At 33.8% G+C, this 72,089-nt stretch overlaps 6 protein-coding genes and 1 non-coding gene across 9 annotated transcripts; 3 read left to right on the top strand and 4 right to left on the bottom strand.

Moving 5' to 3' along the window:
- Positions 1 to 3,905: 3,905 nt before the first annotated feature.
- LOC146943305 (small nucleolar RNA R71) lies at positions 3,906 to 4,012 on the top strand. The gene has a single exon (XR_015029475.1). It is a non-coding gene; the product is annotated as a small nucleolar RNA R71 (small nucleolar RNA).
- Positions 4,013 to 13,768: 9,756 nt separating this feature from the next.
- On the top strand, positions 13,769 to 16,003 carry LOC146943304 (Core-2/I-branching beta-1,6-N-acetylglucosaminyltransferase family protein). Its single transcript, XM_085741624.1, has 2 exons — positions 13,769 to 14,889; positions 15,108 to 16,003. The coding sequence occupies exons 1-2, from the start codon at positions 14,221 to 14,223 to the stop codon at positions 15,747 to 15,749; spliced, it is 1,311 nt and encodes a 436-aa protein (XP_085597750.1). The 5' UTR covers positions 13,769 to 14,220; the 3' UTR covers positions 15,750 to 16,003.
- A 1,802-nt stretch (positions 16,004 to 17,805) lies between these two features.
- LOC146943303 (lysine ketoglutarate reductase trans-splicing-like protein, putative (DUF707)) lies at positions 17,806 to 22,593 on the bottom strand. Its single transcript, XM_085741622.1, has 14 exons — positions 22,407 to 22,593; positions 22,050 to 22,169; positions 21,901 to 21,969; positions 21,702 to 21,806; positions 21,353 to 21,436; positions 21,153 to 21,271; positions 20,953 to 21,054; positions 20,015 to 20,131; positions 19,490 to 19,555; positions 19,318 to 19,384; positions 18,844 to 18,897; positions 18,670 to 18,759; positions 18,388 to 18,429; positions 17,806 to 18,303 (listed from the first exon to the last, which is right to left on the bottom strand). The coding sequence occupies exons 1-14, from the start codon at positions 22,428 to 22,430 to the stop codon at positions 18,181 to 18,183; spliced, it is 1,182 nt and encodes a 393-aa protein (XP_085597748.1). The 5' UTR covers positions 22,431 to 22,593; the 3' UTR covers positions 17,806 to 18,180.
- A 2,304-nt stretch (positions 22,594 to 24,897) lies between these two features.
- On the top strand, positions 24,898 to 28,548 carry FRS11 (FAR1-related sequence 11). Of its 2 annotated transcripts, none has more exons than XM_085741620.1 (4): positions 24,898 to 25,067; positions 25,326 to 26,384; positions 26,936 to 27,379; positions 27,628 to 28,548. In XM_085741620.1, exons 1-4 carry the CDS (start codon positions 25,005 to 25,007, stop codon positions 28,240 to 28,242), a joined length of 2,181 nt encoding a protein of 726 aa, XP_085597746.1. In that variant the 5' UTR covers positions 24,898 to 25,004; the 3' UTR covers positions 28,243 to 28,548. The 2 variants fall into 2 exon arrangements, with proteins under 2 accessions (XP_085597746.1, XP_085597747.1); XM_085741621.1 differs by having other exon boundaries at positions 25,321 to 26,384.
- Positions 28,549 to 28,840: 292 nt separating this feature from the next.
- LOC146943301 (mitogen-activated protein kinase kinase kinase 20-like) lies at positions 28,841 to 30,644 on the bottom strand. Its single transcript, XM_085741623.1, has one exon. The coding sequence runs from the start codon at positions 30,112 to 30,114 to the stop codon at positions 28,987 to 28,989; it is 1,128 nt and encodes a 375-aa protein (XP_085597749.1). The 5' UTR covers positions 30,115 to 30,644; the 3' UTR covers positions 28,841 to 28,986.
- Positions 30,645 to 33,065: 2,421 nt separating this feature from the next.
- Positions 33,066 to 35,475, bottom strand: LOC146943300 (plasminogen activator inhibitor). The gene is made up of 2 exons (XM_085741628.1): positions 35,315 to 35,475; positions 33,066 to 34,769 (listed from the first exon to the last, which is right to left on the bottom strand). Exon 2 carries the CDS (start codon positions 34,521 to 34,523, stop codon positions 33,333 to 33,335), a length of 1,191 nt encoding a protein of 396 aa, XP_085597754.1. The 5' UTR covers positions 34,524 to 34,769; positions 35,315 to 35,475; the 3' UTR covers positions 33,066 to 33,332.
- Positions 35,476 to 46,574: 11,099 nt separating this feature from the next.
- On the bottom strand, positions 46,575 to 56,926 carry ARF1 (auxin response factor 1). 2 transcript variants are annotated; one of them, XM_085741619.1, is made up of 15 exons: positions 56,685 to 56,926; positions 56,475 to 56,548; positions 56,126 to 56,241; positions 55,759 to 55,854; positions 55,578 to 55,634; positions 55,255 to 55,407; positions 55,066 to 55,150; positions 50,869 to 50,959; positions 50,571 to 50,735; positions 50,185 to 50,304; positions 50,023 to 50,098; positions 49,462 to 49,627; positions 48,893 to 49,380; positions 47,336 to 47,526; positions 46,575 to 47,221 (listed from the first exon to the last, which is right to left on the bottom strand). In XM_085741619.1, the coding sequence occupies exons 2-15, from the start codon at positions 56,512 to 56,514 to the stop codon at positions 47,050 to 47,052; spliced, it is 2,016 nt and encodes a 671-aa protein (XP_085597745.1). In that variant the 5' UTR covers positions 56,515 to 56,548; positions 56,685 to 56,926; the 3' UTR covers positions 46,575 to 47,049. The 2 variants fall into 2 exon arrangements, with proteins under 2 accessions (XP_085597745.1, XP_085597743.1); XM_085741617.1 differs by having other exon boundaries at positions 56,475 to 56,545.
- Between the last annotated feature and the right edge of the window lie 15,163 nt (positions 56,927 to 72,089).

The following is a 72,089-nucleotide window of genomic DNA, read 5'->3' as shown; positions in this document are numbered from 1 at the left end:
CAATTTAAAGTAAAATATTCAAAAAGGAAATAAAATGCAATAAAATAAAATCAAATCTTAAATAAAACTAAACTAAATAATGCAATAAAATAGACTAATTAATGACTCATCAAACTCCCCCACACTTGAATCTTTGCTTGTCCTCAAGCAAAAGGCAACAGACATAGCAGCAACAAAAGATTATTCATGGAAATATTAAGAACACATGTCTCAAAAGAAAGGTTTTGCTTCAAGTACACTAATTACAATTTCAAATACTTCTCATGAACCTATTCTTCCCAACATCAAGTCTCAAGTGAGTGTGTGTGTGTGCAGTCCAACCCTTTTCTTGCTCCTGTATAAGACAGATTTTATGAGGAACAGGTTCTATCCTTAATGCTAAAGTAACCGAGAAAAATCCTTTCTTCATTTCATATAAGAGTGATGGGAATTTAAGTTAAAATTATATTAGATTAACAATTAAGCACAAGGGGCTGCAGATGCTTAGGGGCTATCTATCCTCGTAGGAAGTCTTCTCGGATGTAATTGTCCTTTCCCCCTAGATTCAAAATCACCCTAAGCAGTGCTGCAAAATTTTATTTATTTCATCTCCGCGTAGGAAGTCTTTTTGGATGTAATTGTCCTTTCCCCCTAGCATTGATGAATTTGTTTCACTTTAAGTTCAAATTAGGGAGTCACCACCACAATTAGGAAGTTAGGGATTGTCCTTTCCCCCACATGTTGGTGCCATTCTCCCGCCCCATTATAACTTTAACAATTAAGCATATAACAATTAAGAACATTAGTTATTTTCCCACACAAACTTATACTACTTTTACTCTGAGGACTTTAAAGGGTCTAAGTTAACACTAAAGATAGAACGTGCTCCTTAAAATACATATTCATACATTTACTCAGATTGCAACTGGGTGCTTTTCTCATTGGAGATTTTTCACAATAAAACAAGATGTGGGTATAGCAAGAACACAAGAAACACAAGAAACCACTTTCATGTACAAGAAACAACCTTTAAAGAAGAGACAAAACAAAAAATTTATGCCATATTTTACATTAAAAACAAGCTACTAGTCATGCCTTTCGCTATAAAAACAAAACAAAAGAATAAGGTTCAAGGGAGTTTGTTAACACTACGACTATAGACACTTTAGTAGGCCCACCCACACTTAGGTGAAGCATTGTCCTCAATGATTCAAAAGAAAAAGAAATTAAAAGAGAAGAAGAAGAAGAAGAAGAAGAAGAAGAAGAAGAAGAAGAAGAAGAAGAAGAAGAAGAAGAAGAAGAAGAAGAAGAAGAAGAAGAAGAAGAAGAAGAAGTAGAAGAAAGAAAAGTAGAGGAAGAGGAAAGCTCACAATTTTATTGAGGTCCATAATGGACTTTGGAGGTGAAGGTGTTGCATCATGTTTCAGAGCATTTGATTATTTTTTTCATTTATTCTATTGCTCTTTTGGACATTGTTCCTTTCAACACCTTATCTTTGATGCTCGGTGTTTTTTTTTTTTTGAACTTTGGTTTGCATCCATGCCCGCCGTTCATCATTATAGATTCCACCGGCTTCTTGTTCATGGTGCAAGTTTGCACCTACCTCCTCTTCATTACCATCATCATCACCATCATTATGTACCTGTGGGTTAGTACCAACATAAAACAAATTTTCCACCTCCTCCAGACTAGTTAAGGCCGTATTAGATAGAATAATCAAACAATAAGCTCTAATTTTTCATTCATATTGGTAATTGTGAGTAGGGTCATGGGTTCTAAGTAAGGACAAAGTAGTGAGAGTATATAAGTCTAGATAATAGTTCCCCTCTACCCTCTTGATCCCTTGATTCACACTCACCCCAAACTAGCAAGAAAAGTGATGATTCCACCTACCATTATATCACCCTTATCATCCGGTTTCTTTTTACCAATTGAAACAAGATAATCTAGCAAATAATAGCAAATTTTAATATGATGGTTATAAAGCATAGCCCACAACATAAACAGCACTCATCATTCCCTACCTCTTTCCTACTCTATACGGTGCAAGCCATAACCCTTTGAAGGTACCTAAGCACAGGGTTGTGTTATTCAACAGCCTAATCACATATTCATCTATTTCTAGACTATCCATAGCATTAACATCAAGGTACCTGTAAGGAGAGATAGTTCTAGAGATTAGAGATTTATACTTATTCCTTTGCTCGGGATCCTTGAATTTGATCCTATGATTGCGGGCTGTTGATTGCTTCTTGCACCACTTCCGGAGTCTTCAATCTCCTTACCTTTCCTCTTGGATGCCATTGACCTTAGTTTTGATTTTTGGTTGTTTTGGGTGAAAAGGGTTGGTTTAGTGATGATATTTGGGTTTAAGTGAGGTTTAGAGAGTTATGGAGAAAGGATGAAAGATGGTATTTTGAATAAGGGAAAAAAAAATAAAAAAAATATTTTTTTTTTCAAATATTTTTTTTTTTTTGCTGAAAGGTTGGCACGGCCGTGCCAACTTTGGCATGGGCCGTCCCAACTTTGGCACGGGCCGTGCCAAGCTTCTGGTAAGAAAACAATTTTTTTTTTTTTCAAAAAAATTTTTTTTTTGATTTTTTTTTTTTGGTTTCTGGTCAACGGCTTCAACTTTCTTTCACTTTTTTGCATCATATTTGGACAAATACCTACAAAACAATTTAAAATAACACAACAAAAATAAAAGCAATAAAATTCATGGGTTGCCTCCCACGAAGCGCTTGTTTAGAGTCACTAGCTTGACGGTTAGAAGGTGGTTTATCTATCCTATATCCAATCTCTCAGAAAGGGACAATGACATCAAACAAACATTCTCTCCCAAATCACACATGACTTTCTCAATGGTTTCAGATCCTATGACACAAGGTAGGGAAAAGCTTCCTAGATTCTTAAGTTTAGGTGGCAATTTGTTTGGAAGTATTTCAATAAAATTCATAAACTGCTCATCTAACTTGGACTCATCAAACCCTTGTGTTAATGGAATTTCTGGCTCTTGAGATGGTGAAACAAATGACTTATCATTCTCTCCCATGACTTTCCCACCTTGAGGCTCATCACTCCCTATTTCTCCTTCATTGTTCTTAACTTTCACAACTGGGTCCTCTAATTGTTTACCACCCCTAAGAATAACATCACTTATATGGTCTTTAGGTTTGGTTTCAATATGGCTTAGAAGGACTTTGGAGGTAGGAGAGGAAGAAGTCGCTTGTTGGGCTACTTGAGAGATTTGAGTCTCTAGCAATTTGTGGTGAGTAGAAATGGAGTCTTCTTTTGAAGTAAGTTTGGCAAGAGAGTCACTCAAAAATTCAGTTTGATTTTGAAGCTTTTGGAGCTGCTCAGATTGATTTATAATAAAATTTTCTAAAAAGATTTCCAAGCTAGATTTTTGAGGGACTCTTTGGTTATTTGCATAACTGGGTGGTGTTGTTTGTCGTCCAAAAAGATTTTGAGGGGTTTGAAAAAAAATTTGGTTGTTTCTAAACCCTTGATTATATTGAGCATAGTTTACTTGCTCAGGACTTCTAACAACACTACCTAGTTTGCAATCGATGCCAATATGGCCAAATACACCACAAATTTCAGAAGAAGGAGATGCAGAAGAAGAAGAAGAAGAGATGACACTAACATTTTTGTTTTCAAATTTTTGGGTTAATGCATCAATCTTAACGGCTAGGTGATCATAGTTAGAAACTTCATACATACCTGCCTCCTTTTTGGAGGGCGAAGAATTAGTGATGGCTCTCTCGTTGGTCCACTTGTAATGATTTTGAGCCATGTCTTCAATCAAGGCGTATGCTTCTGTGTAATTCTTGTTCATTAAAGCTCCACCTGCAGCTGCATCAACATAAATTTTTGTGGTATACAAAAGACCATTATAAAAAATATGAATAATAAGCCAATTCTTTAAACCATGATGGGGACAAAGTCTAAGCATTTCTTTGAAACGCTCCCACGCATCGTAAAGAGATTCTCCATCTTTTTGAGTGAATTGTGTGATTTGAATCCTTAATTGGACGGTTTTAGAATAGGGAAAGAATCGGGCAAGAAAAACTTGCTTCATTTGTTGCCATGAAAAGATAGAACCGATTTCCAATGAATGAAACCAAGCACTAGCTCTACCCCCTAAGGAGAAAGGAAAGAGGTGCAGCCTTACGGCCTCTTGGTTTGCATTCAAGGTTCCACTGAGTCTTAAAAAGGTTGAAATATGAAAATTCGGATCCTCAGTGGGTGATCCGAAAAATTGATTTTGCTGCACTAAGTGAACAAGTGCAGGTTCTATTTCAAAATTGTCCTCAACCGTTGGGTACACAATAGCATCGTATGACTCATTTGAAGATGGGATTGCATACTCTTTGAGAGAGTGTTCCTTAGCCATATCGTTATTATCTTCCCAAGAAGTTAAAGGCAAAAGAAGAAATAGAAAAAGAAATAAAATAAGATAAAATAAAGGAAAAGATTTTTTTTTTTTTGGAAAGAAATACAAATATAAAATAAAATAAAATAAAGCAAAAGATTTTTTTTTTAAAGAAATATAAAAAGAAATAAAATAAGGAAAAAGATTTTTTTTTTCTAATCACTATTAAAAAGTTAACCAAATTACAACAACTCCCCGACAACGGCGCCAAAAACTTGATAGGGCCAAACCGCAAGTGCACGACCTATCGAAGTAATAGTAGTAAGAAAGAGTATCGTTCCGCTAGGGAGTTATGAATTCAATCAACTTTTAGAGAATGATTAGAAGAGAAGAAAGCTTATAAAAAAGGGTTTAATTGCTGAAGGTAAATAACAATAATAATAAAAGAGCCTTGGGATTATTGGTTTGTCATAATAACAAATCTTTCACTAGACAAGACTTTAACTTCTAATTCCATGGTTTACACCGTAATTTCTTAAGACCGGTTTCCCTTTAGCCCCTCACCTTTCCGATGAAAGTCCGGTGAGAGTTTACTTCTAGTAACCAAGCCTATTTCGCTGACTTGATTACTAGAAGATGCTTATAAGGATTGAAACTACCTGTGTCTCAATAATTGCAAGGACTATTTCACTGTCTTGCAATTATTGTCTAGATTCACTTGTTCCAACATCAAAGCTCCGCTCTCGCTTTATGAATTGATGTTTGGGATAATGGATTAACAATTATCAAACCCTCCGCTTTCGCTTCCACAGTTTGATAATTGTTAATTCATGTTAAAACGGTGAATCTAAATTAGAAAGTACGACTACATAGAATTAGGGTTAAAGCTTGGTTTGTTAGGATTATGTCATTAGACTTTTCCAACAATCCCAAGACAAAGAAGTCTACTCACTAACGTTCATTGTAGACATGGGGGAAGAAGAGAGAAAACAGTAATATAAAAGAACAATAATATAAAAGTGAACTTTTATTCCAAGAACAAAAGATGAATGTTTATGATGGAGTGCTACTCTATTTATAGCTTTACAATTGACTTAAAATCTAAGCAACTACAAGGGCAAAGCAGTAAAACTACAAGAGAGTAACTTGGGCTCGAAGAAAAGCAGCAAAAGAGGCTTCTGGGAGGTGGCACGGCCGTGCCACATGTTGGCACGGGCCGTGCCAAGCTTCTGACTATGTGGGAATATATTTTTGTCCCGTATCTTCGTATTTTCGCACTGTATTTGCTCCAGTCCTCTTTCTTTTGCTCCAAGACACCTTCCACCATATATTCGTTCCTAAAATATAATAAAAAGCAATTTAAAGTAAAATATTCAAAAAGGAAATAAAATGCAATAAAATAAAATCAAATCTTAAATAAAACTAAACTAAATAATGCAATAAAATAGACTAATTAATGACTCATCAGGCAGTTGACAAGAAATGCTGGATGTGAGACGTTTACGATGTGATGTCTATTCAATTATGCTTTCCACGCGTCAACGTCATGGGGTGCACACGCATTGGGGGAAACGCTTCATGCAAGCGATACTTGAGTACATTGCGTCGCTCGAGACTATTTCCTATCCACGTGACCTTCTGATTCTTCTCGATATGGGTCGTTGATTTGAATTTCCAGAGCCTATAAAAGGAGGAAAACTCCTCATTTACACTCTTTACTTTCTTTTACACTTCCAAAATTTCTGCAATTCTCTGCATTTCCTCTTTATATGTATTGTCTCTTAAGATAATCTTCACACAAACACATTTTAAGTCCTTGATTTCCTCTGATCCTTTCAAGTGGAAATCTCCTTTTCTTAAAGCTTCGGGATTCTGCAGTTTTACTGGGTTTTCTAACGTTTTCTTCCGAAAATCATCTGATCCTTCATGTATTTTTCTTCTCATTTTTCCTTAGCATTTTGTTCATCTTTTTCTTTCTCTTTTTTCTTTATTCTTTTTTGGGTTGAGAGGAAAAGATGAGTGTTTGTTCTGTCAATTTTGGGAATCTGATGGATTCATCATCAAGTGGTCACTCCCCTTCTAGTGGTTATGAGTGAGAGTGTAGGGTGCGCCGCCGCCTTAGGGTGAGGACCGAATTTGAGTTTCCCCTAATAGCTTTGGAGAATCCAGTGGTGATCACTAACTTTGAAGGGGATGCATCGCACCAAGAGATGAGGAAATCTCTTAGCAAATATTTAGAGTGTGCTTTTTATCATAGAGTCATAGAGAGATTATTTGGTGGTTTGAGGAGTGTTCCAGATCTCGCACTCATGGTTTCCACTATCTTTTCAGGAACAACACCATGCGGATGGTGGAAAATCTGGAGCCTCCTTACCCTGAGGTTGATTATAGTTGGATCCATGACAATGTTTTAAGCGCCATAACTTACTACCAGACGGACGAAAAACTTGATGAAATTACGTGGTGGGAGCGGTTGCCTGACAAGTGGTAAATTGAAGGGACAAGACGATAGATGAGGGTGAGCAGCCAATACAAGGGGTATTGTTTCACCATGTATGACATTTTAACGAGGGAGCTTGATGTCTCTGTCCCCTTCAACGACTTCGAGCTTGGGGGTCTTGCATCACTTGAAGATGGCGTCCTTTCAGCTGGTGACGGTTGAAGTTCCGGTGAGGTGGCGACGAGGTTTTTACGGTGGAATGAAGGGTGCCTGTAGGCACGTTAGCACTCCAACGCTCAAGTCAGTATAAGAAATGAGGTTGAATGTGTAAATAGTATGGGAAAATGAATCGTACCTTGAGGGTGATGCGGAGTCACCCTTATATTGAGGAATGAGGTGCTAACCGCTTCCGTGAAATGCGGCGCCTCATCAGGAGGGCGTTGAAGGCCACATGTACGGCGTAAGAGGCACATGGTGTGCTTCGACAAAGTGGTGTGCATTGATACTAACGTGCTCCCTCATGTGATGCGCCCTGGTCTGATGGACTTTTGATCCACGTGTCATTCTAAGATCGGACTTCTGACCGGTCTAGAATAGTTTATACTACACGCGTCCACACAATTCACACACTCATCCTTTAGAATTATTCACCGCATCAAATTGTCCTTTATGGGTAGTTTATTCGTAAAATTCTCCATATATAAAGAGAGAATATAAGAGGAACTTTCTTGCTCCAAATGATGCTTTGAAGTATTAGATCATATTAAACTTATACCTGAGTCAAAAATTGATACATTACTTTTATAGAGTATTGATTGTTTTGTTCAAGACACCATAACTAATTATCATGAATCCCGACTTGCAAAAATAGTGTTATCCAACAAGAAAACTATTATCCAAGTAACTCCTCTTTTCATGCAAAAATGACTTCAACTATACCTCCAACCACGCCCATTAATGCCCCATTCCAACTTAGACATTCAACTAAAATAATATTTTGATTACTCCCTACGTCTCACAATATTGGTCGTTTAAGGTTTGTGCACGAGTATTAAGGAAATGATTAATTGTGTTGATTTCAATGGTAAAATTAGTGGCATTTACTAAAACACCCTTATTAATTGTAGTTAGTGGAGTAGTTATGTTTGATGAAATTCAATAAATGAGGGTATAATAGTGGAAAAAAATAATAAATGCTGCATTGGTATTGTAAAGTGACAATTATTTTGAGAAAAAGAAAAAATGCTAAAAAGACAATATTTGTGAGACGGAGGGAGTAGTCATTAACCCAAAAGGTCTACTAAACCTTTTAAAAAGAGGTTCTCCCTCCAACCAATGGTCAAACCAACACGAAGTATCAACTCCATTACCAATAAAATGAGACAAATGATCATTAAACCATCTCATTACCCGCTTGCACGTTCTTCTACCACGTCAATCACTTGCAAACACCCCTACCCACAACCACACCTTTACCCACCAACCATCTCCTCGCTCACTTGCACGTCCTTCCACCATGCCAACCACTTACGGACACCCTTACCCACAACCACACCTCTACCCTCCCCATGCTTAGAAGAAACAATTTTCAACCCGATAAAGAAAGTTTTTTTTTGAAGTGGCCATGGTCACTTGCGACCCAAAAGACATGGTAGTTGTTTGCATTCCTGTTATTTTGATATATCTTTCTTTGATTTTTTCTTTCTTTCTTTATGCTCTTTTTTGGGAGTACACTTTCAAGTTTGCCTATTGTTTTGATGTATCCCTGTTGTTTGTCTCTAAGGGGAACAAACAAGTTTGCTTATATGTTGTGATAAAATATTATAAAATTGTGATAAAATAGTTTAAATGAAGAGTACAAGCGAAAGAAAAGAAATGTAAGGCAAAAAGATATACTCTCTCTGTAACGCCCTATTTCCATTAAAGCGATAAAACACGCGAATATAACAAATATTCAAGAAATAGACGCTACGTCTCATCTAAACAACAACCAACATGCATATATAATAATATCTCAACAGTCACAGCGGAATATAATTCATACATCTCCAAAAATATATATGCCATGGTCAAATAACATCAACATAAAATTTTCCAAATTTCAACAATGAGTACATCTCAAAATAAAATAATCTAACAAGACTAGGACACCGACTCAACCTAATCAGAGCCCTAAACTACTACGCCAAAATGATAGCGGAGATAGCTCCCGCTATCCAAAAATCCACAAGCAACTCACCGAGCGACTACTCTTGCACAACGTCTACCCATCCATACAGACAGGTAGGCGATCGAAACCACTGGAGGTTAGCATTACATTAATCATAATCAACATAAACAACTAGGCATAATATATATCAATTCAATTTCCAATAATTAACATAAACAGTTAACCTCCACATATTCAATCACACCACAATCACAATTATCGTAAATATATGCATTCATCATACAATCATCACCAACATACTTCATACAACGACAATAAGCAAGACTCATGATAACATGTCATGCACCTAGACTCGACACATACATGCATGTGGTGCCAAACTCCTCCAAGGTCGTCACCTTATGATGCAACAAAAACATCTTTATCAACGGCTATAATCAACGACAATATGGATATAACATCCGACACGACATATGATGTATGAACATATGACTCAATCCACTATGCATATGTCCACCACAAATCAACGGCTATATTCAACGGCTATAAACAACAGCAATAATCAACGGCAATAATCAACGGCAATATCAACATTTAGCTTTATCATAAAGTTCAACAACTTCATTCAATACAACATATGATAACAACATCATATTCCTCACTTAGCAGTCATTCAAACATCTTCTTACAATCATATCAAACTATCCATAGAGGATTCATAAATCATCCGGCCCATAAAACCATTTTCATCAAAGTTCGTCTCTAATTTCACCATTTAAAAAAAATGAAGCTTTTGAATTAAAATCAAGTAAACAAGATTAAATGCCTCAACTAAGTATACCTCTAGGCTACATACAAGTGCAGTAGAGCATACAATTACGTTTCACCGGCTAAACACGACGAAATCATGAAAATCACCAAGTTCGTCTCTTGGTATCATTTTGCAAAACCAATTCTTTTACAAAACAAAACCAAGTTAGATTCATCACCTCATAGATTAAGTACCATTAAACACCTTAATTGAACTCATAAAACATAAGTTTGAAATTGGGAAACAATCCATAAGGTTTGGGTCGACTTAGATATAGTTATGCGAATTTTTCGTAAAATTTCTCTAAGACCTCCTTGGAGTATTTTCATCATAACTCAAAAACCAAAAATCATTTTCAAGTCAAACCAAAGCCTCTGGAAAGCTAACGAAATTATCTACAACTTTCATGTTTACACCGAAGGCCAATTTAAAACAGAAACGTGTGAAAAAGCTACAGGAACGCGAAACAGGGGATGCTGCCACTATGCAGCTCGCCACAACGAGTAAATCTACTCGCGAGGCGAGTAAGCTCACAGGGAGCACCTTCTGCTCGCCTCCAACTCTCCCCCAGCTCGCTGTGGCGAGTTGGGACAGTCCTGTTACGGGAAAAACTCATTTTTTCACCCCAAAACCCTAATTTTGACTTCCCAAAGCTCAAATTTGATCCCAAAGTTTGTTTAAACATTTCTAAACATGAAAATATACACAAAACCATATAAAATTTGCATCAAAACATTCTTCCAACAAAATTCACCATTTGACCCATTTTCATAAAACTTCAAAAATAACAACACAAATCATCACAAGCTCAAAGATTAAGATCACCCAAGGTTCAATTCATCAACAACAACACCTCACAACATCAACAACAACTAATCATGAATTCATCACAATTCATCAACAACAACATCTCATATCAACAATTTTTGGGTAAAACACAAAACATACATAGGTACTTTATTTAAGCTTGCAATTTCATCATCAACAACTCAATTAACATTCAATTTACATACCCAAACATTGCATCACAACATAAGCACGAATTTCACAATTAATTTCACAAATAATCAATTATTCAAATAAGCACTTATGTAAAGAATTAGGGTAGAAGCTACAACTAAGTGATTATGACCAAAGACTAACCCGCTTACCTTAATTCTTCACAACTCAAGCTAAGGCTTCAATTTAGCTCCCACAACTTGAATCTCTAGCTCTCCTTCTTCAACCCTTTCTCTTCTCTTGCTCTTTCTCTTTCTACCTCTTCTCCCAGATGACAAATGTTGGTAAAAACCCTATTTTCTCTACCAACTAGAGTTTATATAGGCTCTACATAATTGGGCTCAACTCACAATGCCTTAATGGGCCTAACCCATTTCTATTCTAACCCAAAATGTTACCACTCGCTTAACAGTAAAATGTAATACTAGCGGTCAACTACCGGTAATTAAAATAATTACTACACTCTCTCTAGTAACTTAGTAAAATAACAACTCTCACTAAGCATTAGAAATAATCCTCATCAAATTACAAAATTACCCTTACTCACGAAATGACCAAAATACCCTTCTAACACCGAATTCTACAATTCCCAACCAGAAATACACACAGAGGCAAATAATCACATATGAGCACATATAACGCACATAAAAACAATTAAATAAATAATAAAATAAATCTAGCGAAAAATCGGGTTGTTACACTCTCTATCCTTAATTTTAAGACCATTTAAAAAAAATAATTTGTTCGTACATATAAAACCTTTTACAAATTTTAGATACATTTATTAATTTTTTTTCAAATATCTCTCGTTAATACTACTAGTCTGTCTTTGTCAAAAAAACACTACTAATTTGTCTTAGAATATGAAAAATTAATACTCCATTTGATCATGTTTATAAAAAACATTTGAATCAACAAAAGTTGATGTATTAACGATATTAATTTTTTTTGTTGTTGAGGGATAGTATTAAATATTTCTACGAAAGTATTGATTGAATAGATTGATACACGAAAGATAATTAATTGTGATAAAATAGTTTAAATGAAGAGTACAAGCGAAAGAAAAGAAATGTAAGGCAAAAAGATATACTCTCTCTATCCTTAATTTTAAGACCATTTAAAAAAAAATTGTTCGTAGATATAAAACCTTTTACAAATTTTTAGATACATTTATTAATTTTTTTTCAAATATCTCTCGTTAATACTACTAGTTTGTCTTTGTCAAAAAAAAACACTACTAATTTGTCTTAGAAAATGAAAAATTAATACTCCCTTTGATCATTTTTATAAAAAACATCTGAATCAACAAAAGTTGATGTATTAACGGTATTAATTTTTTTTTGTCGAGGGATAGTATTAAATATTTCTACGAGAGTATTGATTGAATAGATTGATACACGAAAGATAATTAATTGTGATAAAATAGTTTAAATGAAGAGTACAAGCGAAAGAAAAGAAATGTAAGGCAAAAAGATATACTCTCTCTATCCTTAATTTTAAGACCATTTAAAAAAAAAAATTGTTCGTAGATATAAAACCTTTTTACAAATTTTTAGATACATTTATTAATTTTTTTTCAAATATCTCTCGTTAATACTACTAGTTTGTCTTTGTCAAAAAAACACTACTAATTTGTCTTAGAAAATGAAAAATTAACGCTCCCTTTGATCATTTTTATAAAAAACATCTGAATCAACAAAAGTTGATGTATTAACGGTATTAATTTTTTTTGTTGAGGGATAGTATTAAATATTTCTACGAGTATTGATTGAATAGATTGATACACGAAAGATAATTAATTGTGATAAAATAGTTTAAATGAAGAGTACAAGTGAAAGAAAAGAAATGTAAGGCAAAAAGATATACTCTCTCTATCCATAATTTTAAGACCATTTAAAAAAAAAATTGTTCGTACATATAAAACCTTTTACAAATTTTTAGATACATTTATTAATTTTTTTTTTCAAATATCTCTCGTTAATACTACTAGTTTGTCTTTGTCAAAAAAACACTACTAATTTGTCTTAGAATATGAAAAATTAATACTCCCTTTGATCATTTTTATAAAAAACATCTGAATCAACAAAAGTTGATGTATTAACGGTATTAATTTTTTTTGTTGAGGGATAGTATTAAATATTTCTACGAGAGTATTGATTGAATAGATTGATACACGAAAGATAATTAATTGTGATAAAATAGTTTAAATGAAGAGTACAAGTGAAAGAAAAGAAATGTAAGGCAAAAAGATATACTCTCTCTATCCATAATTTTAAGACCATTTAAAAAAAAAATTGTTCGTACATATACAACCTTTTAAAAATTTTTAGATACATTTATTAATTTTTTTTTCAAATATCTCTCGTTAATACTACTAGTTTGTCTTTGTCAAAAAAACACTACTAATTTGTCTTAGAATATGAAAAATTAATACTCTCTTTGATCATTTTTATAAAAAACATCTGAATCAACAAAAGTTGATGTATTAACGGTATTAATTTTTTTTGTTGAGGGATAGTATTAAATATTTCTACGAGAGTATTGATTGAATAGATTGATACACGAAAGATAATTAATTGTGATAAAATAGTTTAAATGAAGAGTACAAGTGAAAGAAAAGAAATGTAAGGCAAAAAGATATACTCTCTCTATCCATAATTTTAAGACCATTTAAAAAAAAAAATTGTTCGTACATATACAACCTTTTACAAATTTTTAGATACATTTATTAATTTTTTTTTCAAATATCTCTCGTTAATACTACTAGTTTGTCTTTGTCAAAAAAACACTACTAATTTGTCTTAGAATATGAAAAATTAATACTCTCTTTGATCATTTTTATAAAAAACATCTGAATCAACAAAAATTGATGTATTAACGGTATTAATTTTTTTTTTTGTTGTGGGATAGTATTAAATATTTCTACGAGAGTATTGATTGAATAGATTGATACACAAAGATAATTTAGTGAAAAATAAGTATTTACACTAAGCGAGCGTGGGAGTGGGATAAAGCAAGGCGTCTCTATTATTGTATTCCCTTTCCCTTTGGATTTGTCTTTGCCTGAACAGACCAGATAGAGAGACAAACATCCCAAAAACAGCAAAAAAACAAACAGAGAGAGAGAGAGAGAGAGAGAGAGAGAGAGAGAGAGAGAGAGAGAAGCGACAACAACAACATTCGTTCGCGTTTGTCTTGTTCTTGTTCTTGTTCTATTCCTTCCATTTTCAATATCTTCGATTCTTGGTAGTTATGGTAGGAGTACCGCACCGGATCTGTCTCTGTTAGTTAGTTAATAATCTCTACGTACATGCGTACGGTACCCTAATAATCATATCATAGTAATAATAATAATAATAATAAGAATTGGATCCTTGGATTCAATTGATTGATGATCGGTGATCGCGGCGGCATTGTGTTGTGGTGATTTGATTTGATTGGATTGGATGGCGAGGATGCGTGGAGGAGGAGAAGAAGGAGACAGAGATCCGACGAAGCAACAGCAACAGCACTCTGGTTTGGTTAGATTGGTACAACAACTTGTTACATTGTTGCTTGTTTTTGCTGCTGGTGTCGTCATTGGTTTAACCACAACTTCTCACATTCACTACTTCAATACAAGTCACAACAATAATAACTATCTTCATTTCATTTCCCAACAACCTTCTTCTTCTTCTGATGTCTTCAATCTCGATACTACTATTCACACCCTCCAACAACAACCCAACAACAACAACAACAACAACTGTAACTGTAATTGTACAATCATTGAACCTCCTTCTCCTCCTCCTCCTCCTCCTCCACCACCACCCTCCAAAGAGGAGGATATGTTGGAGTCCTTTCTTCATCCTTCCAACATCACCCACACCTTCTCTGACCACCAACTTTTCTGGAGGGCTTCCTTGGTTCCTAAGAAATACCACTATCCCTACGCTCGTGTACCTAAACTCGCTTTCATGTACCTCACCAGGGGACCTTTACCCTTGTTGCCACTCTGGGAGAGATTCTTTCAAGGCCACTCCCATCTCTTCAACATTTATATCCACGCTCCTCCTGGTTATATTCTCAACGTTTCTGATTCTTCTCCCTTTTATCGACGCAATATCCCAAGTCAGGTATGCATCCCCCTTAATTCTATCAAGGAAACTTCTTTGCTTTTATTTAAATGAATTGTTTGTACTTGTAGGGCTGTAGTATTCACCATGTATGAATGAATCATAAACCATCCATCTCTTTACTCATATTTTCACTCCCACTAAATCATAAACTATAATATTAATTTATGTTATTTGTAGAGAGTATTCTATTCTTATGAGTTTTGTCTTATTCACAGGCTGTTTCTTGGGGAACAGTTACTCTGGCCGATGCGGAGAGGCGGCTACTAGCCAATGCACTGCTCGACTTTTCAAATGAGCGCTTTGTTCTACTCTCAGAGAGTTGCATCCCAGTCTACAACTTCCCTACTGTTTACAGATATCTCATTGATTCTGCACACAGCTTTGTTGAGTCATATGATGATCCTTCCCGTTATGGCCGAGGCCGCTACAGCCGCAATATGCTTCCTGATATTCAGCTTAAGCACTGGCGCAAAGGCTCTCAATGGTTCGAACTCAACCGTGCACTTGCTGTTTATATAGTCTCTGACACCCAATACTTTTCCCTCTTCCGTAAATACTGTAAGCCTGCTTGCTACCCAGATGAACACTACCTTCCAACCTTCCTGAATATGTTCCATGGTTCCCTTAATTCAAACAGAACAGTCACATGGGTCGACTGGTCAATGCTCGGTCCTCATCCGGCAACCTACGGGAGGGACAATATAACTGTTGGTTTTATACAGGCTATAAGGAACAATGGATCCCTTTGTCCATATAATTCAGATATGACTTCCATTTGTTACCTCTTTGCTCGCAAGTTTGATCCCAGTGCATTGGAGCCCTTGCTTGACCTCTCTTCCGAAGTCATGAACTTTTAATTTTTTCTATTGATGTATGTACAAGAGGTCAGATGTTTAACTCATTCTTTTAGTCTTAGTCCCTAGATTTTGGTAGAGGATTTCACAACTTCAGTAAGTAAGAAATCATTTCGCATTGGTAGATCTGTCTGTACAGGTATTGTTAGAGAATTTGGGTTCTCTGCTACAGAATATCATATTGTTGCAGAAACTAACTGCATTTTGTTCCTTCCATTAAGGAATCTATCAATACAGAAATTTTATCTTTTCACCAAGTCTCAATTCCTTATTTCCTTGAGCTTTTTTTGGGGTTATATCTTCAGTTTCCGATACTGGCAGTACACAGTCACATGCCCTCTGATAAATTAACTTCAGCCTATAAGGCTAAACAACAGAAAGAGTGACATTTAGTTACCAAGCATTCATGATTTTGTTCATAAATTTGTTGAGTTTTGCAACTCTTTTATGTGTAATAAGCAAAATTTATATGTATCGTTGCTGAAAATTTGTCATTAATTAATGATGGTTATACTATTGTGAATCCTAAGCCATAGAATATAGCTAAATTAGTATTTTGGATGATCATGGGGACACTTTCTAGTACTTGTATATTGAAAGCATGAAACTTGAGCAGTATTAGTCTTAGCAAACCACTTCTTGCTTCTGTTTTAACATTTTTACCTATGGATTATTGAAGCACCAAAATTCATTGTGTAATTGAAAAAACATGTAAGAGAATTCCATTCATAACTATTGTTGGAAGACTAGCAAGACAATGTGTAACAGTTACCCACATTACACACCACCCCCAATAACCGAGATCAACATCAGTGGGACTAAGGATAAGGATAGCAAGATTGAAACCGGCAAACTTATTGACACCCTCCCTTTTTGTTAACTGTTCCATCACGACCCCTAAGACAAAACCTTCCCGTTTCTTGCAACTTGTCAAATATATAATTTGAACAGGACCGTGTTACAACCAAATAAGAATATGCTATTGTTATAGTTTTACTAACGTGCATATGAACACGTTTATGCAGGTCTTGGATGAGGTTCGAATCCAACTCGGTTCATATATAGCAGTCTCAATCTCCTCACCCCTCCCATTATTCTTAAAAATCTCAGTCACACATTCCCGCAAGGCAGTAGTGTCCCCAACACCATACATTATAACCTCGTACAGTACCTCTCGGCTTTTGTCCAACAAACCTTCAGCACACAGTCCCTTGATCACAATATCTTTAAAGCATCCTCGATCCTATCCATTTTCAAATATGCATTTATCTATTGAAATCCTGTGGGTGGGGACATCCGGGGACCAAAAACATGGAAAACAGCTTTTGAAATAGAGTCACAAATTGTAGATGATGTTAATGTAGTTCATAATATCCGCTAAAAAAGGCTTATAATTGGACCTCATTGGGTGAAAAGTCTTTCTGGGCACACTAATATTAGAGTTGTGTTATTTGAACATCCATTTATATGACAACTATTGAGACAACTAAAATTTTACAAAGAAAATGGAGTAAATAGGCAATTACCCCCGAAATTGTAAGTTTCGTCAATTACCTCGTGACATTAACAAAACTTCAATTACCCCCTAAAATTGTATAACGTTAATCAGTTTACCCCCTCTCCTCTGTTAGTCAACATGACATGACATTTAACTGCCAGCCAGTTGTCTGACGTGTCGTGCAATTTATCCATCAATAGTGTGCTCCTCTCAAAGTCGTAGTTTCGATTCTCTTTGGTGTCAGTTTAGGTATGCTAGTTTGACTTCTTCAAAATAAGATGTAATTTATCCTTATTATTTTTTTAAATATTTGCTGCACCGTATTTGAGTGTTAATTTGCCAAAAATATTATTAAATGATATATATACATGAGGAGGATGTGTACTTAATTTTGTTGAAAAAGAAAAAAGAAAAGGATGCCTGGTTTATGTAATTTAGCATTCTCTAATTTAGAAGACTACTACACGCTATATTTCACCGCCTCCTATGCCTATTTTAAAGGATACTGAATGGTTTCAACCGGAAGTAACAAGAAATAATACCAACAACAATTAACTAGAGTTTAGAGCTGTGAAAATATAAATCATCTGAATCCCAATAATAACATTTGATAATATTTCGGCCATGTGACCTATTTACACTGACCTTCAGAGGGGCGACAAAAACTATGATCAAACACTTTTTTGTCATTCCTCCTATTAACACATCTATACCACCTTTATGTACACCAATATTTAAGGGAATGAATGACTGAAATCACAAAAGGGAAGTATAATAGTTCCTGTAAAATCATTGAAACATCAAATCAAAAAAATCGACAATCATACATGCTTTCATTCATCAAAATATGATATGGTGTGTGCGACTTCGGTCAGTTAGAAATGTTGACCATGAAATGAACTTGGATTTTGATATGATAAAACCTCACAAAACAGACTAATGACTAGTCTGATTTGCCTGTTGTTGTTCATATGGATCAATCCAACATTGGTCCTTTTTTGCTGCATCTTTCCATCTTTTCCCAAAAACCTGCATTTCAATATACGACTGCATCCTCACCTGCAACCATGTAGTAGATTCTTTGTTTATTAAAGGGCTACGACAAGTGTTTAAATATACATCATACATCATAAGCATACTTACTTTAGGTCTATCACTATCATCTCTATGGGAATTTGACGACCCCTGCAAACCAATATACAAAAGCTTTGTTAATAGTTTCGACTGCCACTTAAAACACAAGTAAATTTATCTGCATAAGCACACAAATGATATGTTGCCAAATTTAACTAAAAAAGTGATTACTACCACTAGGATGATAAATCTTCAACATAATGTGTGTGAATTCAATATCTTCCATTTTATGTACCGCGTTTAGAGACAAGGTATATACTGTCGTTTGACATAAAAAATGAAATCACTTGCCTCATTTCCATTAGATCCCCCGAGAGTGGGCAGGCCAAGATGAACTATGTACTCAGAATCCACCACACCTACATTTTTCATTCGATCACCCTGAAATATTGCTGAGAGATGAACAACCATACTGGAAGGATTTAGATATGCCACGAACATGGTGTTATAACACAAGCAAGTTACCTGTGCACAATAACCAAGTTGTCTGTCCAGTCCCCAGGCATGGATTAAGTCATTCTGCAGATAAAAAGATGAGTAGACGAAGATGAGTAAAGATACCATGCAGAATCGAAATATTGGACAAGCCTTTTGTTTTAACTTGCAAGAAGAAAAAAAATATATGAATTAGTAAAATTTTGTAAAAAATATTTTTTTTGGATCTTTTTGTAATTTGAGATGGGACTATATGTAGGGACACATTTTTCCCCAAAATGAGCTTTATATTTAGTAACAGACAATGGTTTCTTCCAATGTACATAATGTTAATTGTTAACAACCTTACTTGAATAACCAAAAAATGTCAAAAAAATTCTATTATGAGAGACACACACATACAGAAACTGTCATTCCATGTCATATAACGTTCTCAAACAGAAATAATTTATCTTAATTTTCACTGGTTTAGTACTAAGTTGACTTTGCTTTTCTTATCCATACCTGGATCATATGCCATACACATTGCCAAGATTTTTTAGAAAACACTGGTGCCATCATTTCCACCCATCTGTAATACAAGTTACTTACATATTAAATTAACTATTCAATTTAACATCACAAATGATATAACGGAGTTAAAAAGAAAATCACACAGGATAGTGCAACTGTTTACCCTAAGCAAGGAGGAGCGGTGCTATTGTCATCACACCTTCCACTACCTTTAAACTTATAATACCTTCTGTACAGAGACAGCATAACACAAACAAGATATTTTAGCAATGTTTGCACAAAAAAAGTAACTACTCAAAAATTCAATGCAACATGAATGAATGAGTATACATTCCCAGGAGTCGAGAGATAAATTATTTAAGGGAGCTGTAAATTATTTGAATGAATGATAGAAAAGCTTGTTGCAGAAGTACACTTAAATAAACATGAAAAGTTTGACAAAATAAATAGTTTGAGTAAGATTTTGCGCAACATGTTCTTCAACACTTGCGCATTTTACAGAGATGCTTCTTATGTCCGTTAGACTGTGTACATATATTCTAAAATATAACTTGAAAACTGACAAGGAACAATCTAATAATCTAGTTCATTAATAGAGTACTGCATTGGTTGGGTCATAACAAGGATGTAGATCAACCGAATGAGTGTTGTTGCTAAACAGCTAGAGGTGGGAGGAAACAAGGTTAACCTGTGTACTTTTGATCCTGCTTTATGAACTGTCAGTGGATGATGTATTTCTGATTTACCAGGATCCAGTGCAGGCTGTGATATCTCTAGCCCTTCTTCTTTAACAATAGATAAATACCTAACCAGAAAATCAACAAATCAAAACATGGGGCATAAAATAATCATCATCTGTGTAGAAAAAAGGACCTAAAGGTGAAAATGGTGGAGAAGAAAGAAGAAAAACCAGAAAAATAGAAAAGACAATAAAATTTTCGAGAACAAAGTAAAAATACTAACATACTTTAATACATTAAACTGAAGCATACACTACAAATATATAGAGGCAAGCCATAAGTTTGCTTGTAAGACTGAAAATAAAATCTGCAATAAATCTACTCTAAACACTAGTCGTCATTACCTAGTGACTAATTTACTTAATAAATAAGCAGCGCTATCTAATTATGACACTTACTTAAACAAGCAACAATCTAATTTTTACAGAAATAAGCAGCAAAAAATAATTAATACAACAGAAAAATCTCAATCTCCATTCCAACAATCTGAAACAAAGAATTAGTAACAACATATCAAATATATTCAACTAAAAACTTTAATTTAGTATTATGATCCGACTCTCCTTGCCACACCTGGTTTTGCAAGTGAAAATTACAATGTCGGCCAAAATGTTACCAACTCGAAAAAGACATCCCATAGGGTTTATAGTTATGTTATGTGCAAGGTCTGCAACCAACTGTAAGCCCGCGAGCTTAACAAAGAAATTCAATTTATCCATCAATGGTGTTGGTGAAGAAACATGGAATTCTTTAACCAAAAAGATCCGCATTAGTTCATGTTATATGTACACAATTCACATAAAAAAAAGTAACAATTGAGTGTTGCAAAGGTATATCTACAAAAATGAAAATTCTAAATTTAACAAGACATGCACAAGTGCCTTACCTTTTCGGGTCAAAATTATCGACAAGAAGGTCCTCATCCCAGAGAAATATATAATTGTAGTCAGCAACTATGTCTGGATGCAAAAATCGTTTTGCAAACCACCTATGTCATGATAGAGAGAATTTATTTGTTTAATATTTACAGATATAGGAGTAGATGACCACAGAGGGAAAACAAATTAACATATGAGCTTATTATACCATTTCGTTTGATTTATAGCAGACACATGTATGGCACGATTACTCCAAGCTAAATTCTTCCATCCATCCACAAAGCCATCATAATGAAAAAGCATCACAACAAAATCACCTGACGGGAACTGCCACCGGCGGTATGAGTCAGCAGATATGAGTTTAGACTTTAGATCAAAGTCAAATTATATAAGTGAAGCAACAGTCACCTTTTTGACGATTTTATCAACAACTTCTTTTTGCTTAACTCCTACTGAAATAGCCAACAAATTCAATGGGTGGTTCGAAATTCTCTGAACCAGGTAGATGTCATCAATTGAAAAAAGAGGAAATTAATGAACATTGCACAAATATAGTCCCTAATTTATAGACAAAAAGCTGTTGAAAGTAACATATTATGTAAGATATAGAGTTGAAATTTGAATCTGCATATCAGATTACTGGTTCAAGATTAAACTCCAAGGAGAAACAAATACTTGATTGATAACAGTTTATAAATTTGAGCTTAACATTAACGGTATTAGAGCATGAAGTGAAGTTGGTTAGAATTTAGCATACATTATTTACACCAGAGTAGTCCCATAAGGGCCGTGTTTCCAAGTTAGAGGTCCTAGCAACAATTCCTTGAGGCAATGCCTGAGTTCCAGAAGGGCGGCATTGTTTCTAGGGAAATAAAAAGAGGAAGAGAATTAGCTAGAGGTAATGGGAAGTAATTAGAAATAAAATGGATATCCTCCTACCCCCAAATATAACAAACCTTGCATGCATTATAATTGGATGTTGTTGTATCCGGCATTGAATAAATTAGTCCCCATCGTGCCAGTCTCTGCAAAAAAGAAAACTAGTGAATGAATGAATGAATTTGAGAAAGTGTGTTAGTACATACATACATACATACATACATACTTGTTTGTACTCCTTTGCAGAGAATGCATTGCCAAGAAAATAAGCGCCGCAAATCAAGGAAAGAAGAATGAGGAGTGTCCAAAGGAACAACCTATTTTTTGGATCCGGAAAGACAACACCCTGACATGACATTACATGACATGACATGACATGACAGCAGATGAATTAGTTGATAAATGAAATGAAATTGCCCCAAAATAAAATTAATTAATTGAAAAGGCAGCAAGCAAAAATAATATTGTGATTCATTCATAGTAGAACTAGAATATAATTAAGGAGCAAGACAAGACATGCAATAGAATGGTCTGGTCTAGTCTAGTCAACCAAATAATGATGATCTGAGGAGAACGAACTTACGGTTACAGAATTAAAAAGCTTCATTTGTATTGTAACTCTCTCCTGAACTGAGTGAAGAAGACAAGACAAGGTTGATAGAAGAAGAAGAAGAAGAATGATTGGAAAGGGAAAAGAATAAGAATAAGGAAGAGAAAGTTGATTGAAGAAAGTTACAGACCGACCGAGCGAAGAAAGGTAGGAGTATATTGGAGAAAGAATAACAATCATTCTTATTTATTTTTTATTTATTTTAAATTATTAACACTTTATTAAACAAACAAAGATCGTGATACTGATAGTCAACGCTCCAGAGGAACATCATCGTACTCGCGTAACCGCAACATGCCAAAAACATAACACAAATGGTTTAACTTGTAAAAAAACTCAATACTTCTCCACTATTTTTTTATGTTAATTTTAATTTTAAATCAATTTTATATTTATATTTCGTTTGATAATTTTAAATAAAATCTAATTAATCATTCATAACGAACCTCTCAAAAAATAATAATCAACCCTTACCGAAACAAATCTAATTAATTCTTTTGTCAAAAAATAAATTTTAAATAAATTTGATTAATATTTTGTCAAAAAAAAATTGATTAATATCTATACTGTATATAAAGAAAACAGGAGAATATTGAGTTTATTTTTTTGTTACTTCAATTATAACCTTAAATAATTTTTTTTATAATAACTAGCGAAAATACGGGTACTCACGTGCCCGTCTTTCCACTCTTTTTATTACACTACGTTTGAAAATTATGAACAATGCTTTATGTTTTTTTTATGAAATTTTGATTTTGAATAAAACTAAAAATATAAATGTTGGTTTTTTTTAATGACACCAACAACAATCTTTTTTATAGATCTCTAAAAAAAAATCTTTATTATAGAGAAAGGTGTTTAAAGGTACAATTGGATAATGAAAAAGTAAGTATAATATGGGTCTTGTCCACTATAATAGAGATACAATATTACGATCAAATTTGTCTTACTATTTCCTTCAATGACACTTGAATCTTATCAAATTTTACATTTTAGTTTTGAAAAACTAATCAATTAAAGAATGTTATTTTATTTTATCACAATATATTATTGGGGCATTATCTTCTCATTTTTTTAAAAAATTATAAAGAAAAAGATAAAAAGAATACAATATTATATTATTGCACGGGTCAATTTTATTTATTACTTTTATAGTTGAACATCAAAAATTGACTTGTAATAATTGTTTTAAATTTCTACTAACATGAAAAACAAAGTCACTTCAATTAATAGAATTTCTAAATCACACGTACAACTCTAAAAAGAATAATTACACTTTGATATTTACTAAAAGTAATAATATATTTTTCCAACCAAATACATATCATATCCAACCAAATAGAAGAGATCTTATACAATGGATTAATTATTTTGAAGATGTGTGCTTGGTTGAAGAGCTATGTATTTTCCAAGGGGTATAGCAATAGATGTAATTTAATGCAATTCATGGTTCCTGACAAAATTTTTTGAAATTCAAATTGAAGAAGTGTTGGAAGGAAATAGTACATAATTAGGGTTAGCACTTAGCAATTAATGTGAATCATTTGGAGGGAATTTTCTAGGTTTAGTTGCTGCAAAAATTAGGGTAGCCGAGTTTGCATGGAAATTAGGGTATTCTGTTTGTAAATGTATTAAATAAGTGTACAACAACTTGTCAAAAAAAAAGTCTACAGAAACAATAAATATATACAAACGATGACACAACATGATAGAATGAAAAGCTCATCAACGAGGAGAAATATTAGGGATTGCTGCATTTTGGAGGGAATTTGTTAGGTTAAATTGGTGCGCTGCATTTTAGATGGAATTTGTTAGGTTAAATTGATGCTAACCTAATGCATCATTTTAGAGGGAAATTATTAGGTTAAGTTGGTGCAGACCTAATAAAATTAATAAATAAGGATCAGGGTAGCCGAGTTTTTTTTTTTTGGTGGTGGTCAGGAATCGAACCCCAGACCTTGCATATTTTATGCATTGTCCATACCAACTGAGCTAAGCTCACGAGGACAGGGTAGCCGAGTTTGCATGGAAATTAAGGTATTCTGTTTGTAAACGTATTAAATAAGTGTTAAAAATATTGTAAAAAAAAAAAAGGCAATAGGATATGAATGAAATTGGTGCGATGCATTTTTTTAGTATTAAATAAGTGTACAAAATATTTCCTTAAAAAAAAAGTGTACAAAATATTGTAAAAAAAAAGACATGAAATTGGTGCGATGCATTTTTTTAGTATTATATTGTAAAAAAAAAAAAAGACATGAAATTGGTGCGATGCATTTTTTTAGTATTAAATAAGTGTACAAAATATTGTCAAAAAAAAGGCAAGAGGATAGGAAGGAAATCGTATCCATTAAAAAAAATTGGGATTATTTAATTAAATAAAGTATTAATCATAAGAAAAGATAGATAAACGTAAACTAATCTAATCTAATAAATCAAAATGCCCTTCCAAAACGTTTTTGGCAAGGAGGAAGAAGTTGGAAAAAAAGAAAAGAAAAGAAAACGGTGCGTTTTAGACTTTAGAGAGAGGAAACATGGAAGAGTAAAAGTTCCAATTTCAATTTCAAATGAATGCGAAGCGAATTGATTGTTAGGGTTTCCAGTCACTTTCCTCTCTACATACATACATTTTCGGTACGCTTTCTTCTTCTTCTTCTTCTTCTTTTCCTTTTTCCAATTCATTCATTATTGCTTAATTACCTTTTGCTGCTTAATTACCACACCACACTCGTGAATTTACTTTGATTGATTTATTAATTAACTGAATTCTACTAGCACCGTATGTAGTAGTAGTAGTAGTAGTAGTAGTAGTAGTAGAATTATACTTGTTTTGGTTGATTGATTGATTTCATTCATTCATAATAATACTTGTTTTGTGTTGTAAAAGTGTAGAGTAAGATAATGTCTGAAGAGGTAGCAGGTGGATCCATGTTGGTAGTTTATGATGACGATGATATTGATGTTGATGTTGACGATGATCCCTCTGACCAACATTTGGGAGGAGGAGGTGGAGGAGGATGCGATACAAGCAGCACAGAAGACTCTCCTTCTCATCAAACCACACTCCATTTGGTGGACCCAACAACAACAACAACAACAACTCATCATCACATTCCATACATCGGTCAAATGTTTCCCACTCACGATGCTGCTTATGACTTCTATACTCATTTTGCCAAGACCTGCGGCTTCTCTATTAGACGTCATCGTACCGAAGGAAAAGACGGTGTTGGCAAAGGACTTACTAGACGCTACTTTGTTTGTCACCGTGCTGGCAACACTCCTGCCAAATCATCAACCCAAACTAAGCCTCAACGAAATAGAAAATCTTCCAGATGTGGTTGTCAGGCTTATATGCGCATAAGCAAAACCACTGAATTTGGGCCTCCAGAATGGCGCGTCACTGGTTTTGCCAACCACCATAATCATGAACTTTTGGAACCAAACCAAGTTCGATTCCTTCCTGCATACAGAACTATATCAGATGCTGACAAAAATCGGATCCTTATGTTTGCCAAAACAGGGATTTCTGTTCATCAAATGATGAGACTTATGGAGCTTGAGAAGTGCGTCGAACCTGGATATTTGCCTTTTACTGAAAAGGACGTAAGGAATTTACTCCAGTCATTTAGAAAATTAGATCCAGAAGAAGAAACCCTAGATTTGTTAAGAATGTGCAGAAATAGTAAGGACAAAGATCCTAATTTTAAATTTGAGTACACCCTTGATGCAAACAACCGTTTAGAAAATATTGCCTGGTCGTATGCCTCATCCATCCAATTGTATGATATCTTCGGTGATGCTGTGGTGTTTGATACAACACATCGTCTCACTGCATTTGACATGCCGCTGGGGATATGGGTTGGGATAAATAATTATGGAATGCCCTGCTTCTTTGGCTGTGTGCTACTGCAAGATGAAACTGTCCGGTCATTTTCCTGGGCCATAAAGGTTGTTAATCAATAACTTATTAGCGTCTATATCATTTGGTTTTTGATTCAAATTGTGTTGTGGCCCCTTGGATTCTTTTCTGAAATAATACTGGTGTGGCTTAATTGTGTTGTGACAACAAATTTTATATCAAAGATTTTGTAGCTATAAAAAAACTGCACTGTCTTGGATATACCAAATGGAGGTTAATACAAATCAAAGCCTACACTTTGGAAATGTATGCAAGCGCCTTGTGCTAGTTTGTTTTTTTTCCCATTTCTTTTTATTCCAATTTTATAAAATGGTGAAGGTACGTCAGCTGTGGATGATTACATCTTTCTTTTATTTTTACTCCCTTGTGGAATGTTCATAAATTTTTATGCAAGCGCCTTGTGCTAGTTTTTTTTTTCCCATTTCTTTTTATTCCAATTTTATAAAATGGTGAAGGTACTTCAGCTGTGGATGATTACATCTTTCTTTTATTTTTACTCCCTTGTGGAATGTTCATAAATTTTTTAGAAGTTCAACCATTCTTTAATTTACACTGGTTTTTTTATTCACCTTCTTGGTAGGCTTTCTTAGGTTTTATGAATGGGAAGGCTCCACAGACTATATTAACTGATCAAAATATTTGTCTCAAAGAAGCACTATCTGCAGAAATGCTGATGACAAAACATGCTTTCTGCATATGGATGATAGTAGCAAAGTTTCCGTCTTGGTTCAATGCTGTTCTAGGTGAACGCTACAATGACTGGAAGGCTGAGTTTTATAGACTTTATAATCTTGAATCAGTTGACGACTTTGAACTAGGCTGGAGGGAGATGGTCTGTTCTTTTGGGCTGCATTCCAATCGACACATTGTTAATTTATATAGCTCGCGCTCACTTTGGGCATTGCCATATCTAAGAAGCCATTTTCTTGCGGGAATGACTACAACTGGTCAGTCAAAGTCAATTAACGCCTTCATTCAACGGTTTCTAAGTGCACAGACACGGCTTGCTCACTTTGTTGAACAGGTATTATATCTTTCTGTCTCTCATGTTTTGATTTTTTTACATTGGATTTTCAATGATCATTCACATTTCATGGAGTCACTTTGTTGAACATGTATTAAATCTCTCTGTCTATCATGTTTTAATTTTTTTTACATTTGATTTTCAATGATTATTGACAGTTCATAGAATCATAGAGTGAACTTTATCCTACTTTTTGGAGATACTAAATCCTTATCTTTCTGTGAATTTTGGTTCGCTTTGCACAACAGGCAGCTGTTGCTGTTGATTTTAAAGATCAAACTGGTGAACAACAAACCATGCAGCAGAATCTCCAAAATGTTAGCCTCAAAACAGGAGCCCCCATGGAATCGCACGCTGCTACGGTCCTCACTCCTTTTGCCTTTTCGAAGCTTCAAGAACAACTTGTGTTGGCTGCACATTATGCATCTTTTTCAGTTGAAGATGGTTTTCTTGTGAGACATCACACAAAAGTTGAAGGAGGTCGCAGAGTTTACTGGTCCCCTCATGAAGGAATTATAAGCTGCAGCTGTCACCAGTTTGAATTTTCTGGAATTTTGTGTAGGCACTCTCTGAGAGTTCTTTCAACAGGAAATTGCTTTCAAATCCCAGATGCATATCTTCCCATCCGATGGCGTCGTATCAGTGTGCCTTCTTCTAAGATTCTTCAAAATGCACCTAGCGATCATGCCGAAAGAGTTAAGCTATTCCAAAATATGGTTTCATCTCTAATTACAGAATCTGCCAAGTCTAAAGAACGATTAGATATGGCAACAGACCAAGTTTCCATTCTTCTGTCTCGCATAAGAGAGCAACCAATTTCATTACAATGTGCCAGAGATACTTCTACCATTAGGAATCTATGATGACTGAACTGGCAATGTGTGGTTCGATGAACAGGTGGTACTTTAAAATGTTTGTGAGAAAGTATGACAATTGGATTTTGTCGTAATATATCAACGCTCCTTCCTCAAGGTGGGGCGTCGTTTCAAATTATTTTCATGGTGAAATTTCTTTAGAATGGTAAATGCTAAATTGAATTGTATCACAAAGATTCTGTTGTGTACAAAATGTATAGGAAACTTGTTCATTGTTCATTTCATATGCATCCATGTATTATTTGCATTCTATCAGCCATGGTCAATAAAAAGAGGAGACGGTTGGTATTTTGAGATTAGGTATAACCCACACAAAAATAAAGAATTTGATTTTTGATTTTTCTTAGAATGGAAATAGAATAGAAATTATTTTTGAATTGGATTTAATTAAATATTTTGACTAAAGTGGAATAAATCAATGGGAATCGCTTCATTTTAATTAATAGAAGCATGATCATTGTTGTTTGCTAACCACGAAATATTTTATATTTATATATTTTACCATTCTAAATCATGCCTGGCTGGTGATCCACATCATGTATAGAGGAATTAGAGGGTCTAGTCGCATGATTCAATCGATACAACCTTTTAAATACAAATGTGGTAGTATAATTAAACCATTCTGACGAACCTATATATTTGCTTCCTACTCAAAAATGTACATAATATGTTGAGTCCTCTATCTACATGAATTAGTTAATACGAGGCCTTAATCTCCTCCTACTTAATTGATCACCTTGATCTAATAGTGATCCAATGATTCCCTGATGCACTGTCTTCCAGTTGCCACATTGTTGTTCCTTGTGGGCACAGAAACTCTTTCGTAATGGAGAAATGATTCCCTCCTGCTGGACTTACTAATTCATCATTATCATCTGAGTCGTCGTCGTCGTCGTCATCATCATCATATGTATCCTCAAACTGATGAACCTCCAAGACAGATGCGGGCGAGGAAGCAGAGTAGTGTTTGTGATGAGTTAAAGTAGTTGAAACAAGAAATGGATGGTTAAGCAACTCCTGTGCGGTAGACCTCTTTTTGGGATCTCTCACCAAACACCTCCTCAAGAAATCAAAACCCTCCTGAGAGAAATGAATTGGAAATTGAGGTATCCCATCACCACATGCAATCTTAAACATAGCAGCCATTGGATTTGAAATGGAAATGAGGTCATCGTCGACCCAAGGAGGCCTGCCAGTGGCCATTTCAATAACAGTACATCCCAAAGACCATATATCTGCTGCTGCAAAATCAACAACAACCCGGCTCTCATCATTAATACTACTATCATTCTTCATTAATAATACTTCGGGAGCCATCCATAGAGGAGTGCCACCATTAGCAATAATATATGATGAAGATTTGTTCATGTTCATGTTTTTCTTGACCCTTTTTGCACACCCAAAATCTGCAAGTTTGACATTCCCAGATGAGGCCAAAAGCACGTTTTTGCACTTAAGGTCACAATGTACAATTCCATGTTGGTGAAGATGATATAACCCATGCACAATTTGTCTAGTATACACACGAACAACATCTTCATCTATTGAACCACCAAACTTGTGTGACACGTCAGCCAAACTACCCCCGGACATATACTCCATGAAAACATGCAGTTGGTTATCTTGATGATCATAATCTGTCCCTAAACATTGGACAATATAGGGTGAAGGTGATGAATTTAATGTATTTAGGATATTCACCTCGTTCTCCAGAGCATCACGTCCTGCCTCTGAATGCGCTTTTTTCACCACAAAAAGTCCACCGGTGGATTTGTTCATGGCTAGATGGACACAGCCAAAAGATCCACATCCAACCATTTTACCCTTCATCCATTCACTCCCTTTTATTATTCCGCACATTTTTTATCATAACAACTTTTCCTTCCCTTCAACCACCGATTAATATGATGAATATATTCTGAAAATGCAATTAAGTGCATCCAAAAATCAACCTCTTGAGTCGGCAGGGAGGGAGAGGGGATTCCTCAAAACTTGAACTTGTTGGAAAACGTCGTACAAATATTGATATGATGATGTATCCAATGAATAGAAAGAGAGAACCAACACAAAACAAACCAAAACCAAAACCAAAGAGTTTAATTAATGTTGATGGAGGATGAAGCCTTCAATTTAATTTGTTGTTGGCAATGGCATGCAAATTGAGGACACTAAACATCAATTACATGAAGAGTAATTACAAATTAATGAGTAGAGCGGCTTTCGGAAATCCGAAAACCGCTCTAAGGAGCAATATAAATCCCTTTCCAACAGGCACTACTTCAACAAACAAACAAACAAACAAACTCTCGTCTATGTTAATTTCAGATTTGCTTGAAGAAGATGAAACAAACTACTGTAACGAGAAACAAACATACTTAAAATATTAATAATAAAATAAAAGAAGACAGTTTGTGGCCGCTGGCTATCCTTAATCTCGGAACGCTGTCTCTTTAGGATATTATTTATTTATACCTATGTTTTTCTAATAGTAACAACCGCATAAGATACATTAGATACAAACATAGACACCCTAGGATAGGATCAAAATCAAAATTCTCCACATTTTAGATTCCTATATTTGGAGTGTAAGTGCCTTTCTTGTAATGTTGAAGACAAAACTCAAAAGTATCCTAATCTTCTGCCTAATTGTAGAAAATGTAGGATTTTTAATTTTAGAAAATAAAAATCCAAATAGGATAAAACATTTTTAGATGATCAAATCGTAGACACGATAATTAACACCAAAGTACTTGAATGAGGTAATAATAGATTATTCACATGGTACCAACAAAGTACTTGAATGTTGGTCTCTACAACGTGACAAATCCGTATTGGAACAAATTAAAATTAGAATCTCAACTAGAAATGTGTCAACATTTAGCGTTAATAGAATCTCAAATATGATTATATTTGGTGCAGGGTTAACAGTGGAAAACCAAAAAAAAAATTAAAAACATAAGTGTGTGTTACACTTTTTTTTTTTTTTTTGAGCAAAGTGTGTGTTACACTTGACAAAAGGATAATCATATCTCTATTAAGTGGTCCTGAGTTTAATATTAATATATATATATATATATATATATATATATATATATATATATATATATATATATATGTCCAGTATCTCTATTAGCTTGAAACAAATGATTTAGATTATACATATATGCATGGGTTGTTTTGTCTCGCACTTCCCTTTTAGGGGTATGATGACAGTGTAAACAAATGAAACAGGATACCCTATGTTCAGATTTTGTGAGAAGTAATGTTGAGGAATGTTGCAAAAACCCGAACAAGAATAATATGAAGATAAGGATGATTATGGTTGAACAAATAATTTTAAAACGTGAAACACATTAAGCTTTAATTCAATTTACCCTATCAATGTATGCAAACTGAATGCAATAGAGGTGACCGCAAATCCACTTCAACCTACTTTGAAATCCATTAAATGAATTGCACATTCACTTGCAGATCAATGATACCCTAAGTACTTGAGAAAAGATGAAATAATTTAGAAATATTTAGTAGAATTTCGGATCGAGGAGTGCTAGCCTCTAACACACCCTCTCCTCTAACACACTCCAATTATAACTTGCCATGTCATCCACTTTATTTATTTACCTGTTACCGGTTACATTTTAAAAGACTACCAATTATTTTACATCTTTTTTTTATTATTTCGATTTTAACTATTCATCTTCACCTATCAACCTTTCAACCATGATTGTCTCAATCTTTCACGTTCTGGCAATTTCAACCATGTTAAAAGAAGTTTTTATACACATATTGAGAAATATCGTTTGCATAATTCTGCCAAAAAGATTTCATATCTAAATTGTTTCTCCCAAACAATGTCATTGACAACATTGAAATCAAATTTTGAACAACAATTTAGATCTGAAAAAAATTGAACTACAACAAAAGCGGAACCCAACACAATATTTCGCAAGTGTAATCCCCATCTCGAAAACGGTATAGATCACTGGCGACGAAGACATTAACGGCCACAATAACTTCGACATAAGACTGACATCAATGGCGGCTACAAGAGTATGAGATGGAACAAATTGAACATCACGAGAAAGACAATAGATCTCCCTTTTTAGATACAAGGATGTCTAAGGATGCGAGACAAGGAAAGAGATCTGAAGGAACCATGGATATTGTAACAAAGTTGAAGTTTTTTTCACATAACATTCTTTCTCAAAAATAAAATAAAATTAGAGGAGTGTTGTTTCTCAACCGGTCCAACTAGTAAACAAGTAAATGAATTAAAAAATTAGATGTGTTAGAAGAGTGTATTTAAATGAATTAAAAAATTAGATGTGTTAGAAGAGTGTATTAGAGAATGTGACCCTAGCATTCATTTTATTTCATTAAAGAAGTTTTAATGCTGGCTAACAAATACCAAGCAGCCAGTAGAATTTTGTTTTTTTTTTTTTTTTTTGACAAAACCAGTTGAATTTTGTGAACATTAGAATAAATAAGATTTTGTATCGGCATTGATCTCTATCAAGTCATCCAGTCCAATCCCAATTATTTAAGTAAAGAAACTAATATTTTACAGGGTCCACTCTGATTCAATAAAGGATCCCAAGTAAATTGACCTACATTAGTTTCTGACTTCTGTATTTATAGTACTAAGATTCATCATATACACCCTGTTTAAGGTATTGTGCAAAATTTCTATTCATCATATACAACACTAGACTAGACAGCAACGCGAAGTAATCCAACACAACCTCGTCCAGTAGCTTCATGGTAGCTTCATGGTGTTTAGTATGATCACCACAATAATTGCCAACCAACAATTACCAAAAGAGAATATATAACCATAAGTAAGAGTTGTTCTAACATTTAAAGTACAAAAATACAACCCAACAGAGAAAAAAAAAAAAAAAAGTTATCAATAGCACAGAAAAAAGAGGTACTCGATAAATTCTAGGGCAAAAACATTATATACCTAGAATTAGCAAACAGAACACAAGAAAAAAGCCTTATTGAAGCTTAACCCTTTACAATCAGTTTTTTCCTTATCCAAAAATTGACATTCACCCAACATACTTTGTTACTAGCTGCTATGGCACAATAACTTGGGTTGGGGATTGCATGGGCCAACCTGGAAGTGACGGTGATCCGGGTGGTGTTGCACTACGGCTGGGAGAGAAAAGGCTTAGCTCTACAAATGTTCCAGTTGAAGCAACACCCTTTTCCATTGTCCGAAAAGAAATTGACCCACGCTTTGTTGATTCATCTGAATACCTACCAGGACTAAGCCGGGCATTTTCCTCAACATTATCTTCCAAATGACTCTGGCTAGTGATAAGGGACACAGTATCGTTCTGATCATCATTAAACCTCCTAGTCCTAGCTTCCAAGTCTTGTAGATTTCCCAGAGCTAAACAATCTGCAACTGGACGGTACACAAGTGTGCACATGCACAACCCAGAACAACATACAAGTGCAAGAAAAGCCAAGAAAACAAAGGCTTCAAACATAAAATGCTCAGGTCCAGATAAAACAGATAAACCAAGAAAAAGAACCCTTAATGGAAGGAAACACAAAACAGAGAATAGCAATGTGTAAACCCTTTTCTGTAAACCTTTGTTGATGACTAATTTCAAAATCCGACTACCAAGCCAAAAAAGGTAGGAAATCAGGATAATGGCAAAAAGGCCAAGAAGAACGGTACTAAGTAAAGGGTAAGTACACAGGGCGATATCATCATTCCCCCTTGCTGTGCTTGTAAAATAATGCGGCAACTTCTTCTCAGAACCCTTATTCTTGTCTAACTGAGGTCCAACCAAAATGACAAAAAGCTGAAGAAGAAACATTGGAAGGCAATAAAGAATAATATGTGCAGATGTTCTCAGATTCCATTTTCTGCTCATAATTCCAGTCTCCAACCTCTGCAAGGGTGCACGGAGGAGAAATACAAGTGTGAGGAAGAGGCAAGGTTCTGCAAATCCCATGTTGGATACAATATAACATTTGCAAACAGTTTCCTTCCATTTTAAGTGAAGGGCACGTCTTAACAAAGTCAACCTAATAATTTCACCTAGACCCCACCAGATTACAAATAAGATGAATGCAATTCTAATAATCCAAGGACCACTAAAATAATTGAGTTGAATAAAACCTTGATTATGGATTCGAGAGCGGAAGTAGAATGAGTAAGCAATGCATATCAAACCAAGAAGAATCAAAATGGCTACTAGACAAACTGTCACCACACCGAATGCTTCGGCAGCAAATCTGGACAGGGGCATTACCCGAAATACAGATTCCACGCATGCTCTCTGACAGCATGGATACCAGAAATCCTCTGGGGCTTGTGCCTTTTTTCCAATATCAATAACTAATAATGGAGTGTGTGTGATTATTGAACTGAATTCAAATACGCATAACCAACCATCAAGGGTAGATGATTACATAACATCGCATATCAAGCATCTAGCACTCTTGGATGACTTCATACCAGAAATGCTCTAAGATTGATTGCCCAATTCAAACATCTAAAAACAAGAACAAAATAAAATGAGAAAAGTGAAACAAATCTCATTGAACAAAATGGCTACACAGACGAAGTAAGCATGGATTATGGGTGAAAAAGAGAGTAAGTTTAATACTAGTAAGATTTAGCATTAAGTTGAATGTATGTATACTTACTAACTAACTACTGATTCTGATTCTTAGTGGATGGAATTGAAGATGAATAATAATTATAAATGATGATGAGTAAGTAGCAAACAAAATAATAAAGAGAAAGCATGTATGGATAAACGAACGCGCACACATTGAACAAAATGAATTCCAAATAATTATATAGGGTTAAGAAGGGTTTGATGGGAGTTGAAATCTAATCTAATCTTAATAGATGATGATGATGATGATGATGATTATGAATCGGTACTTATAGAATAGAAGAGGAAATGCGAGTAAATAACACGTTTGATTAGGGTAGGGGAAATCGATAGATGAATCTGAATGAATAAAATAAAATAAAATAGAGAAAACGCAACGCAATAATTATTAATTAATAAAGGAAAAGAGAGCTTACAGTGGAGAAAATGTTGATCCATCAAGCAACAGCAGCAGCAGTAGCGCGAGGAGAAAGGAGAATGAAAACCCTAATTCAGAGAATGGAGCAACGAAGAAGAGAGAGAGAGAGAGAGAGAGAGAGAGAGAAGAGGTGTGTGAAAAGAAATGTTTGTTTGTGATGAATGAATGAATGTGTGATGAGTGGGACTTTGTTGGTGACAGCCTGTCTCCAGCTGTATCCTCCGAACCTTCCGCTTCGTCCACTAACCCACTTGCTTCGGTCATCTATCTTTCTTTTTCCTTTTCTTTCTTCCTCTCATCCCAACTTCCAAACAATTCATATCATTCAACTTGAATAATTCCCGTAACTTAACGATTCTAATATTTTTACAACTTTTTTTTCTTTTACAAAAATAAACAATATTCATTCATTTAAATTGATAGGATACATCGATACAATACAAATCCAAATTCGCTAAAAACAAAAAGGATGAATTTGTGAACAAACTCACGGCATCCATGTTAATAGCATAAAACGACAAAGTATTTATGCCTACAAATATGACTACTATGACTATATTCAAGTCTCCGGAATACTCATATCTCCGGATCTGCAACGTTGACGACACCAAAGTCATTGTCATTGATCGGATCTGCACTTGCTTAAAGTTAATCTTTCAACCTGAATCAAATAAACACCGCACTAAGACGGGAAATCAAAAACACACCGCACAAAGACGGGAAATCAAAATAAACAGAGTCGTTCAGAGACAAGAAGAAGAAAGGGGTGACGGCTAGGGTTTGAGAAGAGAAAGGAAGAAATGTGAGTATTCTTTTTACAATTTTTTTTAGTACTCTCATTGTCTTTTTACTTTATCTTACTCTCATTGTTTTCTTACTTTCTTTCTTTCACCCTTTTCTCTGTATATTTTATTTGATTTCATTTCTCCCTTTGTCCTTGTCTCTTTTGTTTGTTCTTCTTCTTCTTCTTCTCTCAATTCTTCTTCCTTCTCCGTTGCTTATTTCCTTCATTCACCTTTTGGTGTTAGTTTGTGCTGTGATTATCTTTTTTAACCTTCTTGATGTCCTTTCTCTCTAGGTTTTTGGGTGTCTCTGGGTGGGGTGTGTTTGGGTATTTTTTTTGATGGAATGATATTTGTACAACCAATTTTAGAAAATTTTTGTGATAACCACTTTTTCTCCATTTTTATTGGACAAAAACAATAAAGAGAGATTAAAAAAGAAGAGAAAATAAAAAGATATCTGAGTATGAGAGAGAGTTATTTCAAAATTTGTCAAAATGTGGTTGCAAAAATATCATTTCTTTTTTCTTTGTTTTGTCTCTTCCCTATGTTTGTTTTTATTCTTCTTTCACTTGTTTTCTTGTTTTGCTCCTTGGTGACTTCCATCATGGACCATCCTCATGGTAAAGGTCTTATGCTTGACTCTCAAATTTTAGAATCCAAACTCCCTTTCAAAATTTAAAAATTGATTATAGGTGGAAGCCTCAATAATATAAGCATTGAAACAAGTTTCCTTTAAAACTTGGGATCTTTCAGAACTAATCGTAGTTATGGTATCAAAAAATGTAGCTTTATGCCTTTAATCACGAATTTAGGAATCAACAACTACCCTGGAAAAAATCTTGAAAGGCGGTCCTTGAACCATTAGCAATTCTTGGTTCTTGGTCCATGCTTGGGAAATGAATGTGCCTATGAAAACTTGCCACTATTTTCTTTTAACTGTGGGCTAATAGGGCATGGGGAAGGTTTGTGTGAAGTTGAAGGTTTAAGGGTAAACTTTAATGGTTGTAAGATAAATCCTAAAGGAGCATGGTTGAGGGCTACAGTCTATAGTAGGAGAGTGGTGGACAATAAAGACTTGTTTTTCGGCGGTAACCCCATGAAATCTCTTAGTGGGGCCAATTAAGTCTTATCTCTACGAAAATGCTAGTAATGATGGCTCAAATGAGTTTACATGAAGAACAAAAGATTGGCAGGCAACAGTTCGATCATAAAGTTCAAGGTTGGGGATGCTCCTCAAAAGAAAAAAAATTATGATTTTCAACTATAGACTACTATTGGTCAAATTACTCGGAATTTGGATCATTTATGGAAGGCATTGATGACAAGGCCGACCAAGATCGATGAAGTTTCTTTCCAGGAACTGCAAAGGGTTGGGCAAGTCTTTTGCAATCCACTTACTCTACCTTCCTTATCCATAAAACTTGCCCATATGTGGTCTTCCTATCTAAAACTAAACTGAAGAAAAATGATCTAAGTTTTGTTGAACCAAAGTGAGTTTTAGAACAATGTCTCTAAGATTTTGATGATAATAATGCATGAAAGAACAATTGGATACTCTAATGTTTGTTCAAGTGTATAGAACCATATTATTAAATTCTGACTTCAAAGTCATATTTTTGGTTCTCATACATCATGCTCTGAACGCAAAGGAAAACATTTTGATACTCAAGAGAAGTTAAGAGACTTCTGAAGACTTAGAAGATGACCTGATTAAAGATCAACAAAAAGTCAAAGCTCTAATTAGAGGTTGCAAGACTCTGATGAAAGCAAGTTCTGAAGGAAACATGTTTTGATGGACACGTCAACATTCAACACTCTAAAGAGACTCTGACCAGGTTTGTCTTCTTCTGAAGGAACGTCGCTTTCAAGTCTTGATCGTAATGTTTGTCTTTTTTTGATCACGTGCAGAAACAAACAAAGAACTTCAATGGCAAAGAGAATTAACATATCATTCCCAAAGAAGCAAATTATTCCTCTAGTATTATTAAACGACATTATCCATTAGAAAATCAGACATGATCTTTATTGACATCACAATCATTTTAGTACATAATCAATTAGATTTATCCATATTAACCTTTTTGTAATCAACAATTTTAAGAATCTCTTCAGGAGTTATATACTAATATTTATATCAATATCTTAAAATTGATTATAACAAATTCATTTCCAAATCCTTAAAATGGACAAATTATGTCATTTCTTCAATAGTTTTGATAGTAAATGAATGTGATGGTAGGTCACTTTAACACTCTCCCATAAACACTTTCCAATCCATACGTTTCCACTATGTCTCATGCAAATTAAATCTCTCATGGAGTTTCATATAATCATCACTGTCAAGTGAGTGATACAAATACATTGTAACACATATCTCACATAATTTCAGTCTTTCATGTGCTATTTATCACAATAATTTTCAACAAACCAGATCATGCTTTGCTTGCGATGATTTGGCTATTATATCCATAACCATAAGTTTGATCTTGATGCCAATTTTCTCAGTTTCCTTCATGTTAAAGGTCTAACATGTCCAATCACACATGCTAAAACAATATTGTTATGCAAGATTTAGATATTTTATTATTTATTGTCTTGTTATATAATTTTTTTAGATACATATTTGGGTTCAACAAAGACTTGAAATTAGTTTGATTAAATCTATATAAGAACTTAAGTGAAAAAAAGGCAAGAGTGTGGGGAGCTGATTGGATTAAGAGAAAAAAAACAAATTCTTGAACAGAAACATGATGAGTTAAGTTGAGTGAATCAAATTTTTGAGTGAAACGCACGTAAGGAATTGCGATGAAGTAATATTATTTGATAACTTTCTATTAGATGAAACATTACATGAAAAATGAAGAAAAGAACAATATTTGGAGCGCTTCTGAAATTGACGCCAAGCTCTTGACAATTTCAAATTTCTAGTAAATAACGGGAGACAGGGGAAGATCAATGAAAGCAATTAATTAATTGTTAAAATTCAAACTAGTTCGTCGAATGTGAAAACATGGACATAAGCAGTGAAACAAATAAGCACCAAAACTAAAAACACATCCAAATTGACCTGTTGATCTCTCTGTCAGTGCCAGAACCGGAATGCCATAAACAGGTTCTGAAACAGAAACACCATCTTGTGCTTGACTTGGGGGATATGCCATTTCTGGTGGCAACATGAATGTCCCATAGTCGTAGTTGTTGTCTTGCTCAACTTCTTCAAGCCATGAAAATGGAGGTAAGTGTGGAGCTGATGGCTGGGTGGTACTGGTGGAGCAAGAGCAACAATGGTGGCACGGTGGATGTGGAGGATGCTCATAGTTGTTTTCGTGCTTCTTCTTCTTCTTCCTGTTCTTTTTGGACCACAACTTGAGTTTCTTCACGGATTTGATTAAATTTTTCATTAAGCTTCAAATAATAGAGAGGATGGATGCGGGCATATACTGTTGGATTTTTCCCTAATTAAGTTATTTATTTATTTAAATAAATAAGTGGTAATTACCCACTAAGTGCACATAGTGGTAATTACCCATTAATCAGAAAATGGTCTTTATTCTTTCCCTTAAATTTAGTAGCTGCCCATTATGAGTGAGTGGAGGAGCAGTTTTTGTTTTGCACGTTCAGTAACTTCTTGATGGCAGAAGTTATATAAAGGAGTGCACTTCATTTGTTTTGGTTCCCTAAGCCTAACATCTCTATTCAGAAGACTTGCACCATCAAAGTGAGATTGTGGAAGGTTTAGAAGAGCCTCAACTTCTTCAAGCAGGAGCAATGGCTGGAGGTATGCCTTGATCCTTTAATTTAAGTTTCCGCTGTTTAAGTAGTTATTTCTTTTGTTCTTTATGAAATAACTTACATGTGGTATCAGAGCCTTCTATATACCTCTGCCTTGCTATTAGTTTTCTGTATTTGGGTAATTATGTTGAATTAAGTTTCGATTTATAATCAATTTCTATTTCATAATTTTGTTGTTAAATTTATCTACTGGAAATTGAAATCGAAAATTTTTCAATCAAAAGACCCAAATCAAAATTAATAACCAGGGGTTCAGTTGTGTGGTCGTGCCCCATTTTTCGAACCGACTCAAGCACACAATATTATTATTATTCATGTTCGGTTTATATGCTGCGACAACATGATTTGCATTACTTGATTTTATTATTATTATAATAAAATGATATGCTATTGTGTATATGGTTTAATTTGTTTTGTATGACACTTTAGTATTATTGTTGTACTATTGTTTGTGGGTAGACAGTGTGCGTGCCTCTGTTGTGTCTTCTGTATCTGCTTAGAATTTCCTTTGGTTTGCATGTTTACTATTGCATTGGATGTGTGATATTATGGCATAATCACGCAAATTTGGAAAAATCAATTGATTTCTGTTTATACAATTGAGTACTGAGTTAAATGTCTAGATGATCTATATAATTTTAATTAATTAGGGAGTAGCCACAGCATCTTTAATTATGCAAAATTGTATATTAAGTTTTAAGATCATGGTTGTGACATTGATGGTAATTAGTTATATTGAACATAATAAATCTTATCCCACAGGAATTTTTGTTATGTTTTGTATAATTAATTAGGATGAAATATCAATTTATATTTTCTAACTTACCCTCAGGAATTAGAAAAAGGAACATAAATTGATAGTTTTGTCATTCGGTTATATGAATCTAATTGAATAAAATTTTAGCCCACAGGTAAATTTTATGTCACTAGGTTCATAGTTTGAAATATGATTTACGTTGGTAAAACATGATATTTGTTTAGTAGTCTCAATTTTAATTATAAGCATGTATGTTCAATTTTTGCAGCTATACAGCCTATGAATTTTTCTGATTTTAAGTGTGAAATTCCCGAACTAAGGGGTGAAAACTATAAGGTGTGGAAGGATAGAATTCTTCTTCACTTAGGGTGGATGGATATCGATTATGCTATTCGGAAAGACGAACCACCTGCAGTTACTGAAACTAGCCTTCAGGAAGACGTTGATCTTTATGAAATGTGGGAGCGGTCGAACCGTCTCAGTGTGATGTTCATAAAGACCAACATCTCTGCTAGTATCCGTGGTTGTGTCGATCAGCATGATAATGTCCAAGCATTGCTTAAGGCTATTGATGAACAATTCAAAACATCAGATAAGGCACTTGCTAGCACCCTTATAATGAAGTTTTCATCCATGAAGCTTATCACTGTGAAAGGTGTGCGTGAGCACATCATGCAAATGAGGGACTTAGCAGCACAGCTGAAGACTCTTGAGGTTGATATGTCTGATTCTTTTCTTGTGCACTACATTCTGAACATTCTTCCACCTGAATATGGACCTTTCAAGATTTCTTATAACACACATAAGGACAAATGGTCAATTAATGAACTCCTGACCATGTGTGTTCAAGAAGAAGGAAGGTTGACTATGGAAAAAAGTGAGAGTGTTTTTGTTGCAACTGAAAGAAAGAACATGAATCAAGCGAAACATAAGGGGAAAGGCAAAATACCACCTCAAGGTGGAATTAAGAAAGAATCCAAGTGTTTCTTTTGTAAAAAGAAGGGACACATGAAAAAGGATTGCCCTAAGTTTCAGAAATGGCTTGAAAACAAAGGTAAATCAATCTCACTTGTCTGTTATGAGTCTAATATGGTTAATGTTATTTATAACACATGGTGGATTGATTCTGGTTCTACAATCCATGTTTCGAATACCTTGCAGGGTATGACAAGCCTAAGGAAACCACTTCCAAGTGAGCAAGGCATCTATTCAGGAAGCAAGATGCGTTCTCATGTGGAGGCTGTTGGAACATGCAATTTAGTTTTAAGTAGTGGCTTTGTTTTAAATTTGGAAAAGACTTTCTATGTTCCTAGTTTTTCTAGAAATTTAATTTCCATTTCAAGACTTGTACCTTTGGGATACTCTTTCAATTTTTATGAAACATCTTTCAATTTGTTTTATAAATCTAATTTTGTTGGAAATGGTGTATTATCCGATGGTCTTTTCTCAATTAATTTGCAAAATAATGCCACTAATAATGTTATGCATGTTCACGCTGGAACTAAACGTTGTGTTATAAATGAGGAATCCTCTATTTTGTGGCACCGGAGATTAGGACATATCTCCATTCAGAGAATCAAAAGACTAGTGAATGATGGAGTACTTGGTACTTTAGATTTCACTGATTTTGAAACTTGTGTAAACTGCATTAAGGGAAAGCAGACTAACAAGTATAAGAAAGGTGCAAGGAGGAGTTCTGAAATATTAGAAATCATACATTCAGATATATGTTGTCCAGATATGGACATACCAGGTCCGAAATACTTCATCTCTTTCATTGATGATTACTCACGATATATGCATGTCTACTTGCTTCATAATAAGTATGAAGCATTGGATGCCTTTAAAGTTTTTAAGGCTGAAGTAGAAAAACAATGCGAAAAGCAAATTAAGATCGTGAGAACTGATAGAGGTGGAGAATATTATGGTAGATATACTGAGGATGGACAAGCCATGGGTCCATTTGCGAAGTTTCTTCAAGATAATGGGATTGTTGCCCAATATACCATGCCTGGTTCTCCGGACCAGAATGGGGTGTCAGAAAGAAGAAACCGAACTTTAATGGACATGGTTAGGAGTATGCGTAGCAACTCAAAACTTCCAAAGTCCTTGTGGACTGAAGCTCTTAAAACGGCAGTGTATATATTGAACCGTGTTCCAACCAAGGCTATCCCACAGACACCGTTTGAGTTATTTAAAGGTTGGAAACCGAGTTTGCGTCATATACGCGTTTGGGGATGCCCGTCTGAAGTAAGAGTTTACAATCCACAAGAAAAGAAACTAGACCCTAGAACTATAAGTGGGTATTTCATTGGATATGCCGAAAATTCTAAAGGGTATAGGTTCTATTGTCCATCTCATGGCACTAGGATTGTGGAATCAAGAAATGCAAAGTTTCTTGAAAATGACTTGATTAGTGGGAGCAATCAATTTTAGGACACTGGTTCTGATAAAAGTCAAATTGATGCTGAACCGTCCACTTCAAGTGACAGATTGATTGTCATTCAGAGTACCCCTCAAGATCAAATGGGTATTAGACAATCAGTCATTGAAGTTCCACAAGCGGCCGATAACAATCTAGTAAATAAAGATGTTCAAGAATTTCCAAAAATTGTTGAACAAATGGTTGAGCAACATGATCCTCCGGAAAATGTTGAACCAACATTAAGGAAATCTACTAAAGAGAGAAGGTCAGCTATACCTAGTAACTATGTCGTATATTTACAAGAATCGGACTATAATATTGGTGCTGAAAATGATCCTGAAACGTTTTCACAAGCCATGAGTTCTAGAGAGTCAAATTTATGGTATGATGCTATGATAGATGAGATGAATTCAATGGCATCTAATGGAGTCTGGGATCTTGTCGAGTTGCCTAATGGTTTAAAAGCCATTGGCTGTAAATGGGTCTTTAAGACAAAGAAAGACTCATTAGGCAACATTGAGAGATATAAAGCTAGACTCGTTGCCAAAGGATTTACTCAAAAGGAAGGATTAGATTACAAGGAGACTTTTTCCCCTGTATCTAAGAAGGATTCTCTTCGCATCATCTTAGCATTAGTTGCCTATTTTGACTTGGAACTACATCAAATGGATGTGAAAACTGCATTTTTGAATGGAGATCTAGAAGAAGAGGTTTACATGAAACAACCAGAAGGATTTTCTTCTAGTGGTGATGAGCATTTGGTATGCAAGCTTAAGAAATCCATTTATGGACTCAAACAAGCTTCCCGTCAATGGTATTTAAAATTTCATGATGTCATCTCTTCTTTTGGATTTATAGAGAACATTATGGATCAATGTATATACCAGAAGGTCAGTGGGAGTAAAATTTGTTTCCTTATTTTGTATGTGGATGATATTTTACTTGCTACCAATGATAAAGGTTTGCTTTATGAGGTGAAACAATTTCTCTCTAAGAGTTTTGATATGAAGGATATGGGTGACGCTTCTTATGTCATTGGCATTAAGATTCAAAGAGACAGAGTTCGTAGAATTCTGGGCTTGTCACAAGAGGCTTATATCAATAAGGTCTTAGAGAGGTTTCGGATGAAAGATTGTTCACCAAGTGTAGCACCTATTGTGAAGGGTGATAGGTTCCATTTGGAACAATGCCCGAAGAACGACTTTGAAAGGGAACAAATGCTTAATATTCCATATGCTTCCGTTGTTGGAAGCCTAATGTATGCTCAGGTTTGCACACGGCCTGACATTGCATTTGCTATTGGAATGTTAGGCAGATATCAGAGTAATCCAGGTATGGAACACTGGAAAGCTGCAAAGAAAGTGATGAGGTACCTTAAAGGAACCAAAGACTACATGCTTATGTATAGGCGAACTGAAGATTTAGAGGTCAAAGGTTACTCTGATTCAGACTTTGCTGGTTGCATTGATTCAAGAAAATCAACATCCGGTTACATTTTCATGTTAGCCAGCGGGGCTGTTTCTTGGAAAAGCGCAAAGCAAACTTTGATCGCCACTTCCACAATGGAAGCTGAGTTCGTATCTTGTTTTGAGGCTACATCACATGGTGTATGGATGAAGAGTTTCATTTCTGGGTTGAAAATTGTGGATTCAATTTCTAGACCACTAAAGATGTATTGTGACAATTCAGCTGCTGTTTTTATGGCTAAGAATAATAAAAGTGGAAGTCGAAGTAAGCATATCGACATTAAGTACTTAGCCATAAGAGAACGCGTTAAAGATCAAACAATTGTTATTGAGCATATTAGCACTGAATTGATGATTGCTGATCCGTTGACTAAAGGCATACCACCGTCAAAATTGAAGGATCATGTAGAAAGTATGGGACTTGGTTCCCATATCTGATTTTCGTTGTAAGAACGATTTTAGTTTTTTTTGAAACTCTATGTATGATATTTTCTCATATTTGATCTCTAAAGTGTATACATTTAATTTTGAGAAATATCAATTAAGTTTGGAACCAGAATAAACATAAATGATATGAGTTTATTCATTAAGTTATATGATTTGGTTAGAGGCATAATACATTGTGATACATAGAAGATAATACTCAATTAAAGAGGACCTGTCGCTATGATCCGTGTGTTTTTGTTTCTTATTATTGTAAGTGAAAGAATATGTCGACCAAGTGGGAGAATGTTGGATTTTTCCCTAATTAAGTTATTTATTTATTTAAATAAATAAGTGGTAATTACCCACTAAGTGCACATAGTGGTAATTACCCATTAATCAGAAAATGGTCTTTATTCTTTCCCTTAAATTTAGTAGCTGCCCATTATGAGTGAGTGGAGGAGCAGTTTTTGTTTTGCACGTTCAGTAACTTCTTGATGGCAGAAGTTATATAAAGGAGTGCACTTCATTTGTTTTGGTTCCCTAAGCCTAACATCTCTATTCAGAAGACTTGCACCATCAAAGTGAGATTGTGGAAGGTTTAGAAGAGCCTCAACTTCTTCAAGCAGGAGCAATGGCTGGAGGTATGCCTTGATCCTTTAATTTAAGTTTCCGCTGTTTAAGTAGTTATTTCTTTTGTTCTTTATGAAATAACTTACATATACTTGATTTATGAACGTGAATAAATGTCAAATATAGGAGCTTCCTTATTGCTTAGTACACCTTTCTTTACTTAGTTTTTTTATATCTCATACTATTCTAATATCCGGTAGTTTACGTTACATTTGACATTCCATTTCAAGTAAAATGATTCTACTTTATAAAATGATTATGAGTGTCCGAATTAACTGATGCTTTCGAGTTCAAAAGTAAACAAAATATAATTGAGTAAAATGTATAATCTTTTACTACCTGCCATTAATTATAAGACCCTTTTGTGTTTTTTCTATCTCTTTTTATAAGACTTCTTTTAAATTTCAATGTACATTAATTATTTCTTTACCAATATATCCCAATTTATGTTGCATATTTTTCTGCAATATATAATAAATACTCTATGAAAACATCCACTAATTATCTTTCATAAAGGGTAAATATGTAAAACTAACAATTGTCAACAAAATTAATTCAACAACCAACTTTCTTAATTCCCACGTTTTTTCAAAAGGCCCTGTAATTAGGGACGGAGGTAGTATTAAATTAATCATTTCTTTGTAAAATTTGATTTTCGTCCAATTTTCGTCTTTATCGTTATCCCCTACAGTTGAATAAAAACAAAAAATTTCTATTGAAAAACTATTTAAGACTAAATTGAAGAATTTTTATTTATAGGAACTGATATTAAATTACTAATGTAAAAGAAAACTTCCGGCTAGATGGGGTGCTGGGTAGCTCAACTAGTTCGAGGGATAAGGAGTTGAAGATCCTAGATTCAAACCCGAACAAATGAGAAAGAAAAAAAAAAAAAAAAACTAACACAACAACTGATTACTAAGATTTGTCATTCAAAAAAAAAAAAAAAAACTTTCGGCTAGGTCACACACAACTGCTGCTAGGAAAAAAATGGCTCGATATACATTGATTAAATAGTATTCAAAGATTGTATAAAGTTATATACAGAAATGAGATGCATCACATCAAGGAAATTACAACATAACCAAAAATCAACTGCAAACATAGTACGATATCTAGGCAAGGACTTTCTTCATGCTCGCAGCCCATTCAAAACTGAACAAGCAAAGGGCCATGAGACTCTAGGCATAAATCGAACTATAGATGAAAAACCACAACACCTGGAGCCTATCATCTTTCAGGGTAGATAATCAAACGTCATTATATTAAACAAGCCCTCTACGTTGGTGCTGCCACACTCCTCCAGCATAGGTTGTGTAGAATAAACCAATGATATGCTCCTATAGACCACGATGAAATGTTTGCAAGGTTCATTCTCTTACGTTCTACTTCCTAATTTCATGCCAATATTTATTGTACATAACAACTGGTGAGTTGGAAGACCTGGGAGTATTAGCAACCAGGCCCCACAATAGATGACCGGTCCTCAGGATTGACAACTGCTTCGGAATCCAGTTTGCTTGGTTTACCTTCTTCATTGCTCGGAAGACCTATTTTCGGTGAAAGCTTCTTCACCTCCTCTGGTGTGTAGATGAACATTTTCCTCACAACGCTACAAAATTCACTGCAGTAAAACAGCCAGACAGAACTCAACATGTATATAAAATTGCAAACTATTATGCTACAGATGATGGCGTCAAAGAGAATATATGTTATTAATAGGATCAAATAATCTTACAGCCACGGATCATCCCCAACCATCATCATATCATCTTCATTGTCAGTGTAAACTACCAGCCATTTTTTTGTTGCTCCACAGAGCTCGCCCTCAATGTCAAACATCTCTTCCAATTTCCTAAGCAGATCCTCATATCCATCAAAACGTGTTAAATCAACAGCCCTTCCAACAGCCATACCTTGCATGTGAACCTGGAACAATATTTAACTTGTATCATAAACAATCTTATTACACAATGCAGGCTGACACTGCCCTCTTGTAAAATAGAGGAGACCAAACCACTTTCTACTCCAAAGGTAAAACAAAGTGATGAATCAAATTTAATTGGAATTATCCAAACAGAAATATCGAACCCAGTTGCCACCTACAAGCCTTAACTAACTACAACAACAACAACAACAACAACAACAACAACCAAGCCTTATCCCACTAAGTGGGGTCGGCTACATGGATCAAATGACGCCATAGTGTTCGATCATAAACCAAATTTGGATCCAACTCATTGACCTCTAAATCTTTTCTAATGGTTTCTCTAATAGTTTTCCTAGGTCTTCCTCTACCTCTTTTAACTTGACTCTCCTCCATTTGATCTACTCTTCTAACTAACTAGGAAAATATTCCAACTAATGAACGACATGTTGGCTTGACAAATTGTTTTTGTTTTCATTTTCTGCTTGTTTTTCACTCATAATTACAACAGTGTAACCATGTATTAACTTTATTTATGGTTTTCAGGTGATTGTACAGAAAATGGTGAACAAAGTGGAACAGAAGACAAATAATTAAAAGGCTTAATTGATCATTTGGTCCCCTAACTAATTTTTTGTTTTCATTTTGGTCCCATAACTCCCAAAACGTCTGTTTTGGTCCCTAAAAAATGTTTCCGTCAGTCAACTTGATCCCTTCACGTTAACTTTGTGGTGATGAAGGTGATTTTGAACATTATGAAGAGAAAGGAAGAAGATGAAGATAAAGAAATAAAATTAAGTGTTGTTGGTTCACCGTAAGATAAAGTAGATCTGCATAATCCAATGACAGTCTTTTAGAAAAAGATCAAACGGTTTAAATTAAAAAAAAAAAAAAATTAATAAGGTCTATGGTGGACCACCTGCAATGTTAATACACATTACACAAAAGTTAACGTGAAGGGATCACAAATTGTCTTACGAAAACATTTGAGGGATCAAAACGGACGTTTTGGGAGTTATGGAACCAAAATGAAAACAAGAAATTAGTTAGGTGATCAAATGATCAATTAAGCCTAATTAAAATTTACATTATGTATCACTAATGGAAAATAATTTATCTGAACTTGCTAACCATTTTATGACAAATTTATGGAATAATATCAAATGTTATCGATAATGCAAATAGATTCTAAAATGTATATCGCAAGCAAAAAATCATCCCCCAATTTTGTAAACTAAAGATGCCCGTTATATAGTTGTCTTACATTAAACTAGTGCACAGGAAAAATGTGCCCAAGAATGTTTAGGGTCATGAAGGAAAATAGGGAGTGTTAGTGCGTGAAACACTGACATTAAAGCAGTTATGTACCTTTGTGCAGCTTCTTATTTGTCTGCTTTGTGACTCCTGAGGAGACCGCAGGCATGATTTGTCAGCATCACAACTTACTGAAGGAATATCAGACCGATTAACATTTGATGGTTCAGAATGTTGGTCAGACTCGGCATCCAAGGACGGAACTGACCTATCATCCCCCACCCTTCCTGACAAAGGAGCAGTTTGCAGACTTTCTTCTGCATTAGAATTCTCAAGTAACTGAATCCCAAAGAGCCTACAGCCATTTCCAGTGCCTTGTCTCTTCTCTCCAGATTCTTTAAGTGCTACAGGTGAAAAAGGTTCTGTAGAGTTTTCCAATCTACTAGACCAATACATTGACTTGTTAGAAGCAGGGCTGTTCCCACCAAAACCAAGAAAGCTAGTTGCAGTAGAGCTGAATCTTGGTGATGGATAGGGGTCTCTTCCATGTTGAGGGTCGCGATAAGGGAAAGGTGGAGCGTCAACTGGTGATTTCCATATGCCTGACCATAAAAATAGATATTATGCAGAAAAGCAGCACGAATAACGGAATTATATAGGGAAGTTACATATGATAACGTTACCTTGCAGAGAAGAATCGGTCATTGTTGAAGGTAGAATAGGAGGCCGTGATCTCTTGTTTCGTTGGGTTGGCTGGGAGTTTGCTGGAGGAGTAGATACAAGTGGCTCCAATTCCCATGGAGAAACTCTATCTGGACGCAAAATTGATGACGGTTCATCCCATTGAACCTGAGATACATTACATATATAAGATTAACAAAGTAAAAGCTGCCATGTAAATTTCAAATCCAACTAACAAGAAGTGTCAGCATGCTGCATTTTGTACTTTCATATATATATGTATACACACAAAATCTTAGCCATTTTCTGGTAGCTAATTTTATTTTATTTTACTTTTGACATGCAGTCAACGAGTGTATTGGTGAATTTTCAATCATGATAATATCGCTTTCTAGATTATTCCATAAACAAAGCAATGAGCTTACTGGACCAATTTAGATGTAGGCATAAGCTCTACTGTTTTGTAGCTTTTACTAAAACTAAAATGAACATATTTGAAAAGTTACTGACTACGAATAATAAAAGTAAACACTGGAAGCGCGTCTAAAACCATGAACACTAACCTTTAACGATCGCCACTCAGAATCAGCCCAGACAGATGATTTATTATCTTCAACACCCACAATTGTACCACTGAACCTGTATTCAGTGGGTGAGGAACATTGATTAAATAGGACAATGTGCTAAAATCAAAATATCAATTTTCAAGCAACCAGCTCACACACCTTCTTTCAGGTACTTCATCACCCTCAAACCTCATTTTGAATCGCATCCCAACAGAAAGTTTGTGATTTCGAGCCTCAAGATACTTGTTAATACTTACAATAAACTCTGACCGGCTTGTTCTAAGAAAAATATTGATAAGTCAGCAGAAAATTTCAACCACTTAAGACAAAGCAAATCCAAATATCATCCTAATCAAATTATTTCACCCAAAAATAAAATGGTTCTTTAATTGCCAGAAAGTGGCAAGACAGTGTAGAAATACAAATAAAACAGTTATATGTGTGTTAAAGGTACTAACCAATGGCAAAATTGTATGGCAAGTTAGTAACAACAACATCATGAACTTAAAAATTACTAATAACTTCAGTGTTAAATACAACAAAACCTGGGCTTGTAAAACACAGAAAACAACGTTCCGGTGGAAATGGCATGAGATGCAGTGGCCAAAACACCAAGATGCATGCTGTGACTAGATATGACAGAAGATGGCATATTGCTTTGCTGTCTCATGAGCCTCCTGACTCCAACTCGGAGCTCTCCATTTTCACCCCTAGAATAAATGCAGTAAAAAACAACCACAACACCAAAAACATTAAGAAACAAAAATTACGAAGAAAGAAACAAATGTGAAGTATTTTTCTTGCCCCTGAAGGAAGGCATAATATTTATACAGAACAACTTGCCTTAAGAATATAAATGCGTCGCCAGCCACTAACTTTTTGGAACTGACAAAGACACTCCACCCAGTGGTTAGCAAGTGGCGCCTGGGTTGTCCTGTAAATTACTCAGTCAGGAAATTACTGAAAGTTTGAACATCAAAATCTTGTATTCACAAAGTCAACATAATAACCGAGTGCAGCAAACGTAAGAGTAAAATTCCCTGAACTAAATAAAATCGGAGGGGAGGGGAGGGATTCTAATGGAGGGGATGTATTTTAATTAAATACTCCCTCCGTCCCAAATTGTATGTCGCTTTAGGGAAAACAATTTATCCCAAATTATATGTCGCTTTACAATACCAATGCAACATTAATGTTACTTTTCCTATTATAACCTTAACTATTTATTACTTTCTCTTCTTTCAATTCTTTCATTTATCTTTCCCATATTATTTATTAAGGACAATTTTGTAAAACAACTCATAATACCTCTTTTCCACACAATATTAATTGTATTTCTTAATATGTGTGAAATGGCCAAAACGTCATACAATTTGGGACGGAGGGAGTATATGTTTGGTTCAAAAGAAGGGGGAGCCTTGGCGCAACAGTAAAGTTGTTGTCACATGACTGAAAGGTCACGGGTTCAAGTCCTAGAAACAGCCTCTTGTAAAAAACATGGCAAGGCTGCGTACAATACACCAAATGGTGGAACCCCTTCTCGGACCCTGTGCATGCGGGAGCTTTAGTGTACTGGGCTCCCCTATATGTTTGGTTCAAAAGAGGGGAATTTAATTAAACATATGTTTGGTTCACAAGGGGAAGGGAGGGATTTTAAACCTAATTTACCTTTTTATCCTTATAATCTTATAAATGTCTCATGATTTCAAATACCAACTAATATATGATAAATATGAAAACTCAAATAATCAAACACAAAAGTTCACATTGCAACTCAATTTTTTTACGAGATATCTAAACATAACAACAATACTACCACACAAGGCAACGTAAAAAAAATTCAGGAAAAAAAGTATAAAACAACAAAATAATATGGCAAGGTAAACGAGGGAAGTGAGGAAACACGGCTTTTTTTCAACAAAAAAAATTAAAAGAAGTGAGGCATCATAAATTAACAAGATAGTAAGTAAACAAGAAGAGAGAAAAAACAAAATGGCAACGTAAAAATAAAAAAAAATAAAAAAAATATAAAAGATTGCAACCGTAACAAGAAGGGATGAACTAAGTGAAGGAGAGGGAATAAGCATAAAATCAAACCACAAATAAAAATAGCAAAAAGATCTTTAAATTTAGATAAAAGATAATTTTGAACTTCCACATAAAATTGAGGGTAGTTTAGTCAATGTAATCTTTATTATACTAAATGTTGATTAGTGATGATTTAACCATAATCCCGCCCTTTTTAATAAGCTTAGAAAATCTTTATGAAAAAAAACTCATGCAGAGAATCAAACCCAATACCATATGCTAGTGCTACTTGAATGATGTTAGGTTGATTGCTTTGTGGGATTTAATTTAATTCCACCGATAGTGTATGCTTGTGGTTTTAAACTTCTGATAACGTCGAGGGGTGCTCGGCGATGCAGGTGTATGCTCTGGTAAAGGTGAATGTAGCGTTACAAATTCAATGCAAAGTTGCTGTGGGAGCATTGGATCTCAATCTACACGCCATTAATCTTGTTGCTCGCAGCCTCTATGTGTGGTCTCACAGATTTGTTGGTTATGGTGATGAATAAATGAGATGTTGGTTTCATGAAGCTGCAGTTATAATTTCATGGTGAAGGAGGTTGGTTTTGGAGAAAAAAGGAACTGTTTTGAGAACGATTGAGAAGAAGCGGCACCAACTCATTAATTAATTATTAATTGAATTATTTAATACACGTGTTGTGTTTTAACAGGACAACAATAAAAACAGTACCTATGGTACTGTACATAAGTTTTGTCCATAAATAAACTGCATATTACAAATAGTGTCATCACTTTAACCTTATCACAAAATTGACTGAGAAAGAGAAAAGAAAAAAAGTGATATTGGTTTGAGAAGTGCTAAACGAAAAATTTATGTTGACCCACCTACTATATTCATTGTGTTGTTTTTTATACTGCTTTGAGTTTGAAAGAAATTTGAAGGTTTGTTTTCTACTTAGGCAAGGCTTCTCTATCCATCTTTCTCTGCTACTTCAACTAACTTTCTTTTCATTCCTCTTTCTCCCACCTTAATAATTTTCCAAATCCATAATTTCTCTCCTCTACACCCTCTTTTTTTTATGACGAAGAGGGCTTCGCCAGGAAAATAAACTACACTAAAATTAAATGAGGGATAGATAATCCCATTACAACAGCTGTGAGCAAGTGGCCAAATTGCGTCGGACGACTCAAAGAAACTAATATCGCCTGACAAAGAGCACCCATAGTTTGCTAAAGCATCCGCACACTGGTTTGCTTCACAATATGAGTGCTTAACAACAACTTCCCACTCCAAATCTATCATACGGCGAATCTTTTCAACCAAAGATCTTCCCATTGGACTCCCTCTCTCATTTTGCGTACGAGCATTAACAACCACTAGAGAATCAACATTCAACTCAATCGCTTGAAATCCCAAGATTCTAGCATACCTCAAACCTTCATACAGTCCCCAAAGCTCCACCGTATAGGCACTACACACTCCAATGCTTTTAGCAAAACCACCAAGCCCTTCGCTATCACTACCTCTAATAATACCACCACGACCTGCTCTTCCATTTTCTCTACAAGAACCATCCGTATTTAATTTCACCCTACATGAACCATCCAGATTTAATTTCACCCAACCCTCAATAGGTGCTTTCCGACCACCAATAAGAATCATAACATGACAAATATTAACAACCGTTCTGTTGGTTTCATAAGCTTCACGGTAGTTTCTAGTGTAATTCAAAACATGCTGCTCGGTAGTTCTCATCGCCCTCTTTTATTTTCATTGATTTCAATTTTTACATTTATTGTTACTTTTATGCTTCTAATAAATTTTATGTGGCCTCTGTCAAAAAAACAAAATATGATGTCGTAAGTTTTTATTGTTTCTATATTTTTTTAACATCTCAATTTGTGTCTTTCAAAAATATATATGCTGTTAATCAATTAATGCCTTCCTTATTCTAAAATTTTCATATGATACAGATATGCTTCTAATAAAGTATATTCCGCAAGTTTTTATTGTTTCTATATTTTTTTTAACATCTCAATTTGTGTCTTTCGAAAATCTATATGGTCCTAATCAATTACTGTCTTCCTTGTTCTAAAATTTTCTTCTATCTAAAATCTCCCATGTCTTTTTTTTTTTTTACATGTATTGATAAGAGATTGAGTTTAACATTGGTGACCCACTATTATAAGGACTAAGTTCTTCATGTAAGCCATGTTATTCAATTCTTTACCATCCTCTTCATTTCAAAATGTTCAATAGTTGGTTATTTACTCATTTCACAAAATGAACATAACTTGATTTATGATATTAAAAATTATTCTAATTTGATTTCTTCAATAGTATCATCAAAGCCTTTATTTAAATGTTATATATAATACATTTAAGGATGTTGACAAGTAATAATATAGTCAATTTGGTACTTATATATAAAACTCTAAAAAACCTGTGTGATGCACAGGTTGGAGTCTAGTTAAAATATAAATAACACATCTTCATTCCTCTTCCCTCCATAAAACCCAATTTGGGAGGAAGCAAAAAGTGGTACTAGGAGGGATTTGGCTCCCTTCCTCTCCCCTCCTAAAAATTGAACCAAAGGCTTAAAAATTACAATACTCCCTCCCCTCTCCCTCCAAAACCCCCGAACCAAACAGACCCTTAGGGATGGAGGTAGTATAATTCTTTCCACCAAACAAACACTTCAGAGAAATAAAGCAATGATAGAACAAGGTTGAATGGAAGCCTTGAAGCAATGATCGGAGTTCGGCTATGTGACTAGGAGCCACAAAAGCAATGATCAGAGTTTTGCTATGTGACTAGGAGCCACAAGTTTGAATCAATAGAATCAACCTCTTGCGAATGCAAGGTAACTTAGGTAAGGCAACAGACCTGCAACAGATCTGATTCTTCTCCCGCCATAGAAAGAGTTGTATACTTTTATAACACGATGTTGCTCTTTACATTATAAAATAAGGTTCAAAGATAAACCAAAAGAAGATAGCCAAGCTACTTACCGCGAAAAATATGTCGAAAATGCCACTCATTTCCATGCAAATCAGTTGCAACCAGTTCTTGCCACGGTGGCTGCTGAGTCATGTCCTGAATTAAATAAGGGAATTAAGGAATTATAGTGTGTAAATAACAACTGAAGATGATCATGATCTGGCGTCCTTAATGACTTTCAAGAAGATAAAGTTGCTAACCAGTGGTGGAAGACAATCATCTGCATGTCTTCGAAGAACAGAGAAACCTCCGTGAGTGCTAGTGTCAGAAGCCGTAAGTGTCTTGCAAAATGAATGAACTGTACACCTTGGAGGTTCAGGCAGAGGATCGTCTGGGCTTGTCACCTCACTTTGCTAAACCAACAAGACATGGAAAATAAAACATGCATAAAATGAGACAAAAAAGAAACCAAATCGGCAAGAAGAAAAAAAAGACTGGAAAATGTGTTGAGACATAAATAAATAAACAGAACTGTTTTATTTTAAAAATAACAACCATGTCAAACAAAGAATAGCATCCTTACATCGGTTTCAGGTAGCAGAGTTATCTGTGCATATACTTCATCTGTTTCAGGTTCAGCCTACATGACCAATATGATTTTAACAATAAAATGATGATCGTAATAAAGCAAAATAGATTTTCAAATAAGAGATTCATGATGAAGAAAATATCTAATAAGATTGTGGAGAAAGATAATGACTAACCCGAAGATGAATATTGACCACTTTACACAATATTTTAGAGGGCAGATTAAAGGAAGGCATTTGCTGCTCTAATCCCTGATTCATAGATGCCTCGAGCTATAAAATAAATAAGCAAGGGTAAGATAAATTAAAAAATTTCACAGTACAATACAACGAAAACCATTTATGCTAAACATATGAATTGTCAGGTGCTATGAATCATTGTTACATATAATTTAAAATGCTACCTACGGTGATAGAAGTTGATACACATGATTACATGACAATGCAATAATCAAAAGCACAAGCATGAACAAGGTCTTAAAGCACAGAAAACAAAAGAATTATGAAATAGTAGGTGATGCATGCATGTTGATTCAACTTTTACCTGTTCCATGTGACCTTGAGGGAAGTAATACACTCTCTCCCCTTCACGAGGAAGAGTGACAAGGGGTCCAGCACAGGCATGCCACAATTCCTTGTATAAAGCATCATTAGTTGACCCTGTAAAGGGAATACTGAAACACATGAATAGGTGATGAATGGCACAACGAAATTAGACTTATACAAGCCGAACAAATTCTAATAGCTTGGGTAAAAAGGAAGGAGGAAGTGGAAATAATAGAGGGAGGGTTTTGGGGGGTTTCAATGTTCTTCATAATACAAAATCAGCCCAATCTATCTATGTTGTTAAAATACTCTGAACGAAGATAGTGAAGACTGAAATGAAACCGAACCTGCACGGCTTGTAACAGCTGACATGTGATTTGAAGCCATATGATATGATATAGAATGAATTGATTGTATTCTGCTACAAACAAACAAACCAAATCAATCAATAACATTAATGAATTCATTATTAACTACAACGCAATTAATAGTATAGTAATTAACAGAAATGAAAAAAAAAGGGGGGGGAATATAGTGATTGCGGCATGGACACTTACTAAAGAAGAAAGATGAGTGAAAATCGAGCGAAGAAGATGGATCAAGGCAGGCAGCTGAAACCGAAATCAGAAATTGATGATGGCTGGCTGGTTAGGGTTTGGGGAAAAGGGGAAAGGGAAAAAACGCAGAAGAAGAAGAAGAAGAAAAATAGATCCAACAAGTAATTCTGATATCTGATTGTTTGGTTCAAGCCGACACCACCCCCCTGTTCCCCCGACTCACTCCCCCGAACTCTTTCTTTACTAAAAAAAAAAAAAAATTGTATTCAATACCATATTTGAAAAGAAAAAAAAAAAAATAGCTTTTTGTTCAAAACAAAAATCACGACAAAAAATTATTCAATATCATAAAAATTTGTGTGTTGTGATGTTTTTGGTCATGTGTTGCTCTCTGTTGTTTTATTTTTCGTCATGTGTTGTGTTTGTTCAGTCTTGTGTTGTTCTATCTAGCTTATTGGTTTTTGTTGGAGCGTGTCTTTACATAATAAGATGATTAGTATATAGTGATAACGACCCAACCCATCTCGGGTTGTCCCCAATTACAACAAAAAAGAAAAATTAAATAAAAAAATGGTTGTAATTGACGACAACCAAATTATAGATATCATTTTAAATAAAGGGTTGTGCTAACATGTGTCAGACACATGTTAAAAATTCCACAAATAGCAAATATTTATCAAGAACAAATCATTTTCAATTTTTTGAGAAATAAATTGACACAATCTCCAATTCATAATTTCCATTTTTTGTATATTAAAGACACATGTTAGCATTTCTGATAAATAAAAGGTAGTGCATTGTAATAATCATAATAATTGAATAGTTGATATAATATTCTATTATTTTAATTGTTGATTAAGGTTAATCCATAAAATATTGTACCAAAAAAAAAAAGTTTAATCCATAAAATCCAATTGTTCTCCCACTTGGATAACCTTAATCAATTATTAAAATATAAGAATTGTGAGTGATAAAATATCAATCATTTATAAAAGCATTAATTATTACAATGCAACTCGTTAGCAAGACCTTGTAACAATATAATAAACACAAGTTTTAGTAGTGCACATATTGAATCTTATAGGGAAAACAAAAACCATACACAGTAAATACTCATTATCAACATAAGGATAATGGATATAGATTAAAGTTATATAATTAAAAATATGTAATCCAATAATGGTCCAAGCATCTTAAATGTTGTAATAAACTTTCAATAAACCAAAATAGCATATACTTAATCAAACTATTATGAGTTACACTACTCATGTATATAAGTTTATGGTTTTTCAATTTATTTATTTTTTTGACAAAAAGAAACGATATTCATTCATTCAAATTGATAGAGTAAATTGATACAATACAATCCAAATTCGCTAAAAACAAAAAGGATGAATCTGTGAACAAACTCACAGCATACATGTTAATAGCATAAAACGACAAAGTATCTATGCCTACAAATATGACTAATATGACTATATTTATGTCTCCGGAATACTCATGTCTCCGGATCTGCAACGTTGACGACGCCAAAGTCATTGTCATTGATCGGGTCTGCACTTGCTCAAAGCTAATCTTTCAACCTGAATCAAATAAACACCGCACTAAGACGGAAAATCAAAAACACACCGCACAAAGACGGGAAATCAAAACAAACAGAGTTGTTCAGAGACAACGAAATCACAAAAAAACAAACGAAAGAAAACAAAAAATATGTGAAATCACTTATTCAATTAGGATAGAAGGATAAACAATTCGGAGGGGTGATTTTTGGGGGGGTGACGGCTAGGGTTTGATAAGGAGAGAAGGAGAGAAGAGAGAGCGGTTTTTCAATTTTATAAAAGTCATATATCAACATAGGTCTAATAAAAGTAATTACTATTAAGAGAATAATTACTTGGTCATAATCAATAAATGTTCTACAATATTTGACATCCCTTATTCTTAAAAGTTATTAGGTTAAGCTACACTTAAACCTAATATTTTCCCTCTAATTGTCTTGCATTAACTCCTAAGCATCTGAACCCTAATATATTTCCCTCCTAAGTACTTCACAGTTTGAATTTCAAAAAGATTTATTGGAATAAAGCTAATGTTTTCAGTGGCATTTACTAGGGTATTTAATTGTTGAGATAACCCATGTGCCATTTACACTTAAACCTTTCGGTGGCATTTTGTTGGTACCATTTTCTTGGCAAATTCATTACATTCATTCCACCCACCTTTCCGTTTTCCCATGCAACTACGTTGATTGCATCATATACACAATACACAATGAATCTTAGTTGTTCTCATTCAATTATAAATTGAATCCATCACATAAAAATTATGGATGCATTATACTCAAAACTTGAGTGTTCTCATTCAATCATATCGTGTTCCTTATACTCAAATCTGGAATTCCTTCATCATTCTATGCTGAACAGTATTCCCATATGGTCATGATATTAATAATTTTAATTTTTCATACAAGAAGTCGCTAGGTGGATATGATGTTAAGAATGGTTTTCTGGTAAGTTGTATCTGAATTTTACAATTTATGTAGTTCTGGTGAAGTTTTGAGAAAATTGATTTGTATTTTATTTTATCTTAGGTTTTAGCTTATGAAGGGTTTTGTGAAAAGACTCTGGACAAGAAAATGTCTCAGTTGGTATTAGTTGATGAATGTGGAAATAAATGGGATTGCATACTTCTATCTGGCTTTGTACAATACAAGCATTTCAAGATTGAGGGATGATGGAAATGGTTTGTTGCTGCTGCTCGCAAATTTGATGAGGGTATAAGGGTGATGTTAGGTGCTCCAATAGATGGTAGTGATGAAGTCATTTATTTCACTATTCTTGATTATTAGATGGATTATTGTGTTTTGCAATTTTGTTTTTTCATGTAGTCGTTTATGCAGCCTAATGTCTATTCCCACTATTGCATACATATTGATTTAAGCTTCCTGATGTTATTGTCTTTTTATTTTGTAGACTAGATGTATTTCAGCTGAATGGAATGAATTAATGTTTGTTGCATTTGTTGAATGTCTTATTGAAAAGTCACACAAAGATTGAGTTAATGGAAAAATATGGTTATCATGTTTTAACTTATAGCAAACAATTAACATGCAAACATGTCACAGACCAATTTTCATATTATTATATCTAAATGCACACTAAACATGTATATCATAAACGTGTAGATTTAGATATAACTAAACGCGCCCTATAAACGTATACGAAGGTGTAGATTATATATACACACACACATATACATTTTTTTTTGAAGAAATATACATACATATATACATATATATATATATATATATATATATATAGGTATAGATTATCTCACATGTACTGAATATCATTGGTTACACGAATAGTTAACTGCATTTGTCTGTCTACTATACTTTATTGGTCCATTTTAAGCAAAGCTGCTGGCACTTAATGCTTAATACCCTTATTTGTTTTGGGGCCATATGAGCTGCACATTTTCTTGGTGAGTCTAATAATGTACATGAACTCTTAGCTTTAGATTTTTATTGGTTATACAAATCGTTTCATTATTTTCATTAATTATTTTTATAAATTTTCATGATATTTACGAAATGTTTATTTAGTAAATAATTGGTAAATATAATATAATATACTATATAGTACATATGACCCGTATGACCTGCGCGACGCACGGGTCGGAGATCTAGTTCAATTAATTCAAGCTTTAGCAAAAATATGACTATGAAAATCCATAAAGAAATATAAAATCAAAATCTTTAATTGAATTACACATAGACTTAGTTTAAGAGTAAAACAATAATATGGATTAATGCAGCCATGATAATGTCAATAATTAACAAACGTTTATGATTATACATATTATAAGTACTTTAAGAACATATTAAGGCTGTTTCTTGTTGGGAGCTGCTGCAACTTGACACAATCATACGCGACTTGCTTCCTACTTCGTATGATTTTTCCACTCTTTTATTTGATCTTTTTGACAGGTTGACAACCGAACAACAATCTATGGTGTCAATGATTTTATGGAGCTTGTGGAAGAACCGTAATGCTAAGTTATGGGAGAATTCAGATTCAGCCCCCACCTTCATTGTGCAAAGTGCGAAGGACTCTCTCAATGAATGGCGTTATATGCAACATCACAAGATTCACGGACAGCAGGTTCAGCACACGGTCATGTGGTCAAAGCCGCCACCTCCGTTCTTGAAATGCAATGTTGATTGTGCGCTATTCAACAACAACTCAGTGGCAGGCTATGGGCTGTGCATTCGCAACTCCACAGGCCATTTTATAGTCGGTATGTCGAACTTTACACACAGCTCCCTCATGCCTGTCGAAGCTGAAGCATGGGGACTCCTAGAGGCTATTAAATTTGCTGCTGCTAATGACATGTCCTCTGTGATTTTTGAATCTGATTGCAAAGTCATTGTTGATATAGTAAACTCATCTTATTTGCCACAAAATGAACTTGGAGACATTCTATCTACTTGTAAGGGTTTGTTATCCATTCACACTAGTTTTATTGTGAACTATGTTAGGAGGCAAGCAAATGAGGTTGCTCATTCCATAGCAAGAGCATCCTTATCAAATCCTAGCCCCCATGTTTTCTATGATGTATCTTCTCATTTGTACTCTTTGATATTTAATGAAATGGCCTAAGCTTGCCTTTGCTCAAAAAAGAACATATTATGATACTCGATAAGAGTATTGATATTATACATTGCACTCACTTATTTACGACTTTACAGGATGTGGAGTGTTGATAAAAGATAAGCACGATATATGTCTGCATGCTAAGAGATTATTGTGCATTTTTCAACAAAATAGACTTAAGCATACAAATACGATGCTTACTAAGATTAAAAGAAATTTTATATATTTCAATATAATTGAATGAGACTAACCTTTAGGCTTTGTTTGGATTGAGAAAGGAAAGAAAGTTAAAGGAAATATCGTAGAAGGAATGAAAGTGTGTAGAAAATAAGTAGAAAGTGGGATGATTACTTAGTTGTTTGGTATGAATGAAAGTTAATAAGAAAGTGAAAGGAAAGAAATATCTATATTTTTTAAATAACATAACTACCCCTTAATTTAATAGATGATTTTATTTATATTATTATATCATATATAAAATATATTGTATTACAAATTAATTATATCAATACTAATATGTTCAACAAGTCTCATGTAACAATATATAATGGAAAACAGAGGCATGCATGATGCGCTGGGAAGCAATTTAATTGAAAAAAATCAAAATAGACATTATATAAATAAACACGAGTCTGGAAAGAAAAAGTGTGGCTAAATTGTGTGAGTAGATTAATTGCAGGCCATAGACATAGAGACGAGACAAAAATTTAGGCAATGAATTGAAAAAATAAATAGAGAGAGATTACAAATGAATAGTGAAATAAATAAATTAGTCACGAAAAAAGTGAAATAAATAAAAGTAACAAGAGTTGTGGTGTTTTGGACTTTTCACACAACATATGAGTGTTTCCCCAACCTTTACCGTCCAGATATGAGGGGAAAGGTTTCTTTTGTGGGTCCCACGAAATTCTTTTTTTCCTTTTCCTTTTAAGTGAGTTCCAAACTCAGGAAAGTGTTTCTTTCCCTCAACTTTCTCTCCCTCTCACAATCTTTCCACAAAAACAAACATAGCCTTAAAGTCTCTCAGGCTATGCCCGCAAGAGTATACGATATTGATAAGAATTTTAAATTCTATTTTTATAACACGGGTGAGTGGGATTTGTGATCACTAGTATATAAATAGTCTAATCATATAATATTCAACAGTATGATACTTAATCGATAGTGCAAAAAGTTGTTAATATGAATGGTTATCAAATTTATCACTAGAGTTACACAAACTAAACCACATATTTTGCACATGAATATGACAAAATTATTAATACAAGTGGTAACATGATAACAATATGAAATCCAGTGCATACATTAATTTATCAACAGAAGAATTTTTTTATCAAGAGTTGGGTTTCATAGGTAACCACATATTTTGCATTTAGAATTAAGAATTTATATCACAAAAATCTTTTTTTTCACAAATAAAATTTTAAATGTTATGAAACACCTAAATAAGAACAAAAATAAAGATGAAGGGAGAGAGAGAGTATTATATCATTCTCATGTATTTACTTTTATGTTACAAGTGAGTTTTATTTTTAGAGAAATACAATGATGTGATATGCATTTATAGAATGACGCAATAATTAATGTGCATCCACTTACAAAATGCAAAACATTTTTCCTTGGATGTTCGTCGAGGATATGCCTTATTAAAGGCTTTCCAAAAAAAAACATAGTGGGAAAATACTCTAATTTAGAAAAAAGAGTACAACATCATTTTATGTAAACACTCATCTCATTAAAAACTTTACCAAAAAAACTTAGTGGAATAAAACATGGTTAAGAGAAAAAAGTACATCACATGTTTATCCCTCCTTATCATAAAGACAATTATATATGAAACGAAAAAATGTCAAATAATATGTCGTACTATTTACTCAAAAAATTTACTTAGCAATAATTTTATAAAAAGATTTAATCTATCTCCTTTATTATACTATTCGCCTAATAGCGCGTGGGATATTATCTTCATAATGATTTGTTGCAAGGACTAACTTTTAAAATAAGAAAAAACACATGTTTCTTGTATCTGTACAATCATCTCTTCTCTATATTATATTATTATTATTTTTATTATTATCTATATATATATATATATATATATATATATATATATATATAATCTTAAGGTACATGTGCTAACCCTAATTGTTTACCCTAATCCTAATTAAAATGGCGCCAATTAGCTGCCTTAATTACCTAGAACTAGAATGTTCTCCTTCAATTAAATAAAAGGACATGATTTGTCATGCTTATCCATTCCATCATTTGAAATTCAAATTTGCCCTCCAAAACTTTTGAACTAACTACACTAATAAGAGGCCTTTCAAATACCAACAGAAACAATTAAATGATGTGCAGTTCCAAAGCTAAGGTTCACCCAATTTTAAGTGGTCTATCCCTCTATATATAATCATGCAGTTCTCCCAACTACTTCATCTATATTCAGTTCTCGTGTGTTTCCAAAGCATTAGGATTTCAATGAAATGTGTTATTACTGTCTATAATTAAAAATTATTTGAATGCACTAATTTTCCCAAAATTTTGCTCAAATCCGCCCCTTGTACCTTTCATCTGAGAACCTAATCCCCTATTAATGACATTTTGGTTTTAAATTGGTCCACTAAAGTTGGAAATGCAGAGCACATTAAACCAAGAGGGTCTCATTATCTTTCAATTCTATGTTAATCGTAGGAATATTTCCTGCCATATAATATGGTTATGCCATAAAAGTGTTAGAGTCAATTGTTAGTAAACATAGATTTACTAATATGTTATTGTCGTTTGTAACTAGGCAAGATTTGCTTTGAGTAATCACCATTAGCATTGTTCTAAAAGTCGCATCTTTCTTATTCAATCTATATATGCAATTTTGATATTAGTTTAGCTATTCATATTTGTTTTGCATTTGTGCTCTTGCTTATTTTTTTAAAACGATTTTATATTTTATAGGTCATTCTGTTTTTTAGTCAGTTCATTCCTCTGAATCCAAGTAACAAAGCAATGAGATCAGAGTTTGAAAGCGATCTAACTTAATGAATTGGAAATTATTCATAATATATTATCTCTGTGTAGCTATTTATTTTGTTCATGGTGTGGTTATCATGTTGGTACTTGGTTTAGTATATTAGTGTTGGTTCAAGAAGTTGAGACGTGTAGAAGTTTCGAGCCTGAAAACTTTGAAGCTGAGTCGGAGAAATATTGACCCATAAAGTTGGAAAACGAGTAGCAAATATGTTCGTCGTATGTTTTTTTATAATATTCACCATGTTTACATGTTTAAGTAGTGTGTATATATAATAAATGAATTACCCCAAAGAATAACATATGCATGTAGGTTGACCACAACTTGCTTAACTATTTGCTTATAGAAACAAGGGTTAATTATGTTTCTAGTCCCTATAAAATAGCGACCTTGTAAGTTTAGTCCCTACTTAATTTTAATAGCATTTTTAGTCCCTAATTTTGTTTTTCTGCACTGAGTATTAGTCCCTACTCAATTCAAATTTGTTTAATTTATGCTTAAACTCTTAAATTTTTGAACAATTTTTTGCAGACATGTTTAGAACATTACTAAAAGTTCGTCCGCAAAAAATTATCGCAAAATTTGATTTCTACATCCAGATTTTATTACTTTTTATCTTTAACTTTTGTCGTTTTAAAAAAATTCATATTTAATTCATTTCATGTCAGAAAATTCTAAATTTTAGTAACCGAACCTTTCATAGTGTTCTAATCTTGTCTCATAAAAATCGTTCAAAAATTTAAGAGTTTAAGGATAATTAATCAAACTTTGTTTTAGCAGGGACTAAAATTATAAGTAAATTTTTTTTATAGGGACTAAAAATGCTATTAAAATTAAGTAGGGACTAAACTTACATGGTCGCTATTTTATAGGGACTAGAAACATAATTAACCCTAGAAACAAAAACTAAGTGAAATAGTATTTGATTAACTATTTGTCAAGAAAAGAAGGAAACAACGGAAAAAGAACAAGAACTAGGTGAAATATATATTTTTTTAGGGGAAGAACTAGGTATTGCATCTGTTTAGAGCAGCTCAACTTTTTCAAGAAAAAAAAAATCACTTAAAAAAAATCACTTTTAAAAAACCAGAATCTCCAAAAAAATGTCACCATTTAGAGCCCAGCTTTTTCAAGAAAAAAATCACTTAAAAAAATCACTTTTAAGAGTATTGCATCTGTTTGCTTCAACTTTTTTAAAAAACTAGAATCTAAAAAAAAAATTAAAAACAACTTCAAATGAGAAGATGTTAAGCATGGTCAACTTTATGTAGCAATATCAAGGGTTACCTCAAGAAACGGTTTAAAAAATTTGCTAATATATGAATATGGTGTTTGCATTGATAGTACTTCGAATTTAGTGTTTAAAGAAATTTTCTGAAATGTGTATACACGAAAAACTTCAATTACTATTGAATTTAAAATTATGACATTTGAAAATTAAGTTGGAACTATCCGATGTATTTTTGCCTTTCCCTACTACATTTACATTGTATATGACCCGTGCGGCAGCACGGATGACAAGTCTAGTTATACATGTATTCTAAGGTGCACTTTGATGATGTGTCACCTCACCGAACCCTCCCTCTTCTAATTAATCTTTCATACTTATCTCATATGGCTCTCCTTCTTCTTTTTTTGTTGACTTCTTTATTATTTAGAGCATCCACAATGGTAGTTCCTTACCAATGACTCCTTAAATGGACCCCACGTGACACATCACTTATTTATAATTTTTTAATAAAAGTACCTATTAAGGACTCAATGACTCCAATGGTAATACACTAATAAGGACTCCAATGAAAAATACTTAAATATGTCCCACTATCTTTACATCATTAATTTTTTTTACCTATTACTCATTTTTACAAGTAGGACCAAATAGTTCACATTTTATTACTCGATCATTTATGCAAGTGAGACCAAGTAGTACAAATTTTATTACTTTTTTAAACGCGGGATCCGTTAGTTACTCGGGAGAGATAGAATCCTTATATAGTTGTCCGTTCCTTAACAGGGACCCATTTTTCTTCCTCCAATGGAGGGTCCTTAACGGGAAGTGGTCCTTGTTAAGTAAGGACCCCCCCCATTGGAGATGCTCTTATGATGTAACTTTCAATTAATTTGTGGGACTCCTTCCGGTATCACTTTTTTTATTTATAACCTACAGATTGAAAAAATTAATATGTAACTTCCAATTAATTTGTGTAGCTCCTTCTACTACCCATTGTTTTTCATTTATAACCTACAAATTGAACAAATTTAGAGCATAATTTTTCACATTCCCTTTCACCCTTTATAACCACTACCTGCCTCACATTCATTTTCTACTCTTTTATGCATATTTTGGCCGTCATAGTAAATCTTAGAATGTTTCCTCCATGGTAGTATTGCAGCTATCATATTTAGTTGAACTAAAGCTTCTCCATTTTTAACTAACTTTCGTAAGCATCCATGAGACTCCCCCTTTTTCTTTTACGTATGTATTATTATAGATTCATCATTCATTCATAAGCTTCTTATTGCACGTAGTACTACTCTCTTTTTTTTTGTATTGGCCACTCATGTTAAAATTCACGATGATTCTCATTAGACTAAGAAACCATTATATTATCAACTCTTTTAATTGCATGTTTTCAATCTTATTGCCATTTTTTTATTGTTATGTTGTTATGACCAATTTGAATTCTATGACTCTGAGAATTCAAAGTCAATACGTATGAAGGAAATAAAAAAGGAAATTAAAGTAGAATACGTTTAGATTTGTACCAAAATAATCTTATGGTTAGGTAATGTAATTTTCTACTTATCCTCTTTCATTTGCATTGCTCGTTTAATTCTCTTATATGGATATGATGTTACTTTTAGGGGTAATAGTCACTTTTGTCCTTTAATGTATAATGAGTAGTCACAATAGTCTTTTAATGTAACAAAATTTTAAAATAGTTTTTGCTTATGCACTATGTTAGTCAAAATAGTCTTTGACGCTAAAATAATATCTTAATACTCACAATAACTATTTTCATATAGGGACTGAAATGACAATAATTAAGTACTTATAAAGACTGATATAATAATAAGTAAGTATATTGAAGGACTCATATGACTATTAATGAAATATTTTAATATCAGGGATAATTTTGACTAACTAAGAGCACAATCAAGGACTACTCTGAATTTTGATACATTGAAGGATTATTGTGGCTACGAGTTACATATTCATTGACCAAAATGACTATTGACCCTATTTCTTAATTCTTTCAAGTGTTTGTTTCTAATATTTTTTCTCTATGACTCTAAGAGTTCCAACTCAACACACATGAAGGCCACATTGAAAATAAATAGGAAATCAAAGTAGAATGCATTTAGATTTATACCAAAATAATCTCATGGTAAGGTACTGTAATTTTCTACTTCTTCTAAATTGAATTGAGTGATGACAAATTATATTAGTCTGAACATAAACTGTTGCACTTCGATTTTTATTACTATTACTGTTATTATTATACATTTATTTTAAGGTGTACGTTGATGATGTGTCACCTCACTAAAGCCTCCCTTTCCTAATTAATCTCCCATACTTATGTCATATGTCTCTCCTTTTTTTTTGTTTACTTCTTTATTATTTATTATGTAACTTCTAATTAATTTGTGGGACTCCCTCCACTACTCACCTTTTTATTTATAACCTACACATTGAAAAAATTAATATGTAACTTTCGATTAATTTGCGTAACTCCTTCTACTACCCATTGTTTTTCATTTATAACCTACAAATATGTAATTTTTCACATTCTCTTTAACCCTTTATAACCACTACCTACCCCATGTTCATTTTATACTTTTTTATGCATATTTTGGCAGTTATATTGAATCTTAGAATGTTGCCTCCATGGTATTATTGCAGCTACCATATTCAATTGAATTAAAACTTCCCGGTTTTTAACTAACTTTCTTAAGCAACCCTGAAACTCTCCCTTTTCTTTTTTGTATGTATTATTACAGGTTCATCATTCATTCATAAGCTTCTTGTTGTACATATTACTACTCTTTTTTTTTGTATTGGCCACTCATATTAAAATTCACGATGATTATCATTAGACTAAAAAACCACTATATTATTAACTCTTTTATTTGCATGCTTTCAATCTTCTTCTTTTTGGTCAAGTAGCTTAGTGGTTAGAATTCACCTTTTTAGAGGTGAAGGACTCATATAACAATATTAATGAAACATATTAATATAAGGGATTATTTTGACTAGGTAAGTGCACAATCAGAGACTATTCTAAAATTTTGATACATTAAAGGATTATTGTGACTACTCATTACACATTTAGAGACCAAAATGACTATTACTCCTATTTCTTAATTCTTTCAAGTGTTTGTTTATAATATTTTTCTCTATAACTCTAAAAATTCCAACTCAACACACTTTTTTTTCTTGAAAGATTTTTCTGAACACACAAGAAGGCCACATTGGAAATAAACAGGAAATTAAAGTAGAATGTATTTAGATTTATACCAAAATAATCGCATGGCCAGGTACTATAATTTTCTATTTCTTCTAAATTGAATTGAGTGATGACGACTTATATTAGTATTAGCATAAATTGTTGCAAGTGGATTTATAATGTAATGCACTTTTCTATTTATTATGAACTGAATTGGGCGATGACAACTTATATTGGTCTAACATAAATCGTTACATCCGGATTTCTTTATCTATATATATATATATATATATATATATATATATATATATATATATATTGTTCTTTCTACTAGAGGAATCACATGTTGGTGTTTTTTTTATATATATAAATTAGCAAAGATGTATTAAAAGAAATCAAATTCAAGCACAAGATGTATCTGAATAATAGGGATGACAACTTATATTATTCTATCATTGATTTTTGCATGTGAGATTTCTTTCTCTATATATATTGTGACTTCTACAAGAGGAATCACGTTTTTTTAATCAGCAAAGATATTTAAAAAGAACTCAAATCCAGGGCCGGCTCTAGGCATAGGTCGGGGTGCGACAGCCTAGGGCCCATGCATGTAGGGAGCCCATGAAAAAAAATATGGTGGGAGGTGTATATAGAAATATTTGATTTACATGAGATGTATATAGCAAAGTTCATAGAAAGACCCCAAATATTGACAATGATGAAGGGATGGGCCGAAGCTTGTTATTGTTTTTGTCCCTTTAGGCGCGATTTACTGTATATATCCTCATTTAGCACAAAGATTTCTATATATACTCTCCCTATAAAAAAATCGGTTGTTCTTAATAATGTGGAGAAAAAAAAAGTTGAAGAAATTTGTGATATTTTTTGGGCCCTTTGTTCCTAATATGTGCCTGTTGTTGTGTGTGATGCGAGGTTATGCAAATAAAGAAAGAGGAGCAGAGCGCACGGTTGCGTTAGAAAGCGGAGTGCTATGTGATATAACAAAACAAATTTTATTTTAGCTGAAAATGGGCTAACTAGAGAAATTAATCCTAATCTTGTCTTTGAAAAGTTCCAAAAAATTAAATTATATCAATATAGTAATGTCAACTTTGTTGAATTGATTGAAATTTTTTTAATCAATATAGTTAAAATTTCTTAGGTGCTAAAATTTCAGTCTCTATTTTTCAGGTGCTAAAATGTCAGTCTATTTGGTAGGTTATATTGTTTTCTACTTCTCTGATATTTTATTTTGTATTGATGTATATGAAGTATTTAATTTATTTTCAGATGTTGCATAAAAAAAACATTTATTTGGTAGTGAAATGTGAGAAAAAAAAATGAAGAGCTAATGAAATCACAACAAAAAGCTAAAAAAAATTATGACGTATTATATAAGGGGTCTTTTTCTTATATTATGCTTAAGACTTGAAAAAACTCTAAAAACGATCCTGCTGAAACCTAAACACAAGATGCAAGATGTACTCGAATAAGAGGTAAAGAGATACAAACATGATACTATAGCTGGAAAAATAACTGAGCTTTAACAGCGACCAAAACAAAAAGCCATGTAGCCAAGCAACAAAAATAAGAAGCGGGTATGACGACAAAAAAACAATCCAGCGGAATAAAATGGTATGTTATTTTAAAGTTTTTCCTTGAATCTTTCTTTTTATTGTTTATCAGATGACTGAGAATCATTGACGATTTTTTGAATTAGAATCGACATTTTTTGAATTAATCTAAATGGTTGTTTATTTTATTTCGAATAGGGTTTGCCATAATAATCTATAATGGTAGTTGTAGATCGTATTAAATTCGGTTTACATCAATTGCATTTTTGAAATGGTTGTGCAATAATCACAATTGATCATATTTTGGACCAATCGTTGTAATATGAATTTATATAAGATTAATCTTTGGTTGATTGATTAATTTTACAAATATATAAGAGTGGAATCATGAGAAAGAACAGTTCTTCGAACCTATGATATATCCCAACAAAAATTCCTTTAACCGGTAAATAAATAATTTTAATGATTGAATTTCTCATTTTATTACAAACTTTTCCTACGATTCAAAACCCTATATTTTTTATGATTGTACATTCATTCTTATTTTTGTAACTTTGTATACCACATAACTAACAATATATATATATATATATATATATATATATATATATATATATATATATATATATATATATATTACTTCCTCCGGTCCTATTGATAAATTTTTTTTGATTTTTTTTAGATTCATGTATACTAATTTGATATTGATTAGTCTTCCTATTGCATAAAAAACGGAAAGCACATAAATACAACTACACATTGCATCTTGCATCAAGAGAGTGGTGCAAAATCAATTTCTCAGGGTATGCAAAACATGAGTTAAATAGGATGGCATGTATAGTTATGAAAAGTTGAGGGTGTGCACACGACCAAGGTCCCCTTACCTTGTTACTCCATGTTCAATTTAAAATTTTTTTGACCCGTGTGCAACAAGGAACTCTAAGCATAAGTCAATTATGTGCCGATGTGTTATGAGTTGTCTTTAAACCTAGCATTTTTGAAATAAAACAAACATCTTCTAGAAAATTTATTTTCTCCAAACCAAGAAGAAAAAACTTTTATGTCTTATACTTAGATAAATTACCAGTTGAATCTTAATTTATAACTTTTGAAAAAGACAAATGAATTTAACACAAAAGAACTGGTCATATAAGTATTTAACACAAAACTATCTATCTATATTTGAACACAAAACTATCTATCTATATTTGATCTAGTTAGAGGACTTCCAAAGACCATATTCGACAAAAACGAAGTATGTGAAGTTGTGTAGCAGGAAAACAAGTAGTTTTGATAAGCCCTCTAATATGCATTATTGTGATATATTGTGATAACAACTCCTCATTTAATTTGCTAAAAAAAAAACTCCCAAGATCTTGTACTTCACAAACGGAGCAAGCATCATACACATATATGAGATTTTATTTCCATCGAGACTTAGCTTAATAAGAAGTGATTAAGCTTAAAGTTAATGCAGATGGGGCTTGTACTAAGAATCCTGTCAAAGCTTCAATGGGAGGTATCTTCAGAAACTCTGAAGGCATATGCATTGGTTGCTTTACACAATTCTTAGGTAATGAAAATGCTTTATTTGCTGAGTTGATGGCTGCAAAGACTGCAATTGAAATTGCTCATTAGAAAGGTTTTCAGAATGTCTAGCTTGAGTCTGACTCTCAACTAGTTATATTGGCCTTCAAATCTAA

The sequence above is a fragment of the Medicago sativa genome, chromosome 2 (assembly GCF_051527215.1).
Source record: "Medicago sativa cultivar Bolivia chromosome 2, Bolivia_mono, whole genome shotgun sequence".
Taxonomy (NCBI): Eukaryota; Viridiplantae; Streptophyta; class Magnoliopsida; order Fabales; family Fabaceae; genus Medicago; species Medicago sativa.
This window is presented reverse-complemented; position numbering and strand designations above follow the sequence as displayed.

What these genes read in the sequence shown, in the direction of transcription:
- LOC146943300 (XM_085741628.1), bottom strand. Translation starts at nt 34,523, where the DNA reads ATGCCCCTGTCCAGATTTGCTGCCGAAGCATTCGGTGTGGTGACAGTT.
- FRS11 (XM_085741620.1), top strand. Translation starts at nt 25,005, where the DNA reads ATGCGAAGCGAATTGATTGTTAGGGTTTCCAGTCACTTTCCTCTCTAC. An exon ending in TCTACATACATACATTTTCG is followed by an intron (nt 25,068 to 25,325) that starts GTACGCTTTCTT and finishes GTAAAAGTGTAG; the next exon opens with AGTAAGATAATGTCTGAAGA. An exon ending in TTGCTCACTTTGTTGAACAG is followed by an intron (nt 27,380 to 27,627) that starts GTATTATATCTT and finishes TTTGCACAACAG; the next exon opens with GCAGCTGTTGCTGTTGATTT.
- LOC146943301 (XM_085741623.1), bottom strand. Translation starts at nt 30,114, where the DNA reads ATGTGCGGAATAATAAAAGGGAGTGAATGGATGAAGGGTAAAATGGTT.
- LOC146943303 (XM_085741622.1), bottom strand. Translation starts at nt 22,430, where the DNA reads ATGAAGCTTTTTAATTCTGTAACC. An exon ending in ACTACTCTGGTGTAAATAAT is followed by an intron (nt 21,437 to 21,701) that starts GTATGCTAAATT and finishes TACCTGGTTCAG; the next exon opens with AGAATTTCGAACCACCCATT. An exon ending in GCTATAAATCAAACGAAATG is followed by an intron (nt 21,055 to 21,152) that starts GTATAATAAGCT and finishes ATCATGACATAG; the next exon opens with GTGGTTTGCAAAACGATTTT.
- LOC146943304 (XM_085741624.1), top strand. Translation starts at nt 14,221, where the DNA reads ATGGCGAGGATGCGTGGAGGAGGAGAAGAAGGAGACAGAGATCCGACG. An exon ending in GACGCAATATCCCAAGTCAG is followed by an intron (nt 14,890 to 15,107) that starts GTATGCATCCCC and finishes TCTTATTCACAG; the next exon opens with GCTGTTTCTTGGGGAACAGT.
- ARF1 (XM_085741619.1), bottom strand. Translation starts at nt 56,514, where the DNA reads ATGGCTTCAAATCACATGTCAGCTGTTACAAGCCGTGCAG. An exon ending in TCTGTGTTTTACAAGCCCAG is followed by an intron (nt 50,305 to 50,570) that starts GTTTTGTTGTAT and finishes TATTTTTCTTAG; the next exon opens with AACAAGCCGGTCAGAGTTTA. An exon ending in GACCGATTCTTCTCTGCAAG is followed by an intron (nt 49,381 to 49,461) that starts GTAACGTTATCA and finishes TTTTATGGTCAG; the next exon opens with GCATATGGAAATCACCAGTT.